Raw genomic sequence first — 71,285 nt, 5'->3', positions numbered from 1 at the left:
TTATGAACCACTATGTGAATGTTAGGAACTGCACCCAGGTCTTCTGTAAGAACAGCAAGCATTTGTAAGTGCTGAGCCAGCTCTCCAGCCCTCCATTATTATTATTATTATTATTATTATTATTATTATTATTATTATATTTTAGTTGTGAAATAGTATGAAAAACTGTTCATACCCCTTTCCTTTGAGTTAGTCCCCACCCCCACCCTACCACCCTATTCCTGACATACCGGAATCACAGTGCCTTGGTGGACAATGTAACTCTGAGAAGACATGGATTATTAAATGGAAACACTACAGTACAAGGTACGTGTCAGGGAGGTCAGAGAGGTCAGGGAGGCCCAAGCAGCCTCAAACAACACAGGCTATTGCCATTGCCCTTGGCTGCCCACCCTAACTACATGGTAAGATCATATTTCTGAAGACACCACACACTTTGGTTGTAGGATATAAATAAACTAACCTCAAGCCAACCAGGAAACTTCCTCCCTGGAGTCTAGCTTTCATGGTGCCAGAGGTGCTGTTGTTGTATGACGAAACTTTCCCTGGAGAGATGCAACACACATTTACTCACCCCAGATAAGGGACCCACAACACACCAAAGTACGAACACCACCCAAGTCCAACTTGGCAAATCACTGGGTTTAACTGGGGTTAGTTATAGGAATGTAGGTGAGGGGTCACTTACAGGAGCAGAAATGTCTCAAAGACAGCTGAATCCCCAAAGCCCACCCAGCATGGGTGACAGTTTACAAAGCTGAGAACCTAGATCACACAACACAGCCTGCAGGCAGTTCAACAGGTTGGACAGTGTCCTGCTCAGGTGCCCCAGTTGGTCTAAACCTCTTCCAGGCAGCTTGGCTGATCTCGGAGTCTTCCTTGAAGCTTGGCTCCACTCTTCCGAGAGAGACTCTCAGATTATATTATTTATTCTGTCAGGAAGAGGCTCAGTGAATCTGATGGGCTCCAGGAACTTCCTGAAGCTATTTAGACTTGTTTACCTTCCTGTTTAAGGAACTTTCCTGCAGCACAAAATGTTTCAATCTTTGAGGAAACTGTTACACAATAGCCCTGCAGGCTGCTGAGGGAGAAAACAAATGGTCTCACCCAACAATGCACCCCTCTGAAGTTAATTTGGGGAACTCTCGGGTGTGAATTAACCTACTGACTTACCCAGACTGCTAGACTTGGGTTTTCCTGACTTGAAAGGGACTTCAGTGCATGGTAGAAGAGGAAGGTTATATTCACTAATTACCTGTGGGTGTCAAGTGAGTTAGGCAGGACCCTGAGTGAGGCTTTGGGCTGGAGATATATATGGTCAGGGAAGATGATGGAATTCCATCCACAGTGTGATTCTGAGTCCATCACTCCTACCAGCACATATTGTTCAACTCTGCATCATTCACATGCCATCCCTGTAGGCTGGGCCGTCCCTCCACACAGAGAACACTGCTCCTAAAACTTGTTTTCTTACCTCCACTGGGACTCATCACAAAAATTCCCCACACCTACAAAATAGCATCTTAAACCACTCTCCATAGTCCCACTCTACATTATTCTTATTTAGTTAGTACCATGTGGTTTAAGTTATGTGAACTTATTAGTTGGTAGGGGTGGTTTACCATCGCCAACAGAATCTAACCTTCAGCACCTTGGACAGCATCAGGCACATCATTGTGGGAGGGTTTGGGATGAAATAAAATGTGAGTTCACCAAAGGAGCCGGACCTGGGATATTGACTTGTTGCCTCAGTCAAAGACAGGATGGCACTAAGTGGGATTCTATGAGAGCCTGTCTGTCTGTTTCATCCTGCTGTCTTCCATCCGACTTTTCAGGCCTGGGTCCATGAGGCCTGCATCAGGCATATATGCCTCCCTGCTCCTGTCTCTCAGGCAAGACACTGGAGGATGCTGATGCAGGGAATCCAGGACCTTTGGGGAAGATTTAAGTACTAATATGTGGGACCCTCCTTAAAAGTGAGCTGCCCTTGGTCACTGCACAATAAAATTTAAATGTGACTAGGAAATGTACGTCTTTCATTTCTCTACAGTAAAGGTCACTCACAGATATGAGCTCAATGACCAGGGGAAAGTGAGCAGCTAGCAGTGAGTTTAGGTACCCCTTAGATGAAGCTCATTCCTACCATTAAAAATCAAGGTATTTCTTTGATCCAGACCCATGTGTTTCCATGGAAACCTGTTCTATTGTCTAGGCGACTAAGGGCTCATGCTGGCACAGTTAGATGATTATTTTAAAATTTTCAGAGCATTCAGGTCTACTTAGACAAAAAATAAAATCACACTTCTTAGCCACATTAAAACTGCTTCATTATTTCCCTATGCCACATTCAAAACTTTTCATTTTTATCCCCAATAAAGTAAGGCAAAAATAAACCTCTGCTCTTGTAAAGTTTCCAAGTCCTTATCAACAGCAGTGACACTAAAAAAGTTAAATTTGTCTGTGCCAATGCAAAAACACAGCTCTTGCCTCAAAGGGGATAAAAGATACTTTATTCTAGAGCCAAATATGAGTGATCTCGGCCCAGGAACACAGACCCAGTTTACCCTAAGTTCCATGTTCCAATGTGTTTACAGTTTCATGAAGTTTATATCAGAACAGAATAAAGAAAGCCATAAATCAGGGCTGGAGAGATGGCTCAGCAGTTAAGAGCACTGGCTGCTCTTCCAGAGGTCCCTAGTTCAATTCCCAGCAACCACGTGGTGGCTCACTGTCATCAATAATGTGATCTGATGCCTGCTTCTGGCATAAGTCATACATGCAGATAGAGCACCATATACATACAATAAATAAATAAATCTTTTTTTAAAAGGAAGCCATAAATCAAGACACTTTTCAAAGCCATTGGTGGGAACATCAAGTAAGTGGGTTACAGACGAGCGGGGAAATGATAGCTATAGGTCTCTGATTCTACCTGATGACAGTTGGTAGAATCTGGGGATCTGTTTGTACTTTCCAGAGGATTTACCATATAGTCCTAAGAATGTTAGGTTGGATGCAGAGGTGAGCCGTAACTGACTCTTACGGCGTCTAAAGATGGACCAAGACAAAGTTTGGTCAGGCTCTGGGTCTATAACGCTCCAGCCTCTCTACTCTGGTAGCGTTGGAGCCCGTGTACAGAATCAGTTTTGAGTGTGGAGAGAAACACAGTTACAGAGAGCATGACTTAACCTGCCTCTAACATCTGCGTTCTAACATTTCAGCATGCAGAACTGTGAGAAATAAATTACATTTATAAGCCATCACATTTATGCTATTTTTATTATTGAAGCCCAAGAAGACTGAAAGACCTTTGCTCCTTTGATTAAAAAATTTATTGGCCGGGCGGTGGTGGCGCACGCCTTTAATCCCAGCACTCAGGAGGCAGAGCCAGGTGGATCTCTGTGAGTTCGAGGCCAGCCTGGGCTACCAAGTGAGCTCCAGGAAAGGTGCAAAGCTACCCTGTCTCAAAAAACCAAAAAAAAAAATTATAAAACTTCATATGCCAATTTAATATACACCTAAAAGAAGGGAACGTCAACTGAAAAATTCCTGAGATCATCATGCCTGAGGGCAATTTCCTTGATTGCTAGGTGATCTAGGGGGCCCAGTTCCCTGTGGGCAGTGCCATCTATCTCTAGGTAGTTGGGCTGGGGGTACTTAAGAAAGCTGGCTGAGCAAGCCAGAGAGTGCAAGCCAGTGCCGGCTTTCCTCTGCGGTAGCTGCTTCTGTTCTTATTTCCCTTGAGCCCCTTGCTGACTCCCTTTAACAGTGAAATGCATCTTGTAAGCTGGGAGGCACCGTTTCCTCCTCACATTGCTTTGCATCACACTAAAAGCAACTTAGAACAGGTATGCCTTTTTGTGCAAGTACAAAATATACTTTGAGCCTATTTCCATCCTGTTCCTTTCTACCTTCTCCTCTCTCACCCCGACCCTCCTGTCATCCCAGTTTCACATCTACTTGCATGCCCTCCATCGGTGCACGTGATTTTATGTATCTGTTAAGTCTAGGTGCACAAAGGAGAGAGCATGTGGAACAGGTCTCTCTGAGACTGATGCAATTCCCTTAATAGGGCCATCTCCAGTCTCCTCCATTCTCCTGCAGTGTAAACGCCTTCTCTGTGGACAAACACAATTCTGCCATGTGTACACATTGTCCTTCTCCATTCCTCTGCTGTTGGACACCTGGGTTGGTCCATACTTAGCTCTTGTGAATAGTGCACACCAATGAGCAAGATCTCTGTGGTATGGTGACATGGAGTCTTGGGGTAAACACTGAGAAGTGATATATGCAGTCATATGGAAGCTCCATGTTTAGCCTCTGAAGACCCACCACAGTGATTCCCATGGTGGCTGCATTAGTTTACATTTGCTCCAGCAGTATACAAAGACTTTGGTCCCCATCCTCACCAGCATGTTGTTTTTCTGATTCCTGCCATTCTGACTGGGGTGAGTCAGGCTCCTTTAGGCTGAATTGCCTTGTGTCTCACCTGCTCTGAAAACTCTATTCATCTTCCAAGACTACTTGACTGAACTGTCTTTGCTGCCTCTGTTAGAGGTCTTGACAACTTGGCCAGTCTTTTGATTAGCTTCTAAATGTAAAGCAGGAACTGTTTCAATTATTCAGCTTATTGAAGCATTTATAGAACAAAAAACCAAATATTTGAAATTCTTTCTGTCTCCCCAAAAACAGAAAAATGAAATGGAATGAAAACCTAAGGCTCGAGTTTTGTGGTTGACTATAAATAGAATAAACACAAATATAATGAGTGCCCACAGCTGACCTGAACATGGGATTCATCACCCAAAAAAGACAGTGCTCTAGCTCCTAGCCATGATGCCACTGCCATTCTACATGGTGACGAAATGCTTAAAGAATTGCTCTGATGTGGGCTGGCAGGAAAGCGTGTCACATGTAGGGTTCTAATTATCACTGACTGTCCTCATTTTGGGTCCAAGTAATCGCCACACATGCTCACACCTGAAGGGATCAAGAAGCTCAAATTAACTGTGTGTTTTGTGGCTAGAAAGGAGACAGGTGGACCAAAAATGAGTGGGTTCCTTTTATTTGCAGTAGGAAGAAATACCATGCTGGATACTGGAGGGGGTGGCAAGCACGGAGCTATGATGGGAGACCATGAGAGAAGGGCAGAGTGGGCAGCCTGAGCTTGCAGAGGGTCAATGCTGTTTTGGGTCACTGCTTCACCTGCTTACCATGAGCAGCACGGATGCTGGGCAGCTGTGTTTCCTGTCAGCATCACTATGGTGTTTTGGAAAGAGATTCACTTGAGATGCCAGCTTAAGTACTTATTTTCTCTCCCACCTCAAGTCCTGAAGATTGAAAGGTCAGGAATGCTGAAGGATTCCCGAGGGCAGAAAAGAAAATGAGGAATTCAACTACAGGGTAAAGTGTCCACTATGCAAGTGTGGGCAAAACTGGCACTACACCCTGTGTGGCTCTGGACAAACCTGGTGCTCTAGAACATGACGAGACCAGTGCTGGGGGTGTAGACTTTCCTGAAAGAGCTGGGGCCATGTGCCCCCCCCTCCACCCGGGTCTAAACCCTAGAGTGTTTGGCTCTGCAAATGGGTTAACCTTGGTGGAGCTGTGTCTGTTTAAGATGGCAGGAGAAGCAGAGCAGAAGTGAGGTAGTATTCCCATCAGGATCCTGCAGGTATGTGGTACTGTGATGTCCACAACAGGTGCCCTGGGAGGGAGGACACTGCAACACCAGTCACATCATAACATTTTCCAAAGTGTGTGAAGGTCTAGATCTGACATAATGAGACTCAAGAGCAAGTCACAGCAAGGGCAGTCACATACATTTGACACATTAAACTTGTACATTGTATGTTTTAAATAAAAATACCTAATACATAATGAATTTTTCATAAATGTATACATAAGATTTTATCACATGATGTTTTACTTCATGAACTGATTATTGTCCCATTTTGCTTTTTAAAATTTAAAATTTTAATGATATGGTTGAGTCTTTTATCACTATACTGTAAAAATATGTACAAAACTTTAATTTTTTCAGTTTACATTTACTTCAATTTATATTTTTCTGAATGTATAAGTTTTGAGTACTTTAAACATATATTTTATTATTGCATATATTATTATTTTATATTTGTGTGAAACTTTCTTTTAGTCATGTAACAATTTTTCTAAAATGAAGGAAAACACAATTTGAAGAGTAAACATATATTTCTAGATAAATTATCTTATTATTAAATATTGGTAACCAGTGACAAGACTCTCAGATATGGCAATGTTAATTTAACTCAGACATCTTTAATTCAGACAACTTTGACACTTAGCAATTTTTAGTTATTAAACACCAATACCTTTACACATGCATTTAATTGTTACTCTATGAACATCTATTTGTCAAAATAGAAGACAGCATACACTATGTCTCAGTGTGACTCCTAAATAGAATCTGTGATCAACACGAACTCGTTTGCGTTCCTACCTGGAGCCTACTAGAACTTGGCTAGATGCTGGGATAATTCCAAACATTTCCCAGTCAGTGATCATGAAATAGGCCATGATCACCATGAAAAATAGAGACCCTGGCTGAATGCATAAGTGCATACCTGTGATCCCCACACTTGGAAGATGAAGGCAAGAAGTTCAAGGACAGCGTGCTACATAAGGTCCTGCGACAACTAGGACCAGGAAAACTATAGCAACATAGGCCAGTGTAGGCTATACACAAGTCCCTGTCAAAACAGGTCAGGGACCTCACATAAGAGATTTGAATGCACTGAACTAAAACAGAATGACACAAAACAATGAAAATAAAGGACTGAGAAAAAGAAGCAGCCAGGAAATGCTTCAGAAAGAAAGTGGGTGAATGGATAGCAATAGCTGCTAATTTAGTGAAATTCAAGTCCTGGAATTTGAATGAGGAGGGAACTACACCATTAAACATAACACTTCTCTGCACCCAATGAGCCAGCTGTGAGCTGTTATAGCTCCACCTGTCTATTTTCCATTGTTGTAACAAAATACTCTGTAAATTGTAAAGAAAGGGGTTTGTTTATGTTGGAGGCTGGAAGTCCCAACAGCATGTCAGCTGTCTGCATTGTACTGTGGAAGGCAGTATGGAAAGGGCAAACCGTCACATGGTAAGAGATGATGCCGAGACAGGGAGGGGTCAGTCTTGCTCTCTTAACACTCAAGAGAATGGACCAGGGACTCCTAAGAGCTACCTTAACCTTTCATGAGGACAGTGCATTAACTGACCTGATGGCATGCTGCTGTGTCCAAGGACAATATACTAACTGACCTGATGGCGTGCTGCTGTGTCCATCATGGCTCCAAGCAGTGAGGGAATGAAGAAACTACAGACAGATGCAGACACAGACGCAGTCAGTGCTGAACTGGGTTCTCAGATGGAGAAAGCTCAGTGTGTTTACTATAGAGGCATACAGAGAGGCAGGGTTATCACAAGCCAATCAAGGAGGAGTCTCTGTAGGGGTGCAGTGTGTAAGTTCTAACTATCTGGGGGCGGGGCTATGGTGGACATTTTCTGTCAACACCTGCACACAGATCAGGAAGAACGCTTTGCCATGTCTCCATGGGTCTGTGGTCCTTGACATGGCTATGCCCACGTCAACAGCACACACTGACTCAATACTTCACTCATTCAGGGCTTCCTTCACTCCCTACAGCATTGCCACCAGACCCCACATCTTGAAGGAAAAAGGGCCAGCCGAAGAAACCCACCCTGGCCCTAAGACCAGAGCTAGTGAAAGACACACATCCTAGCCCTGAACCCAGAACCTAAGAAACACACCCTGACCCTGAAACCTAAGCCAAAGAAACACACTTTGGTCCTGGAAACAGAGCCAGTGAAAGAACTATGCCCTGGCCCTAAAACTAGAGCCAAAAGGCTAAAAAGGGCCAGTGAAAGTTTGGCCCTGAAACCAGAGCCACCTCTGCCCCTGACCAACAAAACTAGCCAATCCCTGGGCAGAAAATCTTCTTCCTGGAGAAGCTCCGCCCCTAAGAAGCCTTATATGAGCCCCTCTGCCTGTTCAGTTGTGGGCTGTGCTTTCCCACCCTGGCAGAGGCAGCCACTCTCCTGGACTCCTCCTTCCCAAATAAATCTCTTTCTTAAAAGAGTTTTGGGTGAAGATCTTTCGCCACAGAACATAAGAACCTTTGCTGAGTCGTTCCCTTTGGAGGGGAGCTGAGCAGGAAAAAGTAACCGAGATTGCTACATTTCTGCAGGGGTTTGCCCTTTAGCAGAGTGAAGCAGAAGAAGCAACATCTTGGGCTAGAGAGAAGCAGCAGCAGAGCTCTGCAGGGAAGCCCTCTTCAGCTGTAATGGCTCTCTCTTGGAGAAGAGCAGGATTCCTACATCCTGCAGGGAGACCATCCCCCACCGCACCCCAGCTTCAGGTATAGCCTGACTTCCCAACAGTCAGGATACCTTTCCCTCCAGAGCTGTCCTTTTGCAGCACTTCCTAACATCACCATACTATAGACTGACCATTCAACCCATGAATCTTAGACAGTCATATTCAGACCATATCCAAACCATTCAACAATTGTTAGAAATAGATATAAAAAGAGGGAAAACAGTCAGGTGGTATGCTGTAATCAGCTGCTCTCAGTAGTCAACAATTTAAGAGCCATCATCAACATTTGTAGGGTATGAGTAAATATAACAAAGCAAACTATACATATGACTGGATAAAAATATGCACATAATAAAATATATATGCATGCATAATTAATAGCTGGCTAGAATCACAGACAAATGCAGGAACAACAGATGCTAGATATGCACAAATAACAGGTATAGATAGGGACAGACAGTCAGTGGGTGATTTAATAATAGGGGATAAATGACAGATAAAAGGCATGAGATGGATGGAAAGACCCAGCTCTAATATTGCAAAAACAAATCAGTGGAGATGTCCACTGGGAACCTGCAAAGGAATGTTTATTTTAAACACCCAAACCTTGACTTCCCTCGCCATTCTGACAGAAATAGTAACAGAAGCTGTGAGGGATCAACTCACCAAGAAAAATAAAAGGTGGCAGGAGAGAGAGAGGAGGAGGAGGGAGGGGAGGAGGGAGGGGAGGGGAGAGAACCTTGCAGTACATCTCCAGTTAACAAGAGGAAAACATTGGGACAGACGGACACAGCATTCGGAGGGTGTGTAGCAACACTGAAGTCAAAGGAAGTCGCCCTACTTGTGTTCCTGAGTAGGTGGCTCTGATAATTGCTTTGAAAACCAGAGTATAAATAAAAGTCTGTGGGTGGTGACAGAACACCGCCTTGTTTCCAGTTCAACTGAGTCTGTCTTGCTCTGCCCACCAGAGGTTTGGGGATCCACTCAGTTCAGACTGGGTGACTCCCACCATTTCGTAAGTGGCTAGAACAGCCAGCAAAGCTTGCCTTCCACCCCTTTCCCCAACTTCTCTTCATCGGCTCTCCATTTCAAACCCAAGCTGGGAGATGACATCCTTTGCGGCCCCAAGTCACACCAGATACCATCTTGTGTCACTCACATTTTGATAATGTGAACATGTCCTTTGCTAGAGTACACTTGCATCTCTAGATTCCTCTCTGGTGGTTTGCCTTGCTCTGCTGGTTAACAGGAGTCTCCTGGGGCATAAGGTAGGGAACCCAATTGTAGTACACTTACCTCTTTGGCAATGTCTTCTCTCTGCCACAGCCCTATCACCGGCAAGGAGGAACTGCAGGGCTGCATAAATAGTACTTAGCACTAGACAATGCTGACTTTTGGCCAGTGTCTTAGAGTTTTATTGCTGTGAAGAGACACTAGAACCATGGCAACTCTTATAAAGAAAACATTTAATTGGGGTGGCTCGCTTACAGTTTCAGAGGTTCAGTCCATTGTCATGATGGCATAGTGGCATGCAGGCAGACTTAGTGCTGGAGTAACTGAGAGTTCTACATCTTGCAGGCAACAGGAAGTCGACTAAGACACTGAGTGATATCCTGAGCATAGGAAACCTCAAAGCCTGCCCTCACAGGGACACACTTCCTCCAATAAGGCCCATACCTCCTAATAGTGCCACTCGCTATGAGGTTATGTGGGTCAATCACATTCAAACTACCACAGCCAGGAAGAACACATAAGATGGCAAACACATTAAAATTCATAATCATGTTCTGTATGATGGCCATTATTCTTACCTTTCTGTAGATCAATTCCACCAATTATGGCCTCTCTTGGGACAATTACTCATTTTATTAACAACTGGGTACATGCATTCATGCAAAGCTATAAACAAACATGTACATGGTTTTAAAAATGCTTAGAGACCAAGCATCCAGGTACAGAAGCAGAACCCAAAGGCTTCCCACCATGGTCTCTGTGTATATTTCCTGATCACATCTCTCTTTTCCCTAGAAACAACTGATAATCTTTGATGCTCCTAATCATTTTACATTTATCCTTAATACTGTAGTTTACAGAAAATTCAAGAACTCACAAAACTACCCAGCACTAGGGAGGCAGAAGCAGGTGGATTTCTGAGTTCAAGGCGGCCAGCAGGCTCTACATAGTGAGTTCCAGGACAGTCAGAGTTACATAATGAGACCCTGTCTTAAACAAAAGAAAAACAAGAAAAGGACTCTCAAAATTAGAGGGACCACACTGTGTCCATTCTCTGACCTGCTTTTTTCACCTGATGTTGTGATCTATATGTTATTGTACAGGCAGATTTCTTTTTTACTGTATTATATTTCACAGTACAGTCATAATTTGTCTATTTGATTATTGATACAAGTCTGGTTTGGATAGTGGTTTTAGCCAGTCCAAATATTAAGAGCAACAGACTCTGAAATAGCCCAGTTGAAATAAGTACTGTCTTTGTCTTTACTGGATGGCATACACTCTTCATAAGAGTTTTATTGGTTCATAAACAGATTATTCTTGTTAAAAACTTGTTACTGAGGGATGTGTGTGTGTGTGTGTGTGCGTGCATGCACTGGTGTATATTTACATGCAGGTATGTAAATATGGAGGCCAAAGGAAAAATCTCTCCTCAGACACTATTTTTCTTTTTTTCTTTTTTTTTTCCATCTGTAGAAATAGGGTCTCTTACTAGACTGTTTCATAACTCAGGCTATGATGTCTGGCCAGCAAGCCTTGGGTATCTATGTGTCTCCACCTTTTAAGTGCAACCATGCCTCACATTTTATCTTGAGTTCTGGGTATTGAACCCAGGTCCATTACTGGGAGACTCTCAAAGTGGTCTTTGGTCTGACAGGTGCTTAATGGTACTGCACTGCCATTTTTAGTTCCCAGCTGTGGTTAGCAATGAGGATGTCGGTATTTGCATATATCGGTCATTCACATTTTCTTACCAGTGCTGCATCTGTTTAAGTCTTCTGCCTCTTTAAAAAGAAGTTTTCTACTTCCTATGGTTTGTAGGTGCATTGAATGGATCCTAGATATTGTGAGTATGGAAACTTCTGCATTGTGACTCCATTTTTTGATGTTTGGTTTGGGGTAGGTGAATTTGTGGCTAAAAAAAATTCTTCTCAAGGTTGGAGCAATGTGTCTCAGCTGCTTTCCAGAGGACCAGGGTTCAATATCTTGCAAGCACATGGCAGCTCACAACTGTCTATATTTCCAGTCCCAGGGGATCTGACACCCTCCTGTCTTCCAAAGATACTGTATACATGTGGTACACAGACATACTTGCAGGCAGAACATCCATACATGCAAAATAATACATTTTTTAAAAAATTTCCTTTTCAAGCCCCAAATTATTTTCTCACACAGGTCCACTGTAGAATTTGGGATAGACTTTTTTTTTTTTTTTAATGTTGGAAAGGTACTAAAGAACATACAATATATAATAAATAACACCCTTAACAGAGACTCAGACGGCACCCACAATCATGTACATTAATCTGTCTATAGCAAAAGCTCTTAGTTATATAAGTGAAAAATATAAAGTCTCACCTCTCTCTCTCTCTCTCTCTCTCTCTCTCTCTCTCTCACACACACATCAATGAGTTCCAAAAAGTTTGGGATTTCAGACTAGAAGATTTTGTAATTAGTACAATTTACAGTTGTAAGAATAGAGGCATAATCCAATTAGTAAAAGTCAAGAGAAACCTCCCAGCAGAACCATCTGAAATTTGTCTCTAGAAAGAATTTTTTATTTATTTATTTTTATAGTACAGATTTGAATTGCTTACTAACACCATTACTCATCTCTCTGGAAATCTGCACATTTCTATAACCTTTACTTGCTTATATTCAGCTATTTAAAAGATCTTTTAACTTTCTTGTCTTCTACAGAGCTAGCCTTCATTGCTGAAATTCCTGTTATTAATAGCTCTCACCAGATGTTTGTTGATTTTATTATTTTTTCAAAAAACTCAACTTGACCTTCTTTTCTTCCGTGTTTGAAGCAGTTACAAGTTAGTGAATTGGCTCCAGCCCTGCGGAAAGCAATGTTCTGGTTTGCCATTTTCCACAGTGTGAGTGCTGCATTACAGTTAGTTTCAAGCTACCAATGATTTTTTTGGTCATGGAGTTGAGAAGGGGTGCACAGACAGCTCTCTGCACAAGGCTGGCTGTGTACACAATGCTTTTGTTCCCCATTTCATTTATGCCCGCTCTTGATGCACTTTTGTGGTACACATCCATACTTTCAGCCATACAGATAGAAGAGGAAAATCTTTAAAATATATTTCCATTCTCAGCTTAACTCATCCAAGGCTCTTTCATCTCTTTTGTAGCCATCATATTTACAAAACGCTGTGTCTTTTCATAAACTGACATTGATAAGGTAAATTCATCCCTATTACAGTCCTTAGACCACTAGGGTACATGTCCCATATTTGGGCGGTGCTGAAAAATCACACTGTCACCCTGAAAAACCTGCACATGCCGGACGTGGTTAGGACCTCACAGAGGCACCAAGTGCAGAGCTGTCAGCTGGAGCTCTTGAGGTGTGTGCAGCTGACTCTCCTGGATTGCTCTAAGTCCGTGTTACACATGGAATGCACGTGGCTCTTCTACCGAACAAGTAACTGGAGCAGACGGAACCAGAGCCCAGTTGGCAGACTGAGCAGCCAAGACTTTACTCGTCTTCGAGAACATTCTGCTTAAAGACACGAGTTCATATATCAAACACTCCTCTCAAAACATCCGAAGCACGTCTTTTCGTCCCTTAGGAAGTTACAAGGAGCCTCCAAGCTTGGCCAACCTTAGCCTCCTCTTCTCCGGGAGTCCGCGCTCTCAGGCTAGCAGCCTCCTCCTTCTCCCCCTACTCGGGGGAGGGAACGGGGTGCCAGCTCGGTCGCCGCCGCCCACTCTCGGTCCCTCCGCAGCCAGCCGAGGCCGCGGCAGCTCACCAAACATCCTTTACTCCGGACGCAGCAAACTACCGGGCAGAGGGCGGTGACAATCAGCCACTAGTTTCCGCCCACAGGCCGCGCCCACTCCGGCAGGAAATTACCCGCCAGGACACAACCGGAAGTCCCGCCCTTCCATGTTGTGAACGGCAGCCCAGAAGGGTCAATCCGCGGCCGGCGCTGTCCCGGTGAGGGTTTTCTTGCTTTGTCGTTGGGTTTGCTGGGCGACTCCGCACCGCTCTCTCCCACGTTGGCCGACCCTCGGTAGGCCGCTCGGGACCGGAAGTCTCGGGCCCTCAGCGCTTCAGCCTCCGGTTGTAGGCTGGTCGTGTGATCGCATGTCAGTCTCGTCGTTCCCCGCGTGATCCCTGCAGGAATGGCAGCCCCGTCCATGAAGGAAAGGCAGGTGTGCTGGGGCGCGCGCGACCTGTACTGGCGGTGTCTCGACGACAACGCGGAGGACGCGGCTCGGTGCCAGCAGCTGAGGAGCTCGTTCGAGGCCAGCTGCCCCCAGCAGTGGGTAAGTCCCGTGGGGCTACAACACGTCCCTGCACTCACCCCACCTCGGGGGGGGGGGGTAGGCTTTGAGGGACAAGGTCACGGAAGAGGTCATGCGTTGGAAAAGTTAGTTGTTATTACTGGAGAAAACGACAGTGCATTGCCAGATTCTGGAGAAGGGCCAGTGTTGGGATGGCTTCTGCGGGAGTCCATAGCCTCTCTCTCTCTAACAGCCCCTAGGTTCAAGCTTCGTCATACTTCAGCAGTATGGCTCCTTCAATATCAGTTTTCTTTCTTCACTTTGTCCCAGTGTCTGCCAACTCCTGTAAAGTGCCGACCGAGAGGTGTGTCCAAAGACACGTGTGTGTATGAGAGGGTGGGGAGAAAGTGGAGCATCATGGGAATGTGTTCTGAGGGAGACATTTGTTTTTATTTGCTGGGATTTTCATTCAGTCTTGGGAGCTCTTGCATTCAGTTTTATGCAAAGGGGGCCGTGTATCAGAGAGAAGAAACATTTGTCCAAGATGAGCCGGCCCCCGTAGTGGAGAGGGGATTCAAACTTGGGTCCTTAAGTCTGTGTTTACTCTGCTGTACAGCAATCCCTTGAGAAAGATGAGGTCTTATGCTGTACAGTACAGGGGCAAGAGAACCAGGGCTCTGAGTGACTGGTGTATTCACAGAGCAGCTTCAGGTGGAGAAACACTCCAAGAAGAGCTGAGTTCTCAGTAGGTTGTTGTCAACACCAAAATACTGCTTTCACTTCAAAGGGTAAGAGATAGTCTATTTCGTAGCCAAATGTGAGTGACTGACTCAGGAACACAGCTTGAAGTTTCCCCAAATACCATGTGGCAGAAGTTTCATAGGAACAGAACAAAGAAAGTCCTAAGTCAACACACCTTAAAACACATGGGTAGAGACATCAGGTAAGTTTGTTACAGCAAAGCAGGAAAGCTGCTGTGGGCCTCAGATGCTGTTCAATGGCATTCAAGCCTTTTGGTTGGTGGAAGCCAGTGGTTTCACCTGTCACCAGGGTGTTGGATCAGTCACAGAGGTGGGCCAGGAATTAAGAGGGCTAAAGACGACAGACCTGCAGCATTCAAACCTCTTCATAGTCACTCAGGTTCTGATCAGTAAATCAGTCCTGTAGAAGGTTCAATGTAAGGTGTGGCTTTTTCCCCCATTCATATTGGGCTGTAATGCCTAAAGTACCTCTCAATGTAATTGTGTCTTGGGCAATTGATTCTTAACAGATGCACAATAATTAATTTCCCGCAAAATGTGAGGGACATCGTATACTTTTAAATCTGATATCCTTTATAAAACACCCATTCTGGTGCAGTCAGTTCAAGACTGCCAGGGATAAATCTCAACGCTGACAGCGAGATTTATAAATACCTTGTCACCATACTAGAGGGACAGAAGCCATCAAACCAAAGGAGATTTTTGAGGATAGAGCTTCAAATGAAGCAGTGTTGTGACAGCCTCAGAGCAGAGTGGTATACAAACAGGTCCTCACCAGCTCAGGACTGAGGTAACGCCAGAGTCCTGTTTTCCATGAAGTTAAAGATGCAACATCATATTCACAAACTATATATGAACTCGTACTCCTAGGTTGGCAATCAGGGCTGCCCCTCTCTGAAGGTGCCTTGGATACTCCGGGCAGGAGTGTTACATTTCTTCCTGATGGAACCTTACGGAGCAAGTCTGTGTGTGTGTGCTGTGGTAGAGAACAGGGTTTCTCAATGAAGAAGAAAAGTATTCAGGCAGAGGGGTCCATTAAGACATGCACTGAAGGCTTGTAACAAAATCAGCATTTTCTAGTCTACAGTGCAGCTATGAGGCCTCCTGCATTTGCCCTGTCTTCAGAGCTTCTGGGGTCCAGGCTGGGGTGGGGGGGGGGGGAGGCAGTGTCTCGGCTAGCACATGTGCATTTCCTTGGATTTGATTTATACTTTTAGAATATTACCTTATCACGATCGAAAGACTTTTCAAATGCCCCATGAAGAGAGGATGATGTGAATGAAAATCAAGGCAAGCCTCTAATAATTTGTGAATATTTAGCCATGTGTCTGTCTCCCCAGATGTGTGTGTTTCTAGATAAGACAGACTCGACAAAAATGTCAGGGCTGATAAGTGATAGGATACACTGAACCTATAACCCGGCAGTCTGTAAAACTGAAGATTCCTGACCCGACCGAGAGCTGCCTAATGGGCTCCTGTGTGCATAAGACTGTTTCTTAAGTTCCCAGGACATTACACACAACAGGCATGAGGGGACAGACTCGGGCTCCTCAGGCAGCTGAGCAGCTCACTCACTAGATCCACGATTCAGGTCCAGAACACAAATCACAATCCTGCTTCGAGACCGCTGAGACCAAGGAACATGTTACATTTAAATCTGCGCCTTTGCTTGCCAAACTGCAGAACTTGCTTTAATGTCGGGCTTTTTTATCTCAACAGATAAAATATTTTGACAAAAGAAGAGACTACTTAAAATTCAAGGAAAAATTTGAAGCAGGAGATTTCCAGCCTTCACGGTCCACTGAAAATTCCTAGCCTCTGCCTGGACTTTCACACAGGTGGAAATGACTCTTCGGGACTTTCAGAAATGCTTTGGTGGTTCCAGGACAAAAGCAGGCTGACCCACAATTACACATCAGCACTTGTTCTGTGTGAATAACAATTACTAAAAGGGTCACGTAGAAGACGATCTCATCATTCAAACTGTGAAGGACTGAATGGTATTAAGTGTGCTGCTTTCATTTAGTGAGGCATCTATTTTTTAAAAAAATTAAAGCTTATTATAAAAATACATTTTTTTTTAATCTTCCTTTACCCCCTTTGGAATAAAAGCCGAATAGTAGGCAAATCTAGTTCCAACTGATATAAATAAAAACTAAGATAGGTTGTTACGAAATTTCTGGCCATTAGATTAGCATTTTAATACAGAAACTACACAGTGAGGTTGGAAGAAGCCTTAACTAATCAATGGGTTATAATAAAAAGTTGTCTGTTCAAATGTTCTCAATGATCAGACAGTAACTAGGTTGCTACCTAGTTCAGTAAAACAAAGAAGAAATAAATCTATAGATCGGGAAGGGAAAACTGGGTCTACTTCAAGATGATTAAGAACACGCCTGAGGATAGACCCCCCCACACAAAGTGAACAGTAAGTAACAAACTTGGAGACAATACTTGCAAATCACATAAGAACTGGTATCTAGAATAAATACAACAACAACAAAACCTCATGCTTCTTAATAAGAAAGTGATCCTGTTTAAAAAGTGGGCAAGTTATGAGAATAGATATTGTAAGCATTGCAGCTGGAATGGAAAGGGATCCTGGCAGTCGGAAGCCAAGGAATACCACAGTCCCCCCATAAGCGGAGCAGCAGTGTACAGCCCTGCTCCAGGGAAAGGTTTCCCTAATGCAATAACTCTGCTCAGTTCCCCCAGAGGGTAACTAGTTCAGCTAGAGGATGGTTTCCCCAGTGAAAGTGTTACAGTTCTGCTCCACTCCTGCTCTGGGGAAAATAGTTACTTCTCTGCTCTGCTCCACTCTGGGGAAAGGTCTCACCCAAACCTCATTCAAGAGACTGATTGGGAGGGAAGAATCTAGGAGGGTGGCTGCCTCTGGGCTTCTTAAGGGCATTGTTTTTCCAAGGTGGAGATTTTCAAGGTAGGAATTGGCTGATTTCAATCCTTGAGCTTGGACAAGTTCAGAGACTGGCTGGATTTCCTGCTCAGAGGTTGGTGTCCTGCTCAGGGATTGGCTGGGTTTTGTGCTGAGGTGGTCAGGGCAGAGTATGTTTCTTCGGCTCTGCTTTGAGGGCCAAGGTATGTTTCTTTCACTGGCCCCTTTTAACCTTTTGGTTCTGGTTTCAGAGCCAGTAAATTAGTTCTGGTCTCAGAGTCAGGGTGTGTTTCTTTGGCTCTGGTTTCAGGGTCAGGGTATTGTTTCTTTCTGCTCACCTTTTTACCCTACAGCTATTTCTCAAAATGCAATGGAAGCCAGATATCTGAAAAGAGCCTCCGTATCATTAAATATTAGAATAACGGAAATTAGTGCCATACTGATAGGTAGCTAGATACCTGGTTAGAATGTCTTATTAGAAGGCTCACAATTCCAAATGATGACAAGGATGCAGAGCAAGTCACTCCTGGTGATACTGTAAACTAGGAAAGCCAGGGTAACACATGCCAACCTTCTGACCCAGAAGCCCTACTCCTGGGCACTTCACCAAATGAACTGAAAGCAAAACCTGTAGCGTTACTCAGTCCCTAGATCCAAATGCCCATGTCAGGAATGGGTGAACTACTACATCCCTACAATGGATGGAACACCAACCACATGAGCACATACCTCGACCCACTACCTGAAAGAAGCCAGACTGTGATAGCGTCGGTTATCTCAGATCACAGAGTGGCATCTGAATGAAGTGGGTGTGTGGAGATTTGGTTTCTATGCTTCAATCCTGTTGCAAACCAAAACCTCAAAAGAAAATGAGTAGGCAAAGGACTCTGAAATTTGAGTATTAATCAAAGGGTTCCAGGGATAACAAGTTCCTTGCTGGATGGTAAGAAGGAAAACATGAAATAATGCAGTCATCTAAACACAGAGCACTCACGGGTTCATTCTTGGTTTCGCAGGACTTACAGGATTCGTCTAACAGCACTGGGTTGTGATTATAGTCCTGAGACAGATTTCTATCCACCATCGGAAGCACAATTGTATAGGACAAATTTCATTTAAGCCAATTCATAGCTTTGGAAATAAAGCCTAGGACCAGAGGATAATGAACTGCTGATTCATATCTTGCCATGTTTTAAAACAGAAGGGCACCGGGTGAAGCACACACCTTTAATCCCAGCACTCTGGAGGCAGAGCCAGGCGGATCTCTGAATTCGAGGCTAGCCTGGTCTACAAAGCGAGTTCCAGGAAAGGCGCAAAGCTACACAGAGAAACCCTGTCTTGAAAAACCAAAAAAACCAAAAAACAAAAAACCAGAAGGGTATAGGTGCTCATAAGTAACAACTTTAATTCTTCCACACTGTTAGCACAGCCACCCTGACAGTACTGGTTTCTAGGAAGAACATTTTAAAAACTCATTTTTAAAATTTTCATAGTTGCTTAAAATATTTTAAAAGGTAATTTGATTTAGCTAAAAGGGACCATATATAGTGATATACTTTAAGGCACATGAAAAAGTTTTGGCATTGAGGTGCAAGGTTAGACATCCCAGGACATCTCCGACTATTTCATTAGTCCAGAAAGTTATAAATAGACACCATCTTTAGCACCATTGGAGATGGCAGGTAAGGCTCGGCCTTCAGGATGCCAATTCTGCACATCTAAGCAGCTGCTGTCTGGTGTACTCCCAGATCAGCAGAGCCCCGCTCACATGCACATTTAGTGAACGGATGATGCCCTGCTGAGGAATCTCCACACACACGTCCAGCTGCTGGATCAGGTTGGCTGGGATTCCTTCCCGCTCATTTCTGCAGAAGAAAAACGGAGCAAGATGTGAGCTTCCCTGCAATATAGGGAATTACCTTTTACTATTATTTTTTCAGAAGTCCTGAACATTACTGTAGGAGACAGACAGAGTAAGTCAACCTGGGATCCAGGAAGTAATGAAGGGCATTACAAAGACAGGTCAATTCTGTGTTTACTAGTCAGCATCCCAGGCAGGTGAAATGAAGGGATCCCATAAATGCTACAAGTTGATAGGAAGTTGTGTGACAGGAACCTAGGTAAGTCTTAAACAGCCCAGAGAAGAGACACAGACCAGGGAATCGACTCACCCCAACAGCAGCAGCGACTTCTCGGGGAAGCAGTACTGGGCCAGGTCTGAGCTTTGCGCTGTCTGCTCTGCACCAATGACAGTGTAGCCTTCCGCCTTTTTCTGCTGCAGGTAATCTGTCAGCTGGGCGGGTCTCACCTGAGTGGCAGTTTTAGAAGAGCAGACTGAGATCATTGCATTGTGAAATCAGAGAACGGACAGAGCATTAAACGTAAACCCAACCCGTCAAGAGGACTTTCAAGGGGAAATAGGACACCAGAAAGAATCCCCTCCACTTCACAGACTGCTGAGTGGTGGCTGAAGAGAGAGGTAACATGTTCTACTGGGGGGACTGCTACACTACAGCAGGTCACAGAGAAGACCCCTTGGAACTCAGCACTGAAGGGTCAGACTGAGAAACTGGCACAAAGACAGCATGCCAAAGCACTTTCACAGCTACAGAATTTAATAAGCGACTTTACACCCACCTCTACCAGAGGAAGCCACTGCTCTGCGGAGACACTGAGGTGCTGGAACTGTCTGTCACTGACACACTGGAGACTGCCAACCACAAGTACTGCAGCTCCGAACACCTCACAGGTCCGGCACAGCCCTGCACAGAATGGCTTGTTACTTAGACTGTCTCTAACAGGTCACAGAGTTCATGGCATCCCAGCCTTTCCTCTGAAGCTTGCCAAGAGGGCTGTGTGTGGAACAGACAACCACATAGGGTTGATAAACACGTTTGAAGTGAACTACCTGGAAGATGATTTTACCTCCTAAGTTGGTGGGCTTGTCGATGAGCGAGGCCACAACAATCAGTCTACTGATGGACTTTCCAAGCTTGGCGGCCCGATCCTGAAACATAAGTTCCAGGTCTGACTCCAGAGCCTTGTGTCCCCATGGGATAATCTTTTTCTGGACATCAGCCCACTCTGATTGGCTGTCTGCTTCACCCAAGGTATAACCTGAGAAGAAATAATAGTTCCTGCATGTAAACTAGCCTGGGTCAATTCTCTATGTATTTGCATCTTTAGATGAGTTTTTAAATACTCTTTTTGTTGTTGTTGTTAATGTGTATATATGGCCTGAGTGTATGTATGTGCATGTGCATGGAGGTGCCCATGAAGACCAGAACAGGGCATTGACTGAGAGTGGAGCCAGCAGTCTGCTCAACATCAAGTCCTCACAAAGGTCTCTCCTCCCTTGGTGCTCTCTCTACTAGGCTGGATTTCCTGGGTTTTTGCTGCCTGCCACTGCCTGATATATCTGTGTGCAGCCATCTGCTAAGAACACAGCTGTGGGAGGGCAGGGACCCTGTCTGTCTAACACACTGGGTGCCAGCAATGGATCCTCATGGAATGGATGAGTACATCAAGATGATCGGTCCAGAGATGCACCACTGAACCATTCCACCTCTTCCCAGAGACGCTGAGTTAAAACCACAGGGTGAGGCTAGAGTCTGCAGTTAAAAAAAATTAGATATATTAGGAGGTTCAGGGGCATGCATGTCATGGTGTGATATGGAAGTCAAAGGACAATGTGTGGGAATTAGCTGTCTCTTACCATGTGGGTCAAATTCAGGTATTCAGGTTTGGCAGCAAGGACCTGTACCCAGTGAGCCATCAGAGTTGGGAAGAAAATCAGAGGCCAGCAGGAGACCAGCGGAGGAAAGTTACAGAAGGGGCAGGTATGGTGAGGGGGAAGCCAGACTTTGGGGACTCTGGTTCTGGGGAAGCATTCACAGTGGGAGGTGCAGTTAGGGAAAGGGGCAGGGGGAAGCTGAGGCAGGGGCAGAATGAGGCTGCCACCACACTGCTGCTAAGGTGAGCTTTCTGGACACACCGAGCCTCCGGCTCATCAGGGAAGCCTGACTGGCACTGATGTTCCTGCCTTCTCTAAGCAGAGGCAGAGACCCGGGTCAATGGAACAACATCATCAAGACCCATTCCAGAACTGTAGTCAGGAGCCCTCACCAACGAACCAGGGTAAGATGAAGCTCCCTTACCTCGGTCCTGCTGGGACCAATCTCCTGGACTCAGCTCACCAAGTGCAGTCCCAGACAGGTACCACTGGGACCCTGCATTGGAAGGGATGTCTGTGAAGGTGGTAAATTTATCCAGGGTGATCCACTCCTCTTCAGTGATACCCGAGAGCCGTGGGAGGGTGTAAAATATGGTCTGAAAGGAGAACAGTAAAATCGAAATATTAGTTTCCTTAGAAGATAAAGGAAAAACCCAGAACAGGTTTTCTTCCTGCTGCTGCTTCTCCCAAGGCCCCCTCTCCTGCAGGCTCTTCCTGCAGTACCTCTAGGCATACGTCACTTTGCCCTAGGACATTCTGGGATTCATTTAGGGACCCCCAAGAACAGGCAGGGCCTCTTCCTCTAACTCCACGTGACTACTGTGCTCTTATCAATAGTACAGCATGCTTCCCAGGGCACTGACACTAAAGAGTCACTAAATTGTTACTAAATGTATGCCTACAGACAGTTTCCTGGCCACCAGACACTCGTCATCCCATGCTCAGGTGCACTGCAGACATTCAGAACCTGGAACCTGGCTCAGCAGTGTGACTCACTGTGTGACCTGGGATGAGCCATGGAGGCTTCCTCAGAGTCAGTTCCCTCATGTGTAAGAAGGTGGACAGCTGATGACTATGAGGCCACAAGGCCACCTTTCTGGTCTTCCCTCTTGAAGAACATTCAACGGTGGAAAGGCAGGTGAGAGAGAAAACCCCAAGTAACAGGCGAGTGAAAAGTGAAACGACACTCAATGCACACGCCTTTGTCCAGGGCAGTTTTAAGGCAAATACGGTTTGCTTCAGGCTAGGCAGATGCGTGCAGATTTAGTGATGTCGTGGTGGAGAGTAAAGTTTACTAGGTAGGGCCCCTAAGCTCAGCTGTGAACACAAAGGCTGGGTGACAGCATCTGGTAGAGCACAAGCTCTCTGCAGCACGGTGCACACACACACAGCTCTCACTCACTGCCGCACACAGACCACTCTGCAGCACGGTGCACACACAACTCTCACTCACTGCCGCACACAGACCACTCTGCAGCACGGTGCACACACAACTCTCACTCACTGCTGCACACAGACCACTCTGCAGCACGGTGCACACACAGCTCTCACTGCCGCACACAGACCACTCTGTAGTACGGTGCACACACACACAGCTCTCACTCACTGCCGCACACAGACCACTCTGCAGCACGGTGCACACACAACTCTCACTCACTGCCGCACACAGACCACTCTGCAGCACGGTGCACACACTCAGCTCTCACTCACTGCCGCACACAGACCACTCTGCAGCACAGTGCACACACACAGCCGCACACAGATCACTCTGCAGCACGGTGCATACCCACACAGCTCTCACTCACAGCCGCACACAGACCACTCTGCAGCACGGTGCACACACACAGCTCTCACTGCCGCACACAGACCACTCTGCAGCACGGTGCACACACACAGCTCTCCCGCACACAGACCACTCTGCAGCACGGTGCACACACTGAGCACTCACTGCCGCACACAGACCACTCTGCAGCACGGTGCACACACACACAGCTCTCACTCACTGCCGCACACAGACCACTCTGCAGCACGGTGCACACACAGCTCTCACTGCCGCACACAGACCACTCTGCAGCACGGTGCACACACACACAGCTCTCACTCACTGCCGCACACAGACCACTCTGCCTGCTGTCACCGAGGAGGAGTCAGGTCACTGCCAAGAGAGGCGAGCAGGGGTGAGGGAAAGGGGAAAGGACTCTGCTTGGGGCTGCTGGGAAAAGGGGGGTGGGGTTCTAAAGAGCTGTCAGGAAAACATCAACAGAGGCCTCTGGGAGCTGACGAACCCTGGTATGTTTTAATTTGACAAGAATGACATTCATGTCGTGTGTAGCACATCTTGTAATACACAGGATGTCTTCAAGGACAGCTTTAAGCCAACCATGAAGAGCTGGTTGCATAGTAGCTAGGCTCCTGAAGTAGGTCCCCAGAGAAAAAGTCACCCAGGCAGATGTTTCCAAAGCTCGGTAGGCAGCACAGTACTGTTGCTGGAGTTGAAAGGGGTTTAAGAAGGCCTTATACGCTACACAAATTTCAAGAATTTTCACACTCAAGTCATTTATATTCACTGTAATAAGTATGTCTACAGTTCTTAAAATTACACAAGCACTCTGCTACTATCAGCAAAGTGAAGTACCACTGGCCACATACTTTCATTACCCAGAATCTAAAAGGATTAATTACTATTAACAAGAGATCTTTTTGTTCTTGCCTTGATCACGCGGGCTTCAGTACAAGAAAGTCTCACCTGCACAAACGTTCTCTCACTCACTTCCTTTTAGAAATCTGCTCTGATTTCTGTTTAGAGTTAAATAGTCCCTTCCAAGGTTTACAAGCCAGACACTGCCAGAGAAATAGAAAATGAGAATGACTAGCCAGTTGTCACCGCCGAGGAGTGAACCGCAAGCATATCGCAGAACTTGACAGGGTCCTGGGGACAGGAGAGGAGCCGGTCACAGCCCTTCGACAGCGGGAGCAGGAAAGAGGAGTCAGGACTGTGGACAGCAGAGCGCCTGCACACTGCTCTCCCGGCTTACCTCCAGACAGTAGTCCTTCAGCGGGTGAAACGCAGAGAAGAAGAAATGGTCCTGGATGCGCTGCCAGTTCTTCCTGGCATTCCTGGGGGGAGGACGGGGCAGGGAGTGAGGCGGGACTCAGAAGTAAATGGTTCTGGTGAGGGCAAGTCAGTAAAGTATCTTTAAGAATTCCATCCCCAGGTCGTACTCCCTGTCTTCAACATCAATGTGTGTGTTCTAGTTCCGTCTGTCTGTCTGTCTGTCTCTGAGGTGGTCTGAATGAGAAACATTCCCCACAGGCTCATGTATTTGAACACTTGGTCCCCGGTGGGTGGCGCTGTTTCGGGAGGTTTAGGAGGTATGGCCTTGCTGGGGAAGTATGTCACTGGGGGCAGGCTTTGAGAGCTCACAACCTCGCCCTCCTTCCGGTCTGTTGGCTGATGTGATCTCTCAGATTCCTGCCGTCATGCCTGCTGCTGGCTGTCATGCCTCCTCAGCATGATGAACATTTATCCTTCTGCAACCGTAAGCCAAGACAAACTCTTCCTTCTATAAGCTGCCTTTGGTCATGGTGTTTATCACAGCAACAGAGGAGTCCCTAACAGGGTTACTGGGGATTAAGCCCTGGGGCCTCATGCATGCTAGGTGAAGACACTACTGTGTGCTCTGTCCCCAGCACGCAGTGTGCTTTTTTTTTTTTTTTTTAAAGACATGGTTTCTCTATGTAGCTGTCCTGGCTGTCCTGGAACTCTCTATGTAGACCAAGCTGGCTTCAAACTCACAGAAACCTACCTGCCTCTGCTTCCCAAGTGCTGAGATTAAAGGAGTGTGCCACCACTTAGTATGCTTTTTAAGCTGCAATTTAGGAAGGTTCTCATTTTTGCTTTGGTTTTTGAGACAGAGTCTCAGGTTCATGAGGGTAGCCTTGAACTCATGTATCTGAGGACAATCCTAAACTCTTGATTCTACATCTCTACCTATGTGCTAGGATTATAGATATGTGTAGCCACACCTAACTTTTTTCTTCTTTTAAGCTAGGCTTTGTGGTCCTCACTTGCAGTTCCAACACTCAATAGACTGCCAGGAGAATAAAGCCAGCCTGACCTACATAGCCAAGACTCTACCAAAAACACAAATAACAAAACAACAAAGTTTTGCCTTGCTGTTTTTGCAGAACTGGGGCTTGAACCCAGGCCTCATGTCCTCTAGAACGTACTCTACTACTCAGCTAGCTCTCAGGGTTTTTATTTCTAAATGGAACACAAAGATGAGCAGAGAACCTAAGTAACGCTTTCAAAATCATACAAAACCAACTAAAGGAATAAAACTCAGGTCCCTGAGTGTCAAACACAGACACTGTCCAGTAGAGCATGAAGACTGTGGAGAACACAGTCCCACTGTGTAGCCCAGGCTGGCCCCAAACTCAATCACATAGTACAGACCACACTGTAGAGTAGAGCATGAAGACTGTGGAAAACAGTTCCACTGTGTAGCCCAAGCTGGCCCCAAACTGAATCACATAGTACAGACCAAAGTCACCATCACCTGCCAGCACTTGGAACCTCTGGGGTTAGGATCCCTGTGTCTATGCCTGGTGGTGGACCTTTTTCTCCTAGAGAGCAAGTCTTACATGAGCCATGGTTTTCCCTCTGAAGGCACATCCTCAAAAACAAAATGCACCCACTGTGAGCAAGGGTGAACTCCTAATCCAGCCACCAGAGTGGAAAGGTAAAAGTCACATGGCAGGACAAACAGTTTAGAACTGGGACCATCAGCCCCAAACTGCAGAACTTGCAGGCTATGAGGCTTCCTGTACTTTACTCTTTAAAGAATTTTCTCCAGAAGTTCCTGGTACTTCACCTTCCTCACTGTCTGTGTTTTAGAAAAAAAAAATGAATGGCATGTAGAACTTTAAACATTCCAAATATCTCAACACAGAAAACAGTGGACTCCAAGAACTCACTGCATCAGCATAACGTGTTTGCCACCTGCATGCCAAACATGTTGCAATGCAATATAGACTCCATCCCTGTCCTCACTGCCGGTGCAATCTCCCAGCTCTATCACTACATTGAGCCTGCTCCTCTCAGACTCTGGCCTCTCACCTGTCCCTTTATCCTCTCACCAGCCTCAGTTCTGGGTAAGCAGCAACCCTCCCACTACACTGGCTGCCTTGGACCTGCTTCTCACACAAAGGCAATGCCCGTAAGAACTGGTCACTTTCATCCTGCCTCCATCCAACCCTTCAGTTCTGGAGTACCCAGATACTTGTCCCATGTCTCTGAGACTGGCTTCCTCCAGGGTCCCACCTGCCTCCAGTCTCCAGTCCCCACTGCTGCTCCTCTTGCCCAGAAGCCTCTTCTCCTCACTCACCAACTCCTGTTCTTCCTCTGGATCATGCTGGATAAAGAACTTCCCTAAGCCACAGGTACAGAGTCTGCATTTGCCATGGTGCCCTCAATATTCCTGTCACCTACTGAAAAGCCTGTGCACTGATGTGACTGCTTGACAGCCCCCTCTATCCTGTCCTCAGTCCGACTGAGCCACCTAAGACAGGACCTTTGTCCACCTGCCGAGGTGTGTGCCTGCCACACAGGACTCAAAGGAGGATATGCACTTAAAGAATAGAGAAAGCGTAAAGTTCAGGATGCCCGACTTTCATTGGCTATGTCCCTATTTGGGACCAGGAGTTAAAAAGATAAGTGGCACCATAAAAGGTTGTTTTGTTGCTGCACCATCATCATCATCATCAATATATGGGATCTGAGCCAACTGCTTTTAGGAACAAGGGATTGTAGGATCAACAGGCAGAGAAAACATCTTGGTGCCGAATAGCCAGCCATGATCTTACCACAGAAAGCAGTACTCATATGAATGTAGGTGGCAGAGGGGTGATGGGGCAACTCGGGTCAGTCCTGGTGCCTCCAGGCTGCCTTCTGTGCCAGGAGCAGAGCTGAGAGTTCACAGGCTCAAATAAAGGATGAGGAAAAAGTATAAAACCCCATTCTGGACTCATCATCAATCTGTAGAGTTTAGCACCATCTGCTGCATGGGGCTGACCCAAGCCCTCTGTGCGACACTGGTACAAAACGGTAACGAGGCTGCTCTTCGCTCCTCCAGGCTCTGCTGGGAAGAACAGAGCCACGAGGTGTCCTCACCCTGCGCCATGCATGCTTTCTGCCTGGCTGAGGCTGCACTCGATGACTGTGGTCCAGGCGTCACACTCTTCGAACTGCAGTGCTTTACAGAGATGCCAGGCCTTCTTGAGGGCCACTAGAGCATAGAGGCGAACGCTGAAGTTGTGGCTCAGACACCACTGCAGGGCAGTAGTGAGGGCTTGCTTCAAAACCAGCTTCTGGAAGAACAGGGAGACATTGCTTGAGGGGTGGACATGGCAGCTTGAGCGAGACTGTGAGGCATGGAGGACCGACAGGGTGGACATGGAGGACTGATAGAGTGGACGTGGAGGACCTGCAGGGTGGACATGGAGGACCGACGGAGTGGACATGGAGGACCGATGGAGTGGACATGGAGGACCTGCAGGGTGGACATGGAGGACCGACAGGGTGGACATGGAGGACCTGCAGGGTGGACATGGAGGACCTGCAGGGTGGACATGGAGGACCGACGGAGTGGACATGGAGGACCTGCAGGGTGGACATGGAGGACCGACGGGGTGGACATGGAGGACTGATAGAGTGGACATGGAGGACTGATGGAGTGGACATGGAGGACCTACAGGGTGGACATGGAGGACTGATAGAGTGGACATGGAGGACCCACAGGGTGGACATGGAGGACCTGCAGGGTGGACATGGAGGACTGATGGAGTGGACATGGAGGACCTGCAGGGTGGACATGGAGGACTGATAGAGTGGACATGGAGGACTGATGGAGTGGACATGGAGGACCCACAGGGTGGACATGGAAGACCCACAGGGTGGACATGGAGGACCGATGGAGTGGACATGGAGGAACTGGAGTGGACATGGAGGACCGATAGGGTGGACATGACGATAGTGTGGACATGGAGGACCAACAAAGTGGACAAGCAGGACCAGCAGGGTGGAAATGGAGGATCTATAGGTTGGCGGACATGGAGGACCCACAGGGTGGACAGAGGACCGACGGGGCAGCTGTGACCAACTCTGGCAAGCCTGGCCATAGGGCTGCATCTTCCTCCCATGCAAATGAGCTCAGCAGCACTGACAACTGTTTCAGGGAAAATGGTTTCCAACGTCCCCATTTTTGTAATGGCTGCAGTATGACCCCTCACCTACAATCTAAGTTGACATGGATCCTCATGCTAAACAGCCGTTATGTTCTAGAAATGTGACTGCACCTTATGACCTGCCCTCCTCTAGGTGCTCCACTTGTGGAGAACCTGGAGTGTCGCCTTCCTCCACTGAGTGCTGAGCTCCTCAACTAACGGCAACTGAGCCACACAGAAGCACAGTTAACAAGTGGGAGAAGAAAGCCAGGCATGGGATACTTGAGAGGGGGCAGTGGTCTGACCAGAGTTCAGGGTAAACCTTGGCTATGATAGGAGCACGTACTAAGAAACTGAAGGAGTCAGCAGAGGACTGCGGAATCTTTTCCTCAGTCCTCAAGCCGTCTGATGCTCCACCACATGCCCGACAAGGTCACCTGAGCTGTACGAGGGGCTGCACTGGCTGTGAGCCCCACAAATGGCTTCTACTGACTGCAGAGCAGCCACGTCCACAGAATGGGCTTCCAGACACATCACCATGCTTCCCTGCGCCATGCAACTATCCCTGAGCACGACAAACCAGATGGAAGCAAGCCGTTCTCTTGGTCCCTCCTTATTCAGCATGCCATGAACATTTATCCAGGCCACTATCTTCTCAGGACAGCACTGCTAAGATAAATTACACACAGGCATGCACACATGCACGCACAGGCTCCTGATGGCTCAGAAAGCCTAATGACCTGAGTTCAATCCCTGGAACCCAGGTGGGAAGACAGAATTGACTCTATGAAGTTGCCCTCTGACCTCACACTTGCTATGGCACACTTACTACATAGACACACACACACACACACACACACACACACACAAGAATAAAACAAAAATAAACTGAGGCTAGTGAGATGATTTCAGTGGTTAAGAGCACTTGCTGCTCTTGCAGGGGACCTGGTTTTGATTCCCAGCACCTACATGACTGCTCACATCTATCTATAACTTCAGTCCTATGGGATCTAATGCCCTCTTCTGACTTTTGTGGGCACCAAGTATGGACATGGTGCACATACATTTGTGCATACAAAACTCATAAAATAAATTAAACAAATCTAATTTTAAAAAGAGTAGCTTAAAAAAAAAATCACAGTCAGGGACTGGAGAGATGGCTCAGAGGTTAAGAGCACTGACTGCTCTTCCAGAGGTCCTGAGTTCAATTCCCAGCAACCACATGGTGGCTCACAACCATCTGTAATAAGGTCTTGTGCCCTCTTCTGGTCATACATGCTGTATACATAATAAATAAATAAATGAAATCTTTAAAAAAAAAAATCACAGTCAACACATGAGCGCGCGCGCGCACACACACACACACACACACACACACACACACAAAAATGGCACATACGGTCATCCCTCTGTAATGAACAACTGTACAAACTGCCACCTGTATCTGCAATAATGTCAGGGCCTATACAGGAGGCCATGGGGGAAGTGAAACTCTAAAGTGAGGAAACAGAGAAGGACTAGGCATGTGGGCACCATGTGAGCACTCCGAAGTCTGTCTGCACCAGTGTTTGTTAAAGAATCTCCACTCAGTAGGGGCCTAGGAACCCCTATCCTAGCTGAGGAGCCTCTGACAGTGACGGCTTTGGACCGAGGAAGAGTCAATTTTCTTTAAGAGTGTGGCCTGTGGGTCATCAACCACATTCTGGTGGACGGCACTACAGCCAGGAAAACATGGGCAGCACAAATTGGACTAGATGAGTTATATTAAAAAATAAATAAAAATAAAAAAATAAAGAGGACATTAAGTTGAGAAGGGTGGGAGGATGGGGAGTAGATCTGGGGATAGTGGAAGATGAATATGATCAATACATATTGTATGCATCTATGAAATTCTCAAAGAACTAATAAAAATATACGAACAACAAAAAAAACAAACCCAAATAGCCAGGAAGGCAAAAAGGCAAACCCTTAAATTAAATTCAATACTTGTATAAAAATAAAAGCTGCCGGGCGGCAGTGGCACACGCCTTTAATCCCAGCACTTGGGAGGCAGAGCCAGGCGGCTCTCTGTGAGTTCGAGGCCAGCCTGGTCTACAGAGCGAGATCCAGGACAGGAACCAAAACTACAGAGAGAAACCCTGTCTTAAAACACCTAAATAAATAAATAGAGAGATAGATAGATAAAAAGACATTTACACCAACCAACAGGAATCACCTGTGAACTTGGTGTGTAGTAGGTGTGTGTGTGTGTGTGTGTGTGTGTGTGTGTGTGTGTGTGTGTGTGTGATTTCCCCTGCACACAGCAGCAGCAGCAGGGGGGGGGGGGGGGGGGGGGATGACTGGAAAACCCCACAAAGATACCTGATAGTTTAGGGATAGATAGAGAAAAGGGTGATCTGGGAGGGGATGGAGATGGGGTGGATATGATCAAACTGCATTGTATGAAATTTTTAAGGAACTAATAAAAAAAAAAATGAGGAAGAAACACATTTTAAAGATAATTAATCATGGGGGAAAAAAAGTCCTCCAAACTGGCATAAATACATTCCTTTTTAGAACAGCAAGTTCATAAATTCTTCTTGCAAATAATTCAAACTCACCTTTTCTGGAATATTCTGAATGATGATGTCCAAATGTGATAAAACAGATAAAAATGTACAAATGCTCGTTTTAAGTTTTTCTTCACCCTGATAGAAGATGAGGTAGAGAAATTGTCATTTGGGGCTTAACTGTGAGTAAAGGCTGGACTCTGGGCAGGCAGAGGTAGGAGGCAGACTCTGCCCTCTTCCCTGAAGGAGCATGGGCTTGCCACATGGAGGTCACAGGACTGAAAACCCAAGAGGAGGGGCCCTCCCTGTAGCCCAGTGCAATGCAGGCAGCACCTGGGGACAGTCCAACAGCACTGAAGAGCCTCACACCACCAAGCCCCTGCCTGGGTCAGCCCTACAGGCAGGGAGAAACTGCCTGGGGCAGGAGTGGGCACTGGGCTCAGGACACAGAGGGAGCTGGAAAAAGAGCAAGATAAAGACGCAGGGCAGAGGAGGTGAGGGTTTCACTAGCCCTCGGGACAGGACCCTACAATTACATCCAAGGTTGCAGACACATCTCATTTCCTAGTTCAGAATAGTATGAAGAAAATCTTTACTTACATAAGAAAAACAATCCCAGAACTTTGGAAGGAACTGAGGGAATTTATGAAGAATCAATATAATAATCCACTCAATAAAATATTTTATGGATGCTTGATTGTTGGTGAAGCCAGCATGGAAAATCTTATCAATAATCCCATTCAAGAAGTTCTGAGGGAGAAAACATAAATGGTTAACACGTTATTCCTTTTCAATTTTAAAAAACTCTGGTTAAGAACACAGGCTGCTCTTGCTGAAGACCTGCTAGGTTCATTTCCCAGAACTCACAGCAGCTCACGACCATCTGTCACTCAGTTCTAGGGGATCCACACCTTCTTCCAGCCTCTGTGGGCAATGCACACACACAGTACACAGACATACATGCAGGCAAACACACATACACATAAAATACAATAACAAGACTGACTTTGTGCTGGGCATTTTCACTGTTTACTTAGGCATCAATTCTATAGCAGAGGCTTTGATCACCTACATTTTTAGAGGGAAAGGGAGAGATACAGAAGTCTAATAACTTCCCTAGTCATATTCTTATTTCATTTCTGTGGGTGGTGCATGTGTGTGTAAACGTTCATGTGTGCATGGACTTCTGAGTGCAAGTGTGTGTGGATGTGGGCGCACAAGAGGCAGGCCGGAGGGCTTCAAGGTTAGATGGTTTCCTCAATCACTCTCTACCCTATTTTTTTGAGGCAGGGTCTCTCAATGACCCCAGGCTTCTCCATTTTGGATAGACTGGCTGACCAGCAAGCCATAGGGCTCCCCCCATCTCCACCCCCTAAGTAATGGGATGCCAGGGTGTGCCACCAAGCCTGAATTTTTTTGTGGGCACTTGGGAGCAACCTCAAGGCCTCCCACTGAGCACCCCACCATCCATGGTTGTGGTTGTGCTCCTTCCACACACACTCAGTTCTGTACTTAAGCGGCAGCACACTCGTATGCAGCCTTCTTTCACACTTGGACTCCATAGCACGGAAACAACATCTGGGAGGGGAGCAAAGCTCTCTTTCCTGACATCGTGTCCATCCACCTACCGACCCTTCTGGTCTCTCAGCTCCATGACCACCCCCTCCCCACATCCCCAGCTGTTCTCTGGCATAGACCCTGAGCTCCAAATTCACCTTCCTCCCTTCACAATCATACTTCTGCCTGAGCGATGACACGTGTGTAAGCACCAAGTGGAAACACTATTTATAGAAGCATATTTAAAAATGATGCCTGTTATATTTTATATTTGAAAGAGGAAAATCATTCTTAAATTAATGACTTTTGGTAGAAAAAAATGCCTTAGATACTCATTTTTTAAGAACTACATTTAGTTATTGTATGTGTAAGTTTATGAGTGTGTGTGTGTGTGTGTGTGTGTGTGTGTGTGTGTGTGTGTTTAGGTATGTATGCACAGGCATGGAGAGGTCAGGACAACTTGTGGGAGTCAGTTCTCTCCTTCCACCATGTAGGTCCTAAGGATTGAACTTGGCAGCAGGCAGCTTCTCTCTGTATGTCTCTGTCTGTCTCTCTCTCTCTCTCTTATACACAGATTTTGTTTTTGTTTTTCTAGACAGGGTTTCTCTGTCTAACAGTCCTGGCTGTCCTTGAACTCAGAGATCTACCTGTCTCTGCCTCCCGAGTGCTGGGATTAAAGCCGTGCACCACCACACCCAGCCAGGTTTTTGTTTAATGAAAACAGTCTTGCAGAGCCTGAGAACTACCATACCTGATCAAACCTGGGGAACAGGACTAGCAGAGTCTGCCACACCCGGTTCTTCACCCGGTGCTGTAGGGAGTTCTCATGGTATCGAGTTCTGGACCTAGATGCCGATTCATCCTGGAGAGACGGGGTGGAAACCAGGAGTAAGCCACCCACCACACCCGTGACTAAGAATACTATCAGTGACAACCTCAAATCCGAGGTGTTACAAAGCAACACCACACACACTTCTGTTTCTGCCCGCTTTGTCCTATTGGAATTTGAATCTGCAACTCAGTTCCAATGTCATGAAGAAACCAAACAGACACAGGATGGCAGCACTCAGCACTTCTGCTTCACAGAACTTTTCTTTCTGGCCTTCAGCAAAATCAACCAGGCAGCCCGCCCTCCACCTTTATGTGAGTTCCAAGTGTGGAATCAGGTGGCAACCCAAGATACCCAGGTGAAGACTACAGAGCCAATGGAACCAAACCAGAGACCCTGAAGTAGACAGGTCCTAACCAAGCCTTCATCAAGACTACAGAACGTCACCATCAGGTTTTCTGTGGTAAGAGGTGTTTAGAATACTCCATGTCTGTCTGCACATGTTCAGGTCAAATAAAAGGCAAGTGCTAGACCGTGGCCCACCGAAGGCAGAGTTAACTCAAAGCAGGACAAAGGCTCCTCCTTACCTTATCCAAGAGCTTGATGGCAAGATCTTCTAAGAACAACTTGTGGGACATGTCAGAGCCATCTAGCAGACACAAGAATTTGACAGCACAAATTCTCACATAATAATCTTCTCTCTTAGTGCTTAAAATATAAAATGATAAACTGTGTTAATATGTTTTATAAATAGAAAGATGCATCCACTGTTTGTACCAAATACCATCAAACGTACCAACTCCTCCCTAAAACGTGCTTGAGATTAAGTAGGTCTATAGTTAATGAACATCCTTTTAAATTTGGAGGCAGCAAATCACAACAAACAAATACTTTACAGGAGAACAGCACAGAATGGGGCACAAATACCTCAAGGATCTACACCCACACACATACACATACACACACACACCAAACAAAAATAAACCTGTCCCTATCGATAGTGATGTCATGGAGGACCCAGACCCTAGTAAGAGACAGAGGAATAAGAACATGGGCTCTCAATTCCATAGCCTGTCTCTGTCTCCTACTGTACAGGAAGCTTCTGAATGTAACAATGAGCACTTGGCAACACCCACTAGAAATTGGCACTCTGACTACTATGTTAAATCAGCCCCACAAACAAATAAGCAAAAAAAAAAAAAAGAAAAAAAAATCGGAAACAATTAACTGGGTTGGAGAGATGGCTTGGTGTTTAAGAGGATGTACTAACCATCTATGGGACCTGAGTTCAGTTCCCAGCAGCCACATCAGGAAGCTCACAACTGCCTAGAACTCTAGCTCTAGGGGAACCAACATCCTCTTCTGGCCTCTTTGGGTACCTGCACTCATATGCACATACCCACACACGGATACACACAGATCCACATAAATGAAAGTCCATGAAAAAACACTTATAACAATGCTCACATTTAAGCAAGCATGGCAGATAAGGTAAGATCCGGCTAGCTCTGAAGTGAATACCTGTTATAAATACAGTAATCACTTGTTGGCCTTAACTCTAAAATCACAAAAAGTGATATAACAATCTTTTTACCTTTTAAACACACGTGCAGGTTTTTGAAAGAAGATGAGAAATTAAGACTTTAAAGTATTTGATAAGCTCCAAAAATGTCAACTTAGGGCTGGTGAGAGATGGCTCACTGGGTAAAGGCGTTGAACACTCAAGCCCGGCCACCTGATTCCACACTCGGGACTCACATAAAGGTGGAAGGAGAGAACTGACTCCACAGAGTTGTCCCCTGGCCTCCACATGTGTGCCACGGCACAAGCTCGACCCCTCCACCACATAAGAATAAAGACATTTAAGTTCAGTCAGACAACAATCTACCTAGTGAATACTCTCATAGCCTATCCCACACTTTTAGCTACACACATCAGCTAGGTATGAATTTTTATGTTAACTGTTCTTCAATGAAAGGGCTTCACAAATTCAGGGCCTTTCATTCACTACTTTTGTGTATAACATATTTACTTATTATGAATTCGATGATAAATTTTACAACCAAATAAAAGGTTACAGAATAAAGTGTACATCACCTCCACCCTTTCACCCAGAGCCCTTCCCCCAAAGAAAAGGAGGGGCCTATGTTATCTGATGGCATGTCTTTACTTGGACTAGACTGTGCACTCAATTTTTGAAAGTTTATTACTTTAATAAATATTGAAGATATAAATAAAATATATGAGCAAAGAATATTTTTAACACATTTTGAAGGTTTGTGTTATGGCTTGGTTAGGAAATTGCCCCTCAGGTTCATGTGGAAGGCCTATTCCTAAGGGGTGGCCCCATTATGGAGTTTGTGGAACCTTGAGGAGGCAAGGCTTAGCTGGAGGAAGTGGGTCACTGGGGTTTACAGCCCTGCTTCACTTCCCATTTCTCTCTGCTACCAAGCTCTTAATGCTACGGCCATAAGCCAATCTTAAAGCCATGATGGATGTATCCCTCAAACCTCCCTGAAGTTATCTGTCAGACAGAGGATAATGAAAATGATGATAACAATAACAAATTAATATAGCTTGTTCATTAAACGAGATGTAATTTATGAATAATGGAGCTAGAAAGATGGCTCAGCAGTTAAGAGCACTAGTTACTCTTTTTTTCTTTGTTGTTTTTTCTCTCTTTTCTTTTTTCTCTTTTTTCTCTGTTTTTCTTTTTCTCTCTCTTTTCTATTGAAGTTGACAATCATGTCTTTTATTTATTTATTTTTTTGCTGGAGCTGAGGACCAAACCCAGAGCCTTGCACTTGCTAGGCAAGCGCTCTTCTACTGAGCTAAATCCCCAGCCCCATTAGTTGCTCTTTTAGAGGACACAGGTTCAGTGCCCAGGACCCACATGGTGAGTTACAACCTTCTGTAACTTTTATTTCCAGGGGATTCCATACCCTCTTCTAAGCTCTGAGGGCACATGCATATGGTACAGATATCCATGCAGGCAAAACTTACCCATACGTTTAAAATAAAAATAAACCTTTTTTATATATTATGAATAAAGACTGTCTGAGAAGTTAAGTCAAGTGGAACATCTCACTTACATTGAGACACAGGAAATGGGCTGCACTTACTTCTCTATGATGATGTTTGCCGCACAGTCTTGTCCAAGGTTTTCTATGAAGGTTTGGACATCCTGAATAAGTCTTAAGAAGGTGAGAAGGAAAAAAAAAGATTCAAAAGAGGAAAAATAATTAAAGCCCCAAAGTTAATACTACAACCTCCTGGTTGAAAGCCAAGCACAGACGTAACTCCACCCACATGTGACAAATGGGCATGGTGGCATTTTTACCTCTGATCACGCCTAAACACTGTTCCAAACACACAGGCCTCCAGAACAAGTTCACTGTAATCCTTAGCACTGGAGAAGGACCCTTGGGACACACCCGAAGCAGCTGCTAACCAAGACTGGCAGCAGTGACGGATCAGAATGTTGAAGACCCCTGTTTTTATGGCGGACATTTCAATTATCTTGCACATAATCTGAAAGGAAACACAACACCCAAGTTAACCTTTGACTAGGCCAGTTAGCAGTGTAATAATGATGAAAATTCGCAGTGTAACAGTTTTATGAAAACCATTACTTTCTGATGGTGATTCCTAAAGAAATAAGCCCTCCTGGCCTGGGATGGCTAATCTGTAAAGTCAACTGGACATGTGTAGGATCGATGGAGACACATGTCTAGGAGTGACTACAGGGATGTTTCCAGAGACGTTTAAATGAGAAAGATCCACTCTGAATGTGGTGGCGGCACTCTACAGCCTAGGCTGAGTGAAAAGGAGAAAGTGAGCAGAGCACCAGCATTTATCCCTGTTTCCTGGCTGGGTGTCATGTGACCAGCTGCCTCAGGCTCCCGCTGCCACCCCCACCCCCATGATGGGCTGTGTCCTCAAACCGAAAACACCTTCCTTCTGTCAGCTGCTTTTGACAGGGATTTTTTTACAGCAATGAGAAAAATCACACACAGCTTGGCCCCAAACCCTGTTCGCTGAATACTGAACACACACAGCTTCTAATGTCAACCTACTAAGGGGTTTTGACGTGGAAAACAAAACCCTCAGGACCTGCTGGAGAGTACTTTCCCTTTCGTGTGCAGTCTATTTACTTACCGACGTGGTTGTGTGAGAAATTTATCTGAAAAATCCAAAACTAAACCTAATTGGAATGTTTTCAGATGACCCCTGATGGTGAACGCTAGCTAAGTCCTAGTGTTTCAAGAGTGTGTGTTAAGTCCAGTATTCCTGGCCGGGCCACCCATCCAGAACTCTCCAGGAGAGACACAACCCAAGGACACACAAGGAGGAGGCAGCCCCTCCCTGCAAAAATAGGACCTCAGTGCTCCAGAGGCAAAGACCACGGTCTCCTGCTGTGCCCCACAGTGCACAGAAGGGCAGGAGGGGCAGCACGGATCAAGAACAGGAACCGGAAGTACAGCCATCCCTCATGGCCCTGGGGAACTGCCCCAGGACGCCCCTGGACAGCAAAATCTGCTTCGAGCCCTGTTCATATAAAACAGGGTACAGTCTCTGGAGCCTCCATATGGGAACATTATGACTACTCAGATCAGCCACACAGCCTGGGCCCAGGGCTGCAGCTGTCCTAGGAGAGATACAACTATCCCAAAACATGTCTGCAGACAGTGATGTCATGCTGCGGTACCCAAAGACTGACACCGGGCTCCTAGTAATCTCTAGGTTACTGATAATATCTAATACAGTATAAATCGTTGTCATACATAACAAAAGGGCAGTACTGAGGCAACTTTTTTTCAAATATTCCTTTTAAAAATGTTAAATTTTTCACATTCATTTCTTTTGGGAGGGGTACACAAGTGCCACAGGATACATGTGGAATACAGAGGATAACATTCAGGAGTCGCTCACAACTTTTACCAGGTGGGTGGAACCAGCTCTGGTTTTCAGATTTGGCAGCAAGGGTCTTTATCTGCTGAGCCATCTCTCTGGCCCTCAAATATTTCTACTTTTTGGCTGAATCTGTGGATGGTGAAGCCTCAAGTTCAGGGGGTTGTCCATACCTCCAGAAAACAAAAAGACTTTAAAATCCTGTATTTCTCCACTTAGGATTTAAAAACAAATGACAGTACAATGTAAGCACAGGTCAAAGGTGCCTGCCATGCTCCCCCTGTCCTGGTCAGTGTCAAAGCACACCAGCTCGGCTCTGCACCATGTTCCTGCTGTCCTACAGGAGAAACGGTGTTTCCAGGCCACCCAACTCCCTCAGAGGGAAAAGCTAGGCCTCCTGAGTTCCCCATCACTAACCTGCCAAAAGAGTCAAGTTTGGTTGTTGTTGTTGGTGGTGGTGGTGTTTGTTTTGAGACAGGGTCTCACTATGTAGTTCTGGCTGGCCTGGAACTCAATATGTAAACCAGACTGGTCACTAACGCACAGAGATCCACCAGCCTCTGCCTCCTGAGTGTTAAGACTAAAAGTGTGTGCACTGCCACACCCAGCTGTGACTCAAGATCTTAAATACTGTTTTAACACAGGGAAGAGCTGTGATCTGAATGTGAAGTGTGTCCCCCACCCCCCTACTTCCCCACCCCCACCCCCAGGTTCATGTGTTCTGATCCCTTTGTCCATCTGGTGGTGATGTTTTGAAAGGTGGTGCTTTTGAGGGGTGTAGACTAGCCCTGTTTGTCTGTTCTCTGCTTCCTGGTGCACTAACATGGCAGTGATCGCTGCTTCCCTCTCCTTCCACTACAGAGGGAGCAGCCACATTCCTTCCTATCACAATGGACTCTATTCCCTGAAACTGTGAGCCAAAGCCGACCTCTCCTCAAGTCCTGCCTGCTGACTATCTGGGCATAGCAGGGCAGGTGGGAGTCGGGCCCCATCCTGAGCCTCCGGTCTGTCATACTTCCCATCTCATTCAAGAACATTCTGAGAACAAAGCCCCTGTCCTCATACATAGTTACAAACACACCTCTTCTTTCGCTTGTCCTACAGGCTACACAAAATGCAAAGAGAAGAAAATTACCTCTTTTATTTTGAAGTATGCCTGGCCCTTGAGTTTGGCGGCAATGACAAGGATTTCATTATCAAAAACAAAGTGAACGAAGGCTTCTAAGTTAGGCCAGAACGTCAGCTGAGTGTTACTCGAGGAAGATATAATTTTCCAAGCCATGTCAAAGGATTCTATGCAGAGCGACTCCTCGGAGGTCAGGAGCTGGTGGGAGCGGGTGAAAACACAGTGGTCAACCTCAGGAATGCTGCTGCTCCATCACCCAACTCAACTCTCCCCCAGCTCACCTTGGGAACCAACACCTCCATGCAGCGGAACACAGGTAAGATGCGGTCGGCAGGGAGAACCGTGAGGACGTCCAGGGCTGACCGCAGGGTCTGTGCGGGCATCTCGACAGCAGGGAGGAAGCACTCCTGCATGTCACTTTCCGTGGCTGGATTAAGGGGGCCATGCCTCCTCAGCAGGAAGGCGAGGCAGACCCACTGATCGTGTAGATACTGCGCCACTGTCTTCCCCCATCCTGGAGAAGACGGTGACTCTTCCAAAACACTGAAATTTTTAAAAGGAAAGGTACTAAGCCACACACTTTTCCAAATCCGTCTTCATTTCTTTGGCATGTGGTGCTGTTCCTTACAGAGGCAAAACAGACGGGTGGTTTGAAAGCAGTCTGGCTCCTGCAAAATCCTGGAGAGAGCTGGAGGGAGGAACTGGGAGGTGGGGGCTCTTCCAACTTTTCCATCAGGTAAAGTACCGTGAAGCCCTCTCCAGGATCCAGGAAATGCTGGTGCCACATTTATAGGCTTTTCAGGCTCCAAAATCTTAAGTGTTTCCTTATAAGCTCCCCAGGCTCAGAGATACTGTTCCAGCACCCAAAAACAAACCAAGACAAAGGATATATGCACCGCATACATCAAACAGCCTATCTACCAAACACTGAAGCAACCCCACAGACCAAATGTTCTGCAAGGCATTTCCACAACCTTGAGAGACTCTCTGAAAACTAAGTCAGAATGGTCAGCAGGTTTCTGACAAGGGAGATGAAGAACCTAATGGTGTACTCTCATCCAAAATGGAGCCTCATCTCCCCAGCTCCACTACACGGGCACCATCAGGGATCACCAATGACCATGACTGCAACAAAAGCCAGATTGTTAACCCTTAGCAAAGACATTCCTCATTCACCTGCCATTCTCCAACGGATGCACACAGCTGCTCTGCTCCTCTAAACGGGGCTTCTGCAGCATCTGACTGAGCGGAAGAGTAGACAGGAACCTGTCCATGGGCTCAACATTGGGAGACTCCAGCTGCAGCACTGGGTGCTGGTTCATAGCCTCACACAGAGCTGCCAGGGTGGCCATGCTGACTACTCTCTGCACCTGATGACCCAGGGTTGGCTCCTGCGGAGGACAGAACAATGCTGATGCAAGGGAATCAAGTTTCAGTCTGAGGTGACCGGGGCTTCAAGGCTGCGACGCCTCATGTCTGCCTCCCTTCTTGCTACTGCTGAATACCAGTGGAATAAAAGAAGTTCAAGTGCATGGCTCTCTGCTTGTTTGAAATGGCAGCTGGTACTCAGCATGGAAGAGCAGAATTCAACCTGTACAATAAGGGATGCCTAGACAGATCAGCTGCCTGTGAGTGGTTTGAACCCAGGGGCCAGCGTCTCAAGTTGGGTTTTTAACCACTCTGCCTTTCTCTGTTATGTGTTTAAGTAATGCCTACAGGTGCAAAAATCCAGTGCAGACATATCTACACAAATTACAACACAAACTATGAAGAAGGAAATAAACACCACTGTGTAAGCACGAGGGGCATACGGAAAATGAAGGGAGGAGAGAGACCTGGATCCAACAGAGGCTACCACGCACTCTCCTGGCAGGGTCAAGCCAGATGGAAGCCTCAGGAAGGAGGTGCTATGTTCTAAGTGCAAATTCACCCAGGCTCATATGAACATGTGGTCCTCAGCTGGTGGTTGGTGGTGGTGGTTTTTTACTCTTTTAGGGGGGGGCCTGCCACTCAGCTTCCAAATAAATCATACATGGAGGCTTATTCTTAATTACAAATGCCCAGCCTTAGCTTGGCTTGTTGCTTGCTAGCTTTCCTTAATTTAAATTATCCTATCTACCTTTTGCCTCTGGGCTTTTCATGTTCTCTTACTTCTGTATCTTACTCTTACTCCATGGCTGGCTGTGTAGCTGGATGGCTGGCCCCTGGAGTTCTCTTCCTCCTTTCTCCTGCTCCTTGATCTCTATTCCTTCCAGATTTCTCCTTCTATATATTCTCTCTGCCTGCCAGCCCCATCTATCATTTCTCTTGCCTCACTATTGGCCATTCAGCTCTTTCTTAGACCATCAGGTGTTTTAGACAGGCACAGTAACACAGCTTCACAGAGTTAAACAAATGCAACATCAACAGAGGTAACACACTGTAAAATAATATTCTACAAAAGGTGGTACTGTTTGGGTGGTTGTGGAATCCTAGCTTTCAGGGGTGGGTCACTACAGGGTAAGCCTTGAAGAGGGCTCTGATATGAGCTCTTCACTTCCTGGTTTGCTGTGATGTCAAGAGCTCCACCCATACTCCCACTGACAAGGAGCCACCATACCATGTCTCCCACACCACAACACTGTTCTCTCTTAAATGCTAAGCAAGAAAGACCCCTTCCCTTAAGTCACCTCTGTCAGGTAAGTAAGGAACACATACTTGTGACAGAGAAGCTCTTAAGTGGTCATCTGGGGCAGCTGCAGCACAGAGCAGAAGGATAGACAACTAACCTGGAAGCCAAGGAAAGAAGCCAACCATGGAGGCTGAGATTTAAGGCTAAAGAAAGGGTTCCATACTAGGCCAGTGTGAGCAGAAGACCTAAGACACCTCCCATATCTGCACAGAGGTGATTTTAAGACTAAAGAGAATTGCTCGGTATGAAGGCACAGGTCTAGAAACCCAGCAACTCTGGAGGCTGAGGCAGGAGGATCATGAGTTCAAGGTCTGTCTAGGCTACAAAGAGAATTTGTAGGTCAACTTGAGTAATCGAGTAAGATTCTGTCTCTAAGTTTAAATAAGATAGGGTGGGGGAGCACTGATATAGCTCAGTGTGTAAAGCACACAGCCAACATAAAAGCATTCTGAAATGGAGGCTATGACCCTGCCAAGGGCTGTATAACTGAAGGTAGGGTCATGAAATCTCTGACAACAGTCAGAGGTTTTCTAAATGCACAGTGACTCAAAATTAATTGAAAATCAACATGTGATGTATGTTTATGGCTGTGCTTGACCATACTGATTGTGGGACTTCACGGTGGCCTTTTTCTGAACACACAGCACTCTCACCTTGACTTCAAGCTACACAGAGCCAGTGACCACTGCCAGACACCCCTGGGTCCAGACTGAGACTACTGTATCTTATAAGCAGTGTTGTGTGTACAAAGTTTTCAGCTCTTACACAGGTATAGGCTCAATTACAGAAACCAAAGATTTTAATGTGTTCCTACAAAGGTTCCTCATCATGTGAGCATAAATTAGTGTATGTTTCCATTGTACTATTAGACAGACAAGCATATCTACCTCATTAGTATGTAATTTGCTTTCTTCTTTAATAAAGACTAAACCATATGCATATCAAAAAACTTTTTAAAAATAAATTTATGATTCATTATCTGCAAATGCTTGTGCTCCCAATTTTTAGACCTATATACCAATGTTCATAAAAAAATTGCTTCAATGAAAAGAGGTCACAGTGAAGCCGGGTAGTGGTAGCATATGCGTGTAGTCCCAGCACTTGGGAAGCAGAGGCAGGTGGATTTCTGAGTCCAAGGCCAGCCTGGTCTACAGAGTGAGTTCCAGGACAGCCAGGGCTATATAAAGAAACCCTGTCTTGAAAAGAGAGAGAGAGAGAGAGAGAGAGAGAGAGAGAGAGAGAGAGAGAGAGAGAAAGAAAGAAAGAAAGAAAGAAAGAAAGAAAAATAAAGAAAAAGGGTCACAACACAAAAGAAAAAAGATTAAGACCTGGCTTAGGGTATATGAGGTTGTTAGAATTCTTATCCACTCCCCCATGACCACTCACGCATTGGCAAGAGGCTTAGTCACCCCAGGGCCTTACGTCCTATGTGCATGAGTGGCAGAGCTACGTAAGCCCGTATGCGCATGTGCAGAAGAAATCTATAAAAGTGGGTCCCACTCATCCCTCCACCTTTTCTTCCTGCACAATCTTTCCATAGGCCTAAGCACATCCCTTCTGTTCCCTTCCCTTAATAAACTTTTATAGTGGGTTTTGTCGTACCTTGTAGTTTTTCTCACATGGTAAACAGTGCCGCTTAGTGAATAACACTGTGCTGCTTAATAAATAACATGGGGTCCTGTATTCAAACCAGCAGAAGGAAGGAAGGATGGAGGGACAGAAGGAAGGAGGGAAGAAAGGAAGGAAGAGAAAGAGGGAGTGAAGGAAGAGAGAGGGGTATCAGATATCCATGACATTCAGAGCTGTGATGTATCCCAACTCTGCTCCCACAGTATTGGTACCTGAAGGCAGGAGCTTAACAATACAATTTTAGGAAATCCTTTTCATAATTGCAAAATATCGTAGAGCAATCAAATAGGTATCCCTTGCTGGACATAACCACACCCCTTCAGCCCAGGAGGATTACCTTTCCATCCCCAGCGTCCTGCAGATGGTGAATGCACGCGGTTCTCAGAGGAGAAATGACCTGACGGGTGGGGTTGCCAGCTTTCCAGCCCAGCTTCACCTGGAGACTCGTGAGCTCAGCCAACACCTTCAGGTACAGCTGGCAGCGGCCCAGATCCGCCACCTGCAACAAATGTCAGGACATGTAAGGACACGGGACCTGTGACTTTCACACAAGTAGAATTCAGAGAGGAGCAATCCCTGCATTTAAATGCACTAACAAGACACTGAAGAGGAGAGCCATTCCATCGTGCAGGGCCCAGGACGTCTGCATGTAGGCTAAGGATGCGATGTCATTCTTTGCAGTCGGGACTCTCCCAGAACAGAAAGAGGCAGGGAGCAGCAGGAGCTTCTGGGAGAACTAGGTTCTCACACTCACTATTTCTATGGTGTAAGCTGAGTTCCTTAGCTTTCCTAGGCCTCTGGTTTCTCACCCACACAATGGAGACAGTGATATTGACAGCATTATGGGAGATCTAAGCTCTAACAGTGCGTGCTTTGACTCCAAGCACTTGGAGATAAAAGAAAACATTTTTAGTGTAGATGACCAGCTCTCTCCTTCCACCATGTGGGTCTAGGGTCTCAGGGGACTAACTCAGGCTTGATGGCAATTGCCTGTACCTGCATGCCATCTCGCTGAACCAAAGTTCTTTAAAGAAGTCCATTTCCTCACCTTCTTGATGATCAACACAACACAATCAAACTGCTTCAACGTTTGTCCATAGAGGTTTTAAACAATAACAAATAGAAAGTCTATAAAAACTAGTATTTTCTAAGTATTCTTAGAAAAAAAAACTTTAATTATTTTTATATATCCTACAAAGAATATGCTATGGTGTGTAGGAGACATGACAGGCATATTCAGAAGATCATCTGAACCCAGAATCCACTGTTCCCACCTCCGGCTACACTTCTCTCTCTCTCTCTCTCTCTCTCTCTCTCTCTCTCTCTCTCTCTCTCTCTCTGTGTGTGTGTGTGTGTGTGTCTGTCTCTCTGTCTCTCTCTCTGTCTCTCTCTCTCTCTCTCTCACACACACACACACACACACACACACACACACACACACACACACACACACACACACACACGGCCCTGGTCCTACCCTTAATCTAACATTCTGAATATCTGAGTCCAGGTCCCAGTTACACACAAATGTGTCAAGGGGCTCAAATCCATCATTTTCAAACCTTCAAAATGTGGTGACAGACATATCATCTGGGAAACTGAGGCTCAGAAGAGCTGCATCTTGCGTAGGTCACAGTTAATACTGATGGAGTGGAAACTAGGTGGTTTGAATGTGAACCCTCGCCAAGCCCCCTCCCCCAACAGGTTCGTGTGTTTAAACACTTGACCCCCACTGTGGTGATCCTTGGGAGGTTGTGAAAGCTAGGGAGGTGCCACCTGACTGGGGGAAGGGACTGCTGCAGGGAGGGCCTTAGGGTTGGAGTCTAGTTACGCCTGCTTACACGGTCTGTAACCAGCTGCCCGTCTCCCACGGCCCCAGCTGCAGCCTGTTCTCATCATAATCTCTTTCTCACCATGATGGTCTCTCAGACCAGAGCCAAAGCTGCCCTTCCTCTGTTGAGCTGCTGCTGCTGGGCATTTCCCACGATACTGAGCTGTTCAGAAGTCTACAACGGCTCTGCTTCCCAGAGCGGCTTCTGGAGAAACCAGCACACTAAAGAGATGTTCCTTTCCAGGTGATCCAGTGATCGTGGACAAGGAAAAGCAAGAGTGGTGACTGATGGGCTCCCAAAAGAGAAAGCTCTGGAAGCCCAACTCTACTTACACTCTGCAGCTCATTCATGGTGAGCCTCCGGAGCACAAACTGAGACACGCTCTCTGCAGCAGACATGACGGAGGTCTGGAGAGCAGTGGACACCTCATCTGTGGGGAGAACGTGTTTTGTTAACCTGATAGAAGCAGGTCTTTGGTACAAAACATACCAGAAGCTCTTATACAACTGTTGGACAGAAAGGCAGTCAGTCACTGGAGTCCAGGACACCATACCACAGGCCCAGCATACCAAGGACACTGGATGGACTTTATGTGTTATGTGGAACACACACACACACACACACACACACACACACACACAGGACTGCTGAGATGGCTCAGTGGGTAAAGGTATGTGCCATCAAGCCTGGTGATATAAGGCCATCCTCAGGACCCAATGGTAGGAAAGAATTGACTTCTGAAAGTTTTCCTCTCATCTCCATGTGAGTGCCATGGCATGCCCATAACTTCATATACCTGCACACACAAATATAATAATAAAGCCTTTAAAAAAAATAGTGGTGTGGAGGAGCCCAATGGTAAGCTGCATGCTATGCAAACATGAGAACCTGAGCTCGGATCCCATTTGAAAGCTGGTATAGCAGTACTTATCTGTAACCCCAGCATGAGGGAAGGTGGAGGTGGGATGGAGGCAAGTGGACCCTGGGGGCTAGCCAGCCAGTCTAGCCAAAACAGCTTTGGGTTCAGTGAAGAGGCTCTGGCTCAGAGAGTAAGATTGACAGCAATGGAGAGAACGCCTTATGTCAACCTCTAGCCTCCACATTAACACACTTACACATACAGGTGTGCACACACATGCACATGCCTCACATGAGAAATAAACAAAAATAATAAAACAATAATAAATTATTGTTTATTATTACTCAAAAATAAATAAAACCACATTCTAATAATAGTATACAACTCTCCCAGAGTATTAGATGGACACCCCACTGTATCCCCAGCAGCACCAAGAGCTGCTCAGTGTATGCATGGGAAGAACTAATTCTCATTCTGAACACCAGCAACACCCCTAACAAGGCACCCCAGAGCCCAGTCGTCCTCACCATCCTGGTCACTGGAACCTCTTGGCACACAAGAATGCAGCAACCTCACCAGCAGCTGGAGGCACCTGTCTGTCCTCAACAGGGGCATGTAGGCATTGGTGCCCAGCTTCCCCAGGGCATCCAGCAAGGGGTCTAAGAAGATCCTCAGCACGTTCTGAGTCCTCTGCTTCTCACTAGATGGTAAAAGAACACCCCCATCAGCCATCTCAAAATCATGACCATTCCCCAGCTAGCACTCATGCAGCAAGTTAGCTGAGGGGTCATACAAGTTACTTCACGGATGGTGCACATGCACACATGCCCAGGACTTGTGAGGACCCATCTCTAGGTCTGGGCTTTCCACTGTCTTCAACCCTTACAGTGTGGGACACAAATCTAAACCCATGCTATATGTTCAACTGCCGAGGTCCTGACCAATGGTTTTCGCAGCAAAGCGAAAACGTGAGAGAGCAGAGCAGAGAAGGAAACAGGTGAAAACAGAAACAAAATCCATACAAATGTGTGAAACTGTCAATGAATAAATAAAAAAAGAAAAGCATAAACTAGTAAAAGACACGTAACATCAACTTTTTTTTTAATACAAAAGAAAAAACCCTGAAGATATAAAACTATTATGACCAATGACTTTGGCACTAAAATTTCATCTAGATGGGCTATGATGTATCAAGGGGCTGTTTTATCTTCAGCACAGTGGCTATGCTGTAATGGGTAGCTGTTCCAGCTTTGACCTGGAAGTACTACCCCCAGTGAGGCTTCTAGTAACTGTGACCTGCCCCCAAGGTGGGCTGAGGTGGGAGCCCTTAAGACCCAAGATCTGGATGAGCCAGCTGTAGTTTTGGTGCCTGTCCTGGATCTCACTCTGCAGACCAGGCTGGCCTCAGACTCACAGAGGTCTGCCTGGCTCTGCCTCCCGAGTACTGGGATTAAAGGTGTGTGCCACCTCCGCCTGGCAATAAACCTTTTTAATTATGCAGAGTTGCCTTAATAAATCCCCACAATACTGTGACTTATTCTACTTCTATTTTAGCCAGCAATTGCCACTCCCAGTTACTGGCTGCTTCTCTAGCAGCGTCCTGACTGCTCAGGCCACAGTCTGTCAGGAATTCCCACAGGCACTGGCTCTGTCACTGCCACTAAAGGTAGCTTAACTAAATCTCTATCATTCTATTTATAAATAAGACTCGAGAATGAAAGGCTGGGGTGAAAACCTGCTAGCTCAGAGAGGTTGAGTAGCACCTAGCTGACCTCTCCTTGCAGGTACCTCCTCAAAACTCCCCTCCTTCTGCTCTGCAAAAACAATAAATACCTTGCTATTCGAAACCCCTCCTGACCACTTATGGTGCATCTCTCTATCTCTTCCAGATGCCCTCTGACGCTCTAGGATTACTTTCTGTCAACTAGTGGCTAACTCAGTCTGCTGAGCCAAGGTTAATTTTGTTTAATTAACACAAATGAAAACTTGCAGTTCACAGTGTGATCGACTACCCCCAACACCAAGGTAACTGTAAACCATGTCAAGGTCCCGCCTACCCTGGCACTGTTGGCTCCACAGAGGAAATGATCCACTCCTAGGCTCAGAGGCCACTTCATCCCAATAGCCATTTTTGCTTAAGTCACACACCTACAATTTACACTGGGATCTTAGCATCTACTTTGTAATACCAGTATAAAACAGTAAGCATCCTATATTCTCCGATTTAATATTAGATTGCAAATCTGACATTTAATTTACCAACCTGCCAGCACTAAGTGGCCCTACTTCTATGAACCCGCTGTTACAGTAAACATCTCTGTAGTACGTGACCAGTGTTCTCGACCTGGCCTTTCTTAGTGACTCTACCGACCACTGAAAAGTCTAAGCACCCATGTGTGGGGTGTTTACCACCAACCCCATAGTTCCCCAGAGTTTTCTTGAGTGCGAGCAGCAGGAAATATTAGATAGAAGGATTTAGATTGTGGAGATAAACAGATAGAAAATAAAGGATAGCCTCGAGAGGGCCTGGAACCTTTTCCAACTGGCCCTGACTGTCTCTGCCCCAGGGTTTTTTTTGTTTTTTGTTTTTGTTTTTTTTCTTCTCGAGACAGGGTTTCTCTATGTAGCTTTGTGCCTTTCCTGGAACTCACTTGGTAGACCAAGCTGGCCTTGAACTCACAGAGATCAGCCTGGCTCTGCCTCCTAAGCGCTGGGATTAAAGGCATGCACCACCACCACCACCACCACCACCACCACCACCACCACCTGGCTGCCCCAGGGTATTTAAAGAGATGCCAAGGGATGGAGCAAAAGACCTCCCCAGCACAGCCAAGTGCAGACCATCTCAGACACCTGCACTCAGGCCCGTGGTCTAATCATCCTCTATGTGGACCTGCTGGGCAAAGCTACAAGGAACCTGAAAACAGGCTCCCACACCCATGATAAATCTTATTAGCCTCCCCTGCACCCCAACACTGAAGAAACACGGACCTGAACTGGGTCTTCATTCCTTCCACGTCCACAGCCAGCAGAACCATCAGAGAGGTCAGCCTGGCTTCAAGCCAGTCTGGCATGAAGCCGCTTTCCCCTGCTAGGATAACAAAAGGTACAGCATAAGAAACATTCTCAGGGCTTGAAAAATAGTTCCATGGGTAAAGGTGCTTGCAGTCACACCTCATGACTGGCCCCCAGGACCTACAAGGTGGGAGAAAAGAGCTGACTCCCATAAGTTATCTTCTGACCTCCAAATGGGTGTTGTGACACGCAAGCACTCACATGCACACACACTTTTTAATTAAAAAAAAAAAAATTAAAAGGCATTCACTAAGTCCTTCAAATATGACACACTGCAACCGAAACAACTCTGTCATTATTCCTAATCCATGTTACATCGTTAGAGAAATACATTATTATGCACCACATTTAAAGACAATAAAAACGACTCCTTGTCCCTGCTGTGTGCAGAGATGCTGCTTGACCACCACAGACACACGGTTCCTCAGACCACAGAAAGTGTTCAGCCAAGAATACCAGAACTGTCATTACAGTGAGGGCCATGCTGGAGACATGTGTCTGCAGCTGGAGTACACATTAGGGGAAGTGTCTTGATCTGGGGACAACTGAGCTGAGGGGGACATCTGAGAAGAACGACCTGGGTGAACGGAGACAAGAACCTCCCATGTAAAAGAATATGTGGACGGTCCTGCTGATGCACATATGTGAGAAAGAATGGCAGAAAATGAGGTGAAGGACCTATTGAAGGGACCCAGACACTTGGCAGAACATTCAGGAGTTTTGCTCTTGTCCCAGAGGCCACTGGAAACCTCTGAGGGTGCACACACATTGGGGTGGAGAGAGTTCCAAAATGGAAACTGTAGGGAAGCAAAAGGAGGAACAAGGGAAGCAACCAGAGCAAGGCTAGCTGGGCTGAGACTTCCAGAAGACACCTGACCCTGGGCAGGAGGGGTGAAGCACCAGGACTAGGCAGCCCAGCTCCCCTGGAGCCACTGTGTGGGACTGCGCTAGCAGCAAGGAAGGTTTGCCTTTAGCTGCAGGCCTAAGCCAAGAAGCTCCCAAGCAACAGCATGGGGAATGCCTTTAAGAATGGAGAGGAGATGCTCAGGAGAAAACACTGATAGACAGATGAACTCTAGGACAATTCCCTGATCAGTTAAGACCCACTTCTGGATCAGATGAGGGAAACTGGATGAAATGAGCTGATCTGAGACAAAGGCAGCGAAGTTCAGATGTGCTAAGCTCAATGGCACAGTTTCCCCAAATCATTGCCTCGGGCCTTAATGAAGAGGAAGCATTAGAAATGTACAAGAAATCCTAACTAATAAGACTCTGTGAATTCTTCCCTCCTGCAGGCTGACATGTTTTCTCCAAAGATCTTTGCAAAAGTAGTCTCTGCCAGAAGTGAGGGTCAGTGGTAGAGCACCCACCAAGCATGCCCAAGGCCATGGCAGAACCACATCAAAAGGGAAAGAAAATAGGAAAGAGAAAGAAGAATGGTCTTCACAAGTGTGTGATAAAAACACACCGCCCAGCAGAATAACCCTTCCCAAAGTGTACTCTCTGAGACTGCTTTTGGGGGCTAGAGAGATGACTGGGGTCAGAGCCTTAGCTCTGAAAGGATGAGGATGAGTGTGCAGTTCAGATCCCTGCACCCATGTTAAAGCTGGTAGGAGTGGTGGTCAGAGGCAGGGGCAGCAGATCCCTGGGATAAGCTGGCCAGCTGGACCAGCCAGTCAATCAGCAAGCCCCAGATTCAGTGAGAGACCCAGTCTCAGAAAACAGAGGAAAGCAACTAAGGAATCACCTGATGTCAAGTCCCAGCCTCCACACACAACACGTCACTCAGATAAATGAACTGGTTTTCATCAGTTCACAATAAACGAAGTGCTTTTAAAGCATGAAAAACAAACCCACGTGCATTATTTGCACTCACCCGTTTCCATCCTAGAGACCCCCACACACCTGCCCTGTGGGATGAGTTCATGTACTAATTGGGTCCACTTCCTGCTCTGGTAATTGAGCAGCTAGCTCCAAAGCGTCTATACTGGGTTAACATCCTCAAGTCTCAGAACCTGGAAAGCCGTGAGGAAGCGATTCTGCACACGTGGCTGAAGTTCAGACTCACACAGCACAACTGCTTATGCCCACAAATCAATCTGAAAGTTCCTTGTAACACATTTCGTCATTCCATAAAGAGGAGTTCAGACTTACTTTCCCAACCAGGGGACTTCACGAACTCCTGAACAAGGTTTTTCACGTAAGCCTTTAACGATGTCTCGTGTCCCTCAGAGCCACCAATTGAGGACTGCCTAAAGTATCTTTCATTGATGCGCAGCCAATCACAGAGCTAGACAGGAAAACCATGGCAGGGTTATTTTATCCATAAAACATAACAAAGCAAAGCATTTCTAATTTCCCTGAGCCATAAACTGAATTTAAAAAATTAGATACAAGAGCTTGGTACACTCTTATGAAGGCATCATTCCCTGGTGTTGAGTGGTACTGAAGAATCTACTTTTTAATGTGTGGCTCCGGTCTTCAGAACTATATTAGGTGGAGAGGACCACCCGGAACCCAGTGTAAGGGAATTTCACACCCTAGCAAAGCAATGTTGCATTCTCAGACTGGCTAGTGATGGCTCCATGGGGAAAGGCTTTTATAGAGCTTTCAAACCGTTGATTTGCGGCTCACCTCTGTCCACAACACGGTCCCTCGTGCCAAGGACTCCTCTTGTCTCAGAGACATGAGAAAAGCTGCGATGTCAGAAAGAGATACTTTCTCCTAGGCAGAAAAAGCTCAGTTTAGACTTTTGGAGTCACATCACAGCTCTGTGGAAACGGCAAGTCAACTAAAGTGGAATGTCATTCCTTCAGAGACAGGAAGTTACATTGTTTAAACAAAGAACAGGAGCTCAGAGCATGAAGCTGGGCTCTGGTGTGAGGACAGACTTCAGATCTCCAGAACCACTAGCAACGGAACAGAGTTGGTGGCACCTGTAATCCTAATGTTTGTGAAGCAGAGGTAGGGGATCCCAGGCAAGCCGGGCAGGCAGACTAGCTGGAATAGGCAAGGTCTGGGGTTGGCAAGAGACCCCCACCTCTGACATCACCTGATGTCAAGCTCCAGCCTCCACACACACCTGACCCTGTGTGGGTCCAGGGGAGCAGGGGGGGCCAGCCCTGGTGCTTCACCCCTCCTGTCCAGGGTCAGGTGTCTTCTGGAGCGCAAAATAAGATACCTGCCTCCATACGTGAGTGTGCACATGTTCACATGTGTACACACACAGACACATGACAAAATAAATAAAGGGAACTCCACAGTGGCAATCTATTATATGAAAAGTCAATCCTTTTATTTATTTACTTTTTTTTTATGTACACATATGTATTTTTTTGTGACTTTTTGGGGGAGGACGTTTTAGACTTTTAAAGCAGGATCTCACTCTATAGTCTCGACTAGCCTAGACTGAATGAATAATTAGCCCAGCTGGTCTCACACTCAAGGCAATCCCTTCTGCCTCTAGAGTGGGTAACATTTTAAAAATACACATTTTCTTTAAAATCAGCTAGCATCTTAGAGACAAGATGAGTATAATCTTTCAAAAAGATACCATCAATAAAAAATGAATGACTATGAATTAAAATATGATTCTTTAGAAGCAACAGAAAGAACCTCCAACTGAAGAAAACCACAATGGTTCCTCAGCCCAAAGATCACAGCTAATGAATATTCTGCATCAGGCCAGGTCTGCAGGCTGGCGCACACAGCCCCTGGGTTAAGCAAAGTCCTATTGGAACACGGCATATGCATTTATTTAGATGACAAAAAAGAATCCCAAAGTTAAACAGGGACCACGTAACCTATAAAGCCTCATTTTCACTGCTCTGTCCAGCACAGCAGTGTGCTGACTCCGGCTCTCGGTATCTCCCTCTGGACTCTGTGTCCACGAGTTCCTCTCCTGGTGAGTCACCCAGGATGGCCTGGTCCCTTTGCCAGGCTGTGAGAATACACATGAAAGGCTCCCAGGGAAGTTGACTAGAGCTCAGGGCCCAGGTTTCGGCCCAGGTTTTGTCCTGGGACCTGGCTCTGCAGCGGCCCAGGCCTCACAAATGTTAACATTCCCAAGGCCCAGACAGCAAGTCACTGTTCAGCACAATCCAACCACAATACAAGTGCCAACACTTCCTGCACACTTCTGTCATCTTGGATGACGTCAATCTGGACACCACGGGCCAACCTGTCCGTAGGCCTTTTGACAGCGCCACCACAGGCCAGACTTGTGTGCACAGGTACCCCGAGAAAGACTTACAAACGGGCATCTGGACAAACACACTCACCACATCCACCAGACGCATGGCTGTCTGGAGAAGGTAGCACTGTGCTGCTCCTCTCAGAAGGACCTGGTGTGTGATCATCGTGCACTGGAGAACGTCCCTGGTTCAAAACAAGGACAAGATAGGTACCAGGGGAAGTCTGATCACTCACAATCACTTACACAGCCTACAACTTCCGACATACAAAGTGACCATCACCAGGAGTGATGGTCACCAAGAGTAACTAACCATCACCAGAAGCAGCCATCACCAGATGAGGTCAGTGCCAGGAGCGGCCACCACCAGATGTGACCGTCACCAGGATTGGCCAGCACCAGGAGTGGCTGTCACCAGGAGTGGTCAGCACCGGGAGTGACCTGATATCACCAGAAGTGCTAGTATCAGGAATGACTGTCACCAGGAATAGCCAGCCACAGGAGTAAGTGTCACTAGAAGTGACCAGCACAAAAGTGACCACCAAGATTGCCAACACAAGTAGTGACTGTCACCAGGAGTGGCCAGCACCAGGACTGGCCAGCACCAGGAGTGACTGTCACCAGGACTGGCCAGCACCAGAAGAGCTGCAGAGCCAGTTTCCAACGTGATCTTACACAGAGCACAATTTGTGTTTTTCTTTTTTATTTGACTGAGACCAAGTCTCAGTAGGCAATCCACACTGATCTCAACTTTCCTCTGGCCAAGACTGGCCTCAGGCTTATGTGCCTCCTTAATTATTTTCTTAAGTAGTGGAGTTACAAGTGTGAGCCACCAAACCCAGACAGAGTTCAGTCTTAATATGAACCCAATCTCTTTTAATAAGAAAAAAACTGGGCATGGTACCTTGTGCCTATAATCCCAGCACTTGGGAAGGTGAGACAGGAGGATTGCTGTGACTCAGCTTGGGCTATACAATAAGAATCTGTCTCGCTGGGCGGTGGCGCACGCCTTTAATCCCAGCACTCGGGAGGCAGAGCCAGGCGGATTTCTGTGAGTTTGAGGCTAGCCTAGGTTACCAACTGAGTTCCAGGAAAGGTGCAAAGCTACACAGAGAAACCTGTCTCGAAAAACCAAAAAAAAAAATCTGTCTCAAGGAAAAAATATACTTAAATGCAAATGTTCTCAAAGTAAAAACTTCATATACTTTCTAATTGCTCTTATGATTTGATATCTGGCCTTAATTTTTCTTCTGTATCCATTTTTCCTACTTATCAACTTTAAGGTGATCAAAACAAGTACATATATTTAAATTAGTAATTCATCAAACAAAAGACATTCAGTTAATTATTTATATGAATAAAAACATGTCAGTTTTTCTTACACAAAGCTACATGAACAAGAGTTACAACAAATGAATGAATCCATAGTGTGTAAGTTACCTGAGAGCAAGAAGCCCTTCTCCACCCAGGGCCTTACATCTGGGCATGCCTGCCAAAGCCTTGGAGAGGAAGAACACAGGCACAGCACACCAGTGTCTACCTGCCATCTTCTGAATGAACTTCAACAGGAAATGACCTAGAAGAAAAGGTTTGCAAAGTTATTGCTGCAGGGATCGCACAGAAGAGTCTTCTACTCCCTTAGTAAGAAAATATAAACCAAGCCCTCAGTGATGTGACAGCACCTCAGACCTACTGGGATGGCTAAAAGCAAAAGGAATACAAGAGAGCTGGAATCTGAAGAAAAGGGAACCCTCATGCTTCTGGTGGGAATGGAGAGGGTGCGTGCAGTCAGCGTGGACAACACGGTAGTGAGAATGTGACCCCGCAAAATCCATGTCTAGCTGCCTAACTAGGACACACATACCAAAACATGCTAAAAGTTACAACTTAAATTAAAAATCTCTACTGACATACTCTTTGTTTCTTCTGGAAGAAGAGAAACGTAAGTGACTAGAAACTTCTGCAGCTTTAATCCCAGGGGAGAGCCACTTCCCAGCAGTTGCCCTGGAGACCTGTGGTCAAAGAGGGGGGGAGAAACGTGAACTTAAAATCCGTTTTCAAATAAGCATACGGACATTAGTCTAAATGCAGCACAGCCCTGGTTCTCAGCAATAACATAACTGGACAACTCTTCTTGCCCTGGGCTTGCATTTTATTTTTCAGAATATTTGGAGACTCTCTGAACACAGAAACATCTGGATGTTCTAATAGAACAGCAGGACTCTCCAGGACCCCTGACTGTTAGACTGATGGGGTGTGGCAGCCTGTGATGACACACCCTTCCCTCCTAACACACATCAGTCGAGCTGGGGACGATTAACTTAACTGTACCTTTTTGTTTCCGAAATATAATTCAATAACTTTACATGTTTAGGTTGAAGTAAACGAGCATGCACGTGGAGACAAACATTAGAGCTGACTCACACCTGCTAGAGTGTTTAACTGTGAACATAGACTCGACCATGGGGGTTCTGCCTATGTGTGTTATCTGCTAACTGAACACAACAGGGCCCCAGAAGGTGTGTCCCGATAAATGTGTGCACCACCTCTCCCAAAAGCATAAAGGCCGTGCGCTGACTTCACACTGCCCAGCCGCCTCACAGATGTGGAATGCCATCCAACAATGCCTCACTGAAGACTCCAAAGTCCCTGTCAATCATGCCATTTTATGTTTCCAGTATTTATTCATCAGACATTGAAATTAATAGATCCCTGTCAGTTGGCCTGGACAGTAGCATTTTTAAAGAAATTGATGGAGAGTGGGGTGATTTTCATTTTTAGAGGCCTCCTAAGCATAACTTACTTATAGCTATGAATGTAGTGATCAATATCAGAAAGACAACATAATCCTAAAAATAAAAGCAGAGGAGATCTGAAAGGGCAATTTCAGAGTATAGATAATTCTCCAAATGTGGCTAAGGCACAAAACTAACAAACTTCTGACTGCTAACCTTTTCCAAGGGTGAATAAGCAGACCTCTTACAAGCCATGGCAGCCACTGTCAGATACAGAAAGGAATATGTTAGGTGGACTGTGAGGACAGGGCTGACAGACACCAGACACACTGGTGCGAACTCAAGGTTCTTCATACAGATGGAGGGGGGATGGAGAGGATGAAGGGGAGGGAGGGGAGAAGGGAGGGAGGCAGGCAGGGAGGGAGGGAAAGAGGGGATGGGGAAGAGGGGAGGGAGGGAGAGATGGAGAGATGAAGAGGAGGGGAGGAGGGCAGGGAGGGAGGGGAGGGAGAGAGAAGGAGGGAGATGATGAAGAGGGGGGAGGGAGAGGATGAAGAGAGGAAGGGAGGGAGGGGAAGAGGAAGGAAGGAACAGACACACAGATGAAGCATACAGAAGGTAAGTCATCCAGCAGACAAAGGGAGATACACACACACACACACACACACACACACACACACACACACACACGTAACAACTAAGCAAATTCCACTAGACATTAACATCTGCTGACTATAGGTGAACAATAAAGGATAATTCTTTATATTATCCCCCGACTTTTCTTGAAAACTGTGAAACTAAGTCAGAATTAAAAAGCTAACACAAGAAGGCAGGCTAGGCGTGCTGTGTACAGATGCCCAGAACTGCACTACAGCTAGGGGAGAGTCGGCCCTCTGGGCTGGGGCCTACCCATGGTGGCCCAGCTTGCACAAGGCCCTGGGCCGTGTCCTAGTCCCACAGCAATAGCAGACTGGCACGGTGCTCACCTGCCGTACAGACAGCTCTCGGAGAGGACGTCCATCAGCGGGCCCGTAACAAACTAGAAGGAAAAGGAAGAGGATGGGCGCAAACGTCTGACTTGAGGGAGAGGACCTGCCTTTGCTCTACCCGGGGACACAGGAGAGCTGGGGAGCAGAGCAGGCTAACGCAGGGAGGGTCCAGTGGGCACAAACAGAAGGCCGCCATCCAGTAACAACCTCCAGGGCCCTGGGGTGGGTCAGGGACGAAGGAGCTTGATGTTTAAAAAGTAGGTGGGTATACAGACAGTATTAGGGAAATAAAGATCCCTCCAGGAGAGACTGACAGCCTGTGCTGAGGTGGGTGCTGGGGACTGACGACCCCCAAAACAGTCCTAGACACTGGTCAACAACTCCCCACGCCCCAGCAGCTTTCCTGAAATGCAGGGGGCAGACTGCATCTCAGGTGCTAGAGTGTGGAGTTCAGACAGAAAAAGCAGGGTGGTGTGTCTGACCCTAAGGTAAGGTGAGCTACTGTGTCTTAGGTAGGGGACAGGGAGCCACAGGGCCCCATTGCGTAGAGCCTAACACTCATGGTCTCCTCGCTGTATAGGCAGCGGCTGAGACAAACAGAACTCAGACAATGATGGTAAAGTACACACACAGACAACTGTGACCCAGAGCTCCAGGACAGCATCACCAGGGGCATCCCTGCCAGACTGCAAGCTCTGCAAAGGACAACGGCTGAGAAATGACGCAGACAAGCTGACCTTGACGGCTAACACTGTCAGCTCGACGGGATCTAGGACTCAGCCATGAGACCAGTCTCTGGGCACACCCGTGAGGGACTGCTTTGATTAAAGTATCTGAGGCAGAAGACCCACCCTGAGAGTGGACTGCACCTTTCTGGCAGCCACGAGACACAGGGAGGACCAAGGAAAAAGGTGTTTGTTTGCCTCCTTGCCTTCTCCTCTCGATGGTGCGTTCATCTACCCTGCAGCTGCCACTGCTGCCGCCATTCTGTGCTCCATCAGAGCCCAGCTTCTTTGGGCTCCCAACATGGACTGAAGTACTGAGCGATTCTCTAGGAACCATCCAGGCCTTTAGTGCCGGATTGGACAACTGAAGCACCCAGCCTCAGGACTGAGCGGCTACTGGTTTTCTGCCTCCCCAGCTAGCAGACGGCCATTGCTGTACGCCAACCTAATAAATTTCCTTTTAGTACACACTCATTCTATTGCTTCTATCCACCTTGACAAATATGCCCACCATTCAGCTTTCCCCAAACAGGAGAGCGACATTTGAGGAGACCAGTAGACAGAGACTGGGGATGTGGCTCAAAGTGCTCACCCAACATATCTGAAGCCCTGGGTTCAGTCCCTAACACCACATAAACTGGGAGTGATGATGTGCACACAATCCCAGCACTCAGGAGGCAAAGGCAAAAGGAACCAAAGTTCAGAGTCAATCTTGGCCACACAGAGAGCTTCAAAGGCCAGCCTAGGCTACAGGAGACCTTGTCTCAAAAAGCAGAGCTTGATATGGGAAGTTCTATAAGAGACCCACCCTCGCTGCAGCTGCTGCCAGAGGCTCTGCTGTGCAGTTTACCCACCCTTCCTAACTCAGAAGGGCATAATTTTCCTTCTCGTGTACCTCTGGATCACTGACCAGAGCCTGGGCACACTTTCCCTGTCTCACGGGTTTTCTGAAGCTCCCTCACCCCATTCCTCTACAGCATTGACTCCCAACCCCCATGCAAAGTACTCAGCTCTCTCTCTCCCTCTTCTCCGACTCCTATTCCAGGTGGCTGCTGGGACTGACTGCTTGCCTACTCTGTTGTTTTTCTCTTAAACACAAAAGATCTTGAGTTTAAAAACAAAGATCATGTGACAGAGACGTAGCCTTCACCTCCCGTGTTCTGAGGATTGTTAAGGAGGAAGGGGCTGGGATGTCATTACCTCAGAGAGTTCTGGCGAATATGGAAGCGATTTCACTTCATACAGCTCCAAGAAGTGGATCACGCCTTCTTTGGTCAGGATTTTATTCTCGCTTTCAAACATTCTTTTATAAATGCACATGTGCCAGGAGGGATGAAAGAGCCAGCAGCCTGTGGGAACAAGTACTCAATGCTGACATATAACTCTAACTTTAGATCTCTGCCTGGAGACTGTAGGCTCACACCACAAATCTGCGTGCAATGGACAGTCACACCAGCAACGTGAGAGCACCACCACAGTGAGTCTGCTAATCACATCCACAGAGCTTGCGGAACCCAATCACCTCAGCGCTCAGCATTCTGGGTGCCCTCGGCTACTGCAGCCACCGAGTCCTCAAGAAAGCACTAGCCTGTGTGGACAGGTGGAACTTTAGACCTGGGGTGGCCCAGGACATTGTCCCCTCACTCGACTTGAGGCCATTTTTCATACATAAATCTAAAATGGTCACCTCTCTACTTGAAACCTCTGAAGAGCTTCCCACCATTCTTAAACTGTGAATAAGACGCAGGCTGACACTGGCCACCCAGCCTTGCCCACTCTACAGACCCGGTTTCCTCAGTGCCCTACTATCCTCACAGAGCTCCCCACCTCAGGGCTGGTGAGCTCCTAGCTCTGAGTTTGTATGTCACCCTAGGTCAGACCTAACCTCCCCTTCACATGAACTCCTCTGTGGTCCCTTCTCTGCTCTCTTCATAGGACTTGGAGCCAAAACTACTGTTTCGTGAAAAAAAGACAAAACTCAAGTGGAAAAATTCTGTTCCCCGCCCCCCCCCAGTGCTGGTACACACTGACACTAAGTAAGGACCTCTCAAGTGAATGTATAACTGAATCCACAAGAAAAGACAGAGTAAGGGGCTGGAGAGATGGCTCAGTGGTTAAGAGCACTGCCACTCTTCAGAGCACTGGGGCTCGAGTCTCAGCACCCACGTCAGGCAGCTCACACCCACCTGTTAACTCCAGCTCCCGCAAAACTAATAGCTTCTTCTGGCCTCTGAAGAAACCTGCATGCATGTGGTCATCACATAGGCACACATTATTCACATAAATAAAAATAATTCTTAAAAAAATGGAATAAATATGTACCTCCTAAATACTGTCTCTGACTCTTAAAATAGCCATTATTTAATTATATTAGAAAAAACTTTTTTTAATCTCATGGTATTCTGTAACTAAATTGGCCTACTGTTTGTAATTTACCTCAACATGCTTTTTCAACTCTCTGTCAATGGTAACTTTTCAAGACCAGTCGATGCTATTTATTTGGTTTGGTTTGCTCAGAGCTACGGGCAAAGCATGTAATGAGAGCATCCTTTTCTCAGCAAGTGATCAAGAGAACGCCAAGATCCCATTAGATGCTGGCCCCAGGTGGGACAAGAGATGCTGACGGTCTGTGAAAACTCACTGTGTCAGAGAACAGCCACTGCCATCGGCAGAATAAAGACCAATTCCTGAGGGGTCAGACTATCGGTGAGGTAATTATCCAAGACAGCCACCAGTTCCGGACATAATCCTCATGAATAAGCACATGATATGGCACCTTCCCACTCCCGTGGCTAGGAAGCCTCCGACCTGCAGTTAGCTGCATCACTGGCTGAAGCTTAATCTCACAAAGCCACTTTCAGGAGCTTCAGGTTTACTGTGTTTCTTCTCCAACACTCTCCCAACTCAGGAGTGATGGAGGGTTCAAAACAAACCTTTATCATACCCTCGAATGACCTCTTCCTAAGAACGCCAAGATACCTCACAACAAAATCTAACCCCCATGCAGTCTAATAAACAAAAGACAGATGTGTATTTACACATTAAAAAAGGTATTATTAAGACAATAAGGCTGGAAAGCAGTTACAAGTATACATCCATATCAAAAGGTTATTATTAAAAAAAAAAAAATAGCACTACCACAGAAGCGCTGGCAGTTTCTTATTTGTGTGGTGTGGAGAGGTACATGTACATATGTGTGTGTTTCAGCATGGGCACATGTGTGTGGAGGCCAGAGGTTGACACCCGGTATCTTCCTCAATCCCTCTCCATTTTATATATTGAGGCAAGGTCTCTTGATGAGCCCAGAGCTTGCTGCTTTGGTTAGTCTACCTATCCAGCCCACCCAGGGATCCCCTGTGTCTGCCTCAGGAATGCTGGGATTGTAGGTGGGTACCCAGACCCACAAGGCATCTCTATATTGGTACTGAAGCTCTGAATTCTGGTCCTCACACTTCTACAGCAAGCCCTTCACCTACTGGGCCCTCTCCCCAGCCTGCTCTGTTAAGAACACACCCTGAGATTTATAGATGAAAGGATGCTGAGCTGCTGGAGAGGGAACAGAAGAGGTTGCATCTGACCCAGGAGACCACCAGGCTGCCCACTCTGTGCTTTTGCTATGAGTAAGACAGGTCCTGGGTTCATCACATATATTCTTTTCTTTCTATAAAGAAAGGAAATATATTTGAAATTTTTATAATAAACTGCCTAATCATACTTCTCAATTACTGAAATCTCTGAAGCCATTTAAAGCTATGTTCTAAAGAGATGGGTAGAGGATGCAGTGCGGACACAGGGCAAGGCTGATAAACATGTGTCAATGTGCTCAGACAGGGCATACCCACAATGCCAGAGGCCAAGACCACCAGCTGGTGGCATTATGAGATGATCCCATTTCCTCCTCATTGTTTAATGGTTTTCCCAAAGACTCTGTGATAAATAATGGTTAGTTATAAGATCAGGGGGGCTACTAAGGTTATTAAAACAAATAAATGAACAAAACCAAAAAGTAATCATTACCATTTTCCTCTGATACTGCGTATTCAAACAGACTGTTTAGCTTTGGTAAGACTGGCTTTATGACATGTATCTAAAAATAAGAGCAAAGAATCTCATGAAAAACCACACAAAACACCTTTAAAACCTCAGGGGAAGGTTCCTGTTTGCATCCCTGTTGCCCTTCTCTTGTTACCATGTCTAAAACAGGTGTCAGGAGCCTGGTTCTCCCAGGTCTGAATCACAGCATGATTCATGTCAGTGATAGTGAGCTGGCAAAGCTGGGGAACACAGTCTAGACCCCAGTTACAGAATATCCTAACTCTCACATCATGTGATCCTCAACTGATCCCAGAAACAGGCAAGACTGGGGGATTAAAGCAGGAAATGCATTGTTGGGGGTCACACACTGGGAAGCCAAGTGGATTCAGAGCTCAGTGTCCCTGTGTCTCTTAGACCATGCTGTGACAATCCAGATAAGAGTTTGACACTCAAATTTCAAAATAACTTTAAATCTAAGTTTCTAAAATAAATAATGAAAGTCTTAAGGGTTAAGTGACCAAAGCAGCCCTGGAAGCTTATCTGAATTTAGAAAGGCCTCCTATTTCCCATCATGATCTCTGTACACTTTGCACAGAGCAGGGTGGTGCTATGGACTGACACTGACTCCATCCACAGACACTGATCCATGGTCTGCAGCTTACAGACAGGGGGCCACACACAGGAACCCTGATGCACAGGAACCTTCCAGATGGAGACTCTTACAGCTGAGGAGTCTTCCACACGGGGACCGTTTTAGACAAGGACCTCTAGGAACCGTACAGACGGGAACCCTGACATGTTGGGACTCTTACAGAGAGTGGCCTTTAAAGACTAGGACTCTACATCAGGACAGCTACACAGGTGTCACCTAGAAACCTGACTCTCAGGCCTTACTCCAGATGAGCTAAATCTAAGTGTGGGGGTACTTTACACTTGGTGACATCCTGGACCACCCACACACATGTGGCACTTGGTGAATGACAAGGGAAGATCAAATGAGACAATCATGTGAATCCACTGAAAGCATTCTTTAATTTCCTGAAACAATTTACATGCTACCTTAAGTTCTATCATGCCCGAAAACAAAGGATTCAGCTGTGCTTACACAAGCTCACCTCCCCGAATGCATGGAAAAGGCCCACAGACTGCAGAGTATGCTAAGACAGGAGAGCACGTACCTGGCTGCCTTCTAGGACCTCCAAGATCAAGATATAGTTTTCCCAGAACTTTAGAAGCTCGTCTCTTTTCTTCTCAGACCACCAGAATAGGCTTGGACCTAACAGTATTTCAAAAGGAAAAAAGAATCAGTTCTTCCTTTAGCTACATGGTTAACTCCTTCATAACAATTCTTAACTAATTCCAGTGTTACAAAACAAGGGAATCGCTAACCAAGGAGGGAACCTACTTAAAAAGCTTGGGACACTAAAGAAGAAATTTGTTGTGGGATATTCTTTTACACTGTGTGAAGATGTGTCACTGTGACTGGTTTAATAAAAAGCTAAATGGCCGCTGGGCAGTGGTGGCAAATTCCTTTAATGCCAGCACTTGGGAGGCAGAGCCAGGCAGATCTCTGTGAGTTCGAGGTCAACCTGGTCTACAGAGTGAGTTCCAGGACAGGCACCAAAACTACAGAGAAACCTTGTCTCAAAAAACAAAACAAAACAAAAAAGCTAGCCAGAGAGCAAGCAGGATGGGGAATACAGAGTTCAGGTAACCAAGCCACATAAAAAAACATAGGTTTAAAAATATGGGTTAATTTAAGTTGTAAGAACTTGAGCTTTCATAACTAATAATAAGTCTCCATGTTGTTGTTTGTGATCAGGTGACCCAAAGAAAAATCCAACTTACAGAAATCCTGTTTAATTTTGTCTTTGTTGTTGTTGTTTGCCTACTGTGAGTTTAAATTTTTGCTTTTGTTTATTTGGATTGAGGGTTTTTTTGTTTGTTTGTTTGTTTGTTTTTAGACAAATCTCCCAGGCTAGCCTAGAAACTGGTATGTAATCAGGGATGATTTGAATTCTTGACCCCCCTTGCCTCTGTTGGGATGGTAGGCATGTGCCACCATGCCTGGCCTTGCTTGTTTCTGTGTTGCTTTGTTTCCTTAAGATCGTTGTTGTGGAATTCACTCTGGGTAAGAAGGACAACAAGTCTGCACAAACTCTTTCTTCCCCAGGACTCGAACAGTAAAGTCAAATCCCAACAAACACAAAAACATCCCAGAAACACACAAAGCGATGAAATTTAGAATCTGAAAATCTGAGCTGACTTTGGGAGGAAATGAATAAAAGTCTGGTCGACACAGGGAAAGACAAGAAGTAATTTGATTTGCCTTCAGTCCAGCCCACCCCCAAACCGAAAGACTCAGCAGCAAGCCTCAGTTATACGTGGAGATGGGAGGCTGGGCTGAGCCATGGAGGGAGGGGTCTGCTCACTGAGGTCAGAACAGCATGCTCTGGGAAATGAAAGGGGTTGTCCCCAAACAGTCAAGTCTAAAAATTAAAATCTGATCACAGAAACAAGAACCTCAGAGAAAAGACTGGAAACCAAAAAAATTAACCAGTGAGTGAAGGCAAAGACAAACTTCTAGAAAAATCCATTGGAGAAAAAGTTTTAAAGTTAAGCTGGTTGGGTTTTGTCAACTTGGCACAAGCTAGAGTCACCTAGGAAGAGGGAGCCTCGGTTGAGAAAATGCCTCTCTCATGAGACTGGCCTGTAGGCAAGTCTGTGGGGGCACTTTCTTGATTCATGAGTGATGTGGGCGAGCCCAGCTGCTACCCCTGGGCTGGTGGTCCTAGGTTGCCTGAGAAAGCAGGCTGGAGCGGAAGGGAATAAGTTAGCAGAACTCCTCCATGGTCTCTGCTTTGGTTCTTGTCTCCAGGTTCCTGCCCTGACTTCTCTCAGTATGACCTGAGAGTTGTAGGCTGAAATAAACCCTTTCCTCCTCAAGTTGCTTTAGGTCATGGCATTTATCCCAGCAAGAGAAAAGTAACTAAGACAGAGGGTAAGTCCAGGAGGTCCCAAGTCAAGAAGAGGACAGAGAAAGCAGTGGAGGAAGTTACCACAGACATTACTCAGGAAAACCTCCCAGAATCAAAGGACAGTGATTTCCAGACTGTGTAGGCACACCAAGTGCACTGCATATGGATGAAAGAAGAGATTCCAGGATGCCAGGGTCCTGAGCCCCAGGAACCTCCACAGAGAAGTTGCAGACCACCCCTAAGCAGGATCCAGAATCATCTCAACTTCCCAACAGCAACAATAGAATCTCTAGCTTCTCAAAATACAACTAGATGGACGATGGATGCCTTTAAAATTTGGATGCAAAGGAGCTCCATTAGCGTGGTAGGTAGCATGTCAGCCTCATAAAATTGGGATAAAAATGTCTCCCCCAGCTGGAAGTCAGCCTGGTCAAACCATCAATCAAGTTGTAAGGACAAATGAAGGTGTTTGGAAGCTCTCCGATCTGCTTTCAAAGCAGGAAGCCACACAGGAGCATTTCTGCCGAAAAAGGAAATGACGTGTAACCCACAAACCCTTGAATGTTCAGGGACCATCGGAGAGCACAATTCCAAAGAACAGACAGAAAGTGTCCCCAAGAGAAAGGACACACAAGCTGCTTCCCACATTTGGTGGAGCATGGAGGAAGGGGTGTTCTCCACCCTCGAAAAGGAGTTCTTAAAACATTGCATTTTGAGGGAGCAATTAAAGGCTCTTAGTTGGCAGAGTGAACAGATTAGAATGTCCAGGAACCCTAAGAAGCCACCCGCTCTTTTTCTGGCTTCCTGGGGATACAGGCAGGTCAACAGACCCTGGAGGATCTACAAATCTTCTTAGTCTCAGGAGCAGAGGGACTTGCCCGTGCCTGTGTCCTACAGGACACTCACTGGTGAACAGCTGCCCACTCTGTCTGTCTCTGGAACCCACCTCTGAAAAAGGGCCAACGCCCCTACCCTGACCCCAAGTGAAGGCTAGCTACCTCTGGACAGGGACAGAAAACCTCTTCTGAATCTGCACTGAGAAGTCATTAGGAGTCTGCTGCTTGGGAAAGACAAGAAACCAACTAACTCCTACAGGCACCACCTCTGAGGCAAAGGTGGTGTGGACTTCAGGAAGGGAAGGGGGTGGCCAAGAGAGGGGGGAATGGTCAGAAAAGGGGGGATGGTGGAAAGAGAGGACCAACTCCCATAAACTGCCCTCTGACTTCCCACAAGGGTGTCACAGTACTCGCACACACACACACACACACACACACACACACAAACAAACCCTGATCCAACAATTCCCAAAGGGAATGCCAAGAGAATACTTAAGTCTATACAAGCTTCAAACGTTAACTTAGGTCACATCACCTTCCCTTTCAGACTGATCCAGATGTTGACCATACCTTTTTCTATCAGGATGTAAGGGCATGGAACAGGCTTGTTCTTACACAGATCACGATACTGCATGTACAAGTATCACACCCTACTCTAGATGCACTGTTCCCAAAGTGCAGGCAGAAACCGGAGTAGGCGTGCCACATGCAGGTGCCAAATCCCCTAAGGATGAGGTGGACGCCCCGTGAAGAGCTTATTTGGGGAAGCAGGGTAAAGCTGGGGCAAAGAGACAAGTAGGTACCAGATGGAGAGATGGCTCAGTGGCTAAGAGCACTTGATTTTCTTCTAGAGAACTGGGGTTTGGTTCCCAGCGCGCTTATCAGGTAGTTCACAACCGCCTTTAACTCCAGCCCAAGGGGATCCCACGCCCTCCAAGGCACCTACACGCATGTACACACAGGAGCACACACATGCACATAAATAAAACATTTTAGAAAGACAGAGACAAGTGAGTACCCATTGTGTCCTGGGGACCGCAGGTACAGTCCACCCCCAGCTCTGCAGACACCTGCACAGCCCTCTGCAGCAGGTAGCGCGCACGCTTGCGCGTGAGCGCGTCCTGCGCGCGGCCTAGACCCGCCTGAACTGTTCTCCAGAAGCGACCGCAGAGACGCGCGTCGAGGTCCGCAGGGCGCGCACGAGCCGACAGCAGCTTCTCGGCCAATGCGCTCAGCACCAGCAGCTCTGGCCCAGTGTGGCCCTCAGCTCCGAGTTCCGAAGAGCCCAGCGTGTCCCAAGCCGCCCGCAGCGCCGGGTCTGCACTCTGGGCCAGAGCGGGCAGCAGGCGCGCGCCCACCGCGGGCGGCGCGTCCCCGGCCAGAGCCAGCTCCACGGACGCGCGCGCCAAGCGACGCAGCAGTGGGGCATCATCGAGTGCGCGCAGACACGGCGCCACGGCGGCCAGAAGCTCCACGGACTGCACAGCTGGCAGCTCGCGCAGCGCGTCCTCGGCCAGCGCGACCGCCAGTTCGGGCCCTGCCAGGCGAGCGCACGAGCGAAGCGCCGCGCTCGCCGCTCGGAGCACCCGCGGCCCCGCAGGCCCTGCGCCGGGGGACGCGTGCAGTAAAGGCACCAGGTAGCCCTTGGCCACCTCGTGCGCCGCCTCGGCCAGCGTGCCGGCGCCCGCACCGCGCTCCTCCAGCTGCTGCAGCACCAGGCGCAGAGTCTCCGCCCGCTCCGCACTCGCCTCTCCGCCACACAGTGTGCCCAACAGCACGCAGGGATCCCGGCTCTGGGCCAGAAGCGCGTCCGCCAACACCCGCTCCATTGCGGGGAGCGGACCCTGTGCGCGTGCGCCGGCCGCTCTAAGCGCGAATGCGCGTGCGCAGCAAGAGGTTCCCACCCCCACACACCCTGTCCCGGCGTAGGACCGGCTAAAGTTCCTTCCACTTTGATGGGGTCCTAGAGCCTTATGATGGTGTACCTCCTGCCACTCTGTCCCTTACAGTTTTTAGCAAAAAGAGTTGCTGCAGACGTTCACTGTAGTATTACACCAGATCCGGAGATTCCTGATTGGAAAGAGGCCTGGGGCCGAAATTAGGTAGCAGACCCTGAATTCACATAGATGTCTATCGCAGTCCCTCAGGTGGCTGCTTTCAAAAAGGCGCCTGTTAAGAGCTACCACAAAGACTCCAACAGAGGATCCGAAATGCACTCTGGATTTACCTGTTGAAAATAAGTCATAAGCCGGGCGGTGGTGGCCCACGCCTTTAATCCTAGCACTCGGGAGGCAGAGGCAGGAGGGTCTCTGTAAATTCGAGGCCAGCCTGGTCTACAGAGCGAGATCCAGGACAAACACCAAAACTACACAGAGAAACCCTGCCTCAAAAAAACAAAAAAGAAAAGAAAAGATGGCCCGTTGGGTAAAGTGCTTACTCTGTAAGCATGAGCATCCAAGTTGGGATCCCCACGGTGGGGTAACTGATGGAGACGGAAAGATCCCTGGAGTCGCTGACCAGCCAGTATAGCTGAAGTCAGTTCCAGGTTCAGTGAGAGAACTTGTGTCTTAAGAACAAGGTAGAAAGCAGGGCGTGGTGACACCTGCCTTTAATCCTAGCCCTGGGGAGGATGAGGCAGGAGGATCACTGGGAATTCGAGGCCAGCCTGGTCTACATTGTGAGTTCCAGGACTTCAAAGAGATACCTTGTCTCAAAAACAAACAAATAAACTAGCACAAGGTGGAGGGTGATAGAGGAAGATACCACACATCAACCCCAGCTTCTACACACACACACACACACACACACACACACACACACACACACACACACTGAGCAGTCCCCACCTCACATGCTAATACAAGCATGTACTCCACACACTGACAAGTCATGAAGTCTGATTGTACATGACTGTCAAGTACCAGAAGTCTGAGGCAAGAGGATCACCAGTTCAAAGCCTGCCTGGGCTACAGAATGAGATCAAGTTCAGTCCAGGCAATATAGTGAGACTCTGTCTCCAAAAATGTAAGAGGGCTGGCTGGGGAAGCAGCCAGTGGGAGAAAAGGTTCCCAGCATGTATGAGGTCCTGGGTTCAAATCGGGTGGGGAGGGATGGGAGGGTATGAGGATAATGTGGATAAAATAAAAATGACTTGGGTTGGGGGCATCAGGGATCTGCAGCTGAAAGCAAGGTCTCCACAGCACTCTGAGCCCAGGGCCCTAGTTCAAGAATACAGATGGATCCTCCCTCATAATGCTGACTGCTGGTTCCCATGGACAAACTCAAAGTCAGGCTTCCCTGTTTCCACTGCTAGATTCAGACTCAGACAAAGATCTCATCTGCCTCTTAGTCAATGAAGGAGACACAGCCCCACCATCAAATAGCTTGACATAATTTAACATGGATATAATGTTAAAGTTAACTGATGTTGCAAATGAAAGGTTTCCCCATGTTTCAGTCATCATTTGCCTTTGGCAAAACACATAAAAGATTCCATTTAAAAGCCACTTAGAATGTCAGTAAATACCTATTGCTTAGTTCATGGAAAGTGGTTATAAATATCATTTCTCTCAACCTAAACAGATATCAAGCATAAAAAGCTAAAGGTTTTGAGCAGACACTTGACAAATGAAGATATAAAATGATATGCACTTGCAGAGGTGTCTGACATTTTTAATCATGAGAGAAATGCACATTAAATCCACAAGGAGACAGACACCCTTTCCTGCTGCTAAGAAGGATTCAAAATACCAAGTGAGGGCTGGCAAGATGGCACAGGGGGTGGAGGTGCTTGCCACCAACCCAGATAACCCGGGTTGGATCCCACATGCTGGAAGAAGAGAACTTTATCTTGCAAGTTGTTTTCTGACCTGTGTGCTGGGGCATTGTGGCACTCAGTCCTATGCCCACATGCCCAAATAAATAAATACAATAAAAAGTTTAAACATGCTGGGAGTCAGCGGTGCATGCCTTTAACTAGCACTTGGGAGGCAGAGCCAGGCGGATCTCTGTGAGTTTGAGGACAGCCTGGTCTACAGAGTGAGATCCAGGACAGGCACCAAAACTACACAGAGAAACTCTGTCTCAAAACAAAACAAAACAAAACAAAAATTTAAACAGTATTTTAAAACATCAAATGACATGGGTCAAAGATGTAAAACCAGGATGCTTTTGCATTAAACCGGTAGGCAGGGAAATGTTAGAGTGAATTGCTTTGAAATACTGTCTGCTCTAAAGATACATGCCCTTACGATGTAGCAAGCACACGCCTTCCTCCCCCACTCTCTCCACCTCCCTACCCTAGCTAGGTGTTTGATTTAAATAATTCTAGACTGAAGTCTTTGGAGGAGTCTGCTTTTTGCAACATTAGTCATTGCAGCTAAAACTTTGTAACAACCTAAACATCCATCAGGAAGGAGATGCTGGATGCACAAACAGCCCTTCACAAGACAAGGCCATGGGCAAGTACAGAGTGCTGATTGCTCATCTCTGAACAACGTGGATACATCTCAGCTCTCAGCTCTCCAACCGTGTTTCCATCCTGAGGATTCCATTTGCTGACATTCAAACATCAGTAAAACGCCTTTTGTGGGTAGAAATGAGGATCGCAATGGCCCGTGGAGAATGTGGGAGGTCTAAGACCAGGCAGCAGGGAAGCGTCTAGGACAGTATTTTAATTGCATTCAGGTGTAGATTACACAATCGAACATTTGCCAAAATGCCTGGAACCCTTGAGAGCTCTGCATTTCATTCTCTATAAATTTTATCTTGGTTTTAAAAAATGACTTCTACAAAAGAAAAAGTAAGTAGGCCTGTGTGTTTGGTCTCTTTTACCTATAGATTTAAGTCCAGGGAAGAGTATGACTTCAAGGCTGGGCAGGAGCTGATGAAGGTAGCCAGTTCAATAACCTGACCTCCTTCTCGGCACTGTGTCCCAGACACACATTTCAGCCTCTCCTTGTAGGGTCTTCTGAGTCATCAAGTGATGTAATTACTAAGGGACCTTTTCTGTCCTTACCTAACTTGACTCTATTGAACTCTTGTAGTTAGAGTTTTCCTGCCTGGCCCAGTCAGGACAAATCTCTCTCACCCGCCAGTCCCACAGTCGCTCAGACCCAACCAAGAAAGCACACAGAAACTTACATTGTTTAGAAACTGTATGGCTGTGGCAGGCTTCTTGTTATCTACTTCTATCTTAAATTAACCCATTTCTGTTAGTCTATACTTTGCCACATGGCTTGTGGCTTACCAGTGTCTTTACACGTTGCTTTTCATGGCGGCTGGCGGTGTCTCTCTC

The 71,285-nt window shown here is 46.6% G+C and overlaps 2 protein-coding genes across 5 annotated transcripts; one reads left to right on the top strand and one right to left on the bottom strand.

Annotated features, from left to right (window-relative positions):
• Window positions 1–13,498: 13,498 nt before the first annotated feature.
• LOC118583609 (cytochrome c oxidase assembly factor 6 homolog) lies at window positions 13,499–16,682 on the top strand. Its single transcript, XM_036187064.1, has 2 exons — window positions 13,499–13,892; window positions 16,331–16,682. Exons 1-2 carry the CDS (start codon window positions 13,749–13,751, stop codon window positions 16,424–16,426), a joined length of 240 nt encoding a protein of 79 aa, XP_036042957.1. The 5' UTR covers window positions 13,499–13,748; the 3' UTR covers window positions 16,427–16,682.
• A 2,201-nt stretch (window positions 16,683–18,883) lies between these two features.
• Window positions 18,884–67,826, bottom strand: Tarbp1 (TAR (HIV-1) RNA binding protein 1). Of its 4 annotated transcripts, XM_036187059.1 has the most exons (30): window positions 67,008–67,826; window positions 63,354–63,451; window positions 62,158–62,227; window positions 59,341–59,489; window positions 57,413–57,465; window positions 55,606–55,703; window positions 55,132–55,267; window positions 53,780–53,876; window positions 52,134–52,223; window positions 51,654–51,789; window positions 49,416–49,515; window positions 46,952–47,124; window positions 45,898–45,995; window positions 44,071–44,232; window positions 40,610–40,824; window positions 39,715–39,976; window positions 39,443–39,631; window positions 36,737–36,927; window positions 36,519–36,590; window positions 33,984–34,104; window positions 33,319–33,429; window positions 31,611–31,760; window positions 31,062–31,148; window positions 27,410–27,606; window positions 24,273–24,354; window positions 21,662–21,833; window positions 20,430–20,621; window positions 20,142–20,266; window positions 19,676–19,812; window positions 18,884–19,369 (listed from the first exon to the last, which is right to left on the bottom strand). In XM_036187059.1, the coding sequence occupies exons 1-30, from the start codon at window positions 67,816–67,818 to the stop codon at window positions 19,201–19,203; spliced, it is 4,743 nt and encodes a 1,580-aa protein (XP_036042952.1). In that variant the 5' UTR covers window positions 67,819–67,826; the 3' UTR covers window positions 18,884–19,200. The 4 variants fall into 4 exon arrangements, with proteins under 4 accessions (XP_036042952.1, XP_036042953.1, XP_036042955.1 ...); XM_036187060.1 differs by lacking the exons at window positions 18,884–19,369; window positions 19,676–19,812 and having other exon boundaries at window positions 20,200–20,266; window positions 20,430–20,511; XM_036187062.1 differs by lacking the exons at window positions 18,884–19,369; window positions 19,676–19,812; window positions 20,142–20,266; window positions 20,430–20,621 and adding an exon at window positions 23,984–24,078 and having other exon boundaries at window positions 21,773–21,833.
• Window positions 67,827–71,285: the final 3,459 nt, after the last annotated feature.

The sequence above is a fragment of the Onychomys torridus genome, chromosome 5, assembly GCF_903995425.1.
Source record: "Onychomys torridus chromosome 5, mOncTor1.1, whole genome shotgun sequence".
NCBI lineage: Eukaryota > Metazoa > Chordata > Mammalia > Rodentia > Cricetidae > Onychomys > Onychomys torridus.
The sequence above is the reverse complement of the archived record's forward strand: the minus strand, read 5'-3'. Positions and strand labels throughout refer to the sequence as shown.

Excerpts from the sequence above, each read along its gene's own strand:
- LOC118583609 (XM_036187064.1), top strand. The coding sequence starts at position 13,749 with ATGGCAGCCCCGTCCATGAAGGAAAGGCAGGTGTGCTGGGGCGCGCGC. Across the intron at positions 13,893-16,330 it reads CCAGCTGCCCCCAGCAGTGG|ATAAAATATTTTGACAAAAG; the intron begins GTAAGTCCCGTG and ends TTATCTCAACAG.
- Tarbp1 (XM_036187059.1), bottom strand. The coding sequence starts at position 67,818 with ATGGAGCGGGTGTTGGCGGACGCGCTTCTGGCCCAGAGCCGGGATCCC. Across the intron at positions 40,825-44,070 it reads AGGACGCTGGGGATGGAAAG|GAGCCAACCCTGGGTCATCA; the intron begins GTAATCCTCCTG and ends TGTCCTCCGCAG. Across the intron at positions 39,977-40,609 it reads CATCCGTTGGAGAATGGCAG|TGTTTTGGAAGAGTCACCGT; the intron begins GTGAATGAGGAA and ends TAAAAATTTCAG.